At 41.9% G+C, this 72089-nt stretch overlaps 1 pseudogene; it reads left to right on the plus strand.

Annotated features, from left to right (window-relative positions):
• The first annotated feature begins 27780 nt into the window (after positions 1-27780).
• On the plus strand, positions 27781-28275 carry LOC119521794 (annotated as a pseudogene).
• The last annotated feature ends 43814 nt before the right edge of the window (positions 28276-72089 follow it).

Below are 72089 nucleotides of genomic sequence, written 5' to 3' on the forward strand. Positions count from 1 at the left end.
GACAATGTATCTTCTCTCACCACAATGCAATGAAGCTAGAAATCTATATCAGAAGAAGTGAAAAGTAAATAAATATGTGGAGATTAAACACACTCTTAAACAACCAGTGGGTCAAAGAAGAAATCATAAGGGAAATTAGCAAATATCTTAAGGAAAATGAAATTGAAACACAACTTACCAAAACTTATGGGATACATTGAAGGCAGTACTGAGAGGGAAATTTACAGCTCTAAATACTTACACTTAAAAAAGAAGAAAGATCTCAAATCATAGACCTAACCTAAAAATTGGAGGTCTAGGCAAAGAAGCACAAACTAAACTCAAAGTGACAAAAAGGAAGGAAATAACAAAGACTAAAGGGGAGATAAATGAAATAGAGTATAAAAACCAATAGAGAGAATCAACAAAACCAAAGGCTGTTTGTTTGTTTGTTTGTTTTTGTCAATAAAATCAACAAACCTTCAACTAAACTGACAAAAAAAAAAATAGGACACAAATAACTGAAATCAGAAATGAAAAGGGGGGTATTATTACCAAGTCCACAGAAATCCAAAGAATTATAAGGGGATATTACGAACAATTGTATGCTAACAAATTAGATAACCTAGATGAAACTGAAAAGTTGTCAGAAACACACAAACTACATACACTGACTCAAAAAGATAGAAGATCTCAACAAACCAATTCCTAGTAAAGAGATTGAATCAGTCATCAAAAGCCTCCCAACAAAGAAAAGTACAGGACAGATGGCTGCACAAGGGGATTTTACCAAACATTCCAAGAGGAGTTAACATCAACCTTGTTCAAAAACTTCCAAAAAAATTGAAGAAGAGGGAATGAACACTTCCTAATTCATTCTACAAGGTCAACATCACCCTCATACCAAAGCTAGATAAATATACCACAAGAGAAGAAAATTACAGGCCACTATCTCTTATGAATATAGCTGCAAAAGTCCTCAACAAAATACTAGCTAACTGAATCCAACAGTTCATTAAAAGAATTATATACCATAATCAGATGGGATTTATCCCAGGTTACCCATGGGTGGTTCAACATAAAAAAATGAATTAAGTAATGCACCACATTAACAGAATGAAGGAGAAAAAAACCCACATGATTATCTCAATTGAAGCAGGAAAATCATTTGACAAAATCCAGCACCCCTTCTTGATAACACATTTAGAAAACTTGGAATAGAAGGAAACTTCCTCCATATGATAAAGGGCTTATATGAAAAGGCCACAGCTAACATCCTACTTAATGGGTGAAAGATTAAAAGCTTTCCCTCTAAAATCTGGAACAAGACAAGGATGCCCACTGTCACCACTATTATTCAACATTGTACAGGAAGTTCTAGCCAGAGCAATTAGGCAAGAAAAAGAAATAAAAGTCATCCAAATTGGAAAGGAAGAAGTAAAACTTTCCTTATTTGCAGATAACATGATCCTATATACAGAAAATCCTGAAAATCCACAACAAAGCCCCTCGAGCTGATAAATGATTCAGCAAAGAGGAGGGGTATAAGATCAACACCCCAAAATCAGTAGTGCTTTTATACACCAGCCATGAGCAATCAGAAGAAGAAATCAAGAAAAAAATTCCATTTAAAATAGCAACAAAAGTAATCAAATATCTAGGAATAAATCTAACTAAGGATGTAAAGGACTTGTACACATAAAACTATGTTGCCATCAGAAAACATGGTCCTAAGTAGTCAGGCCTGCTTGATCCTGCATCAAACAGAGAAACAGTTCTCTTTGTTTTGGTGAGACGGTGAGTTTATTGGAGATGCATCATCAAGGAACTGGAGGAAAAAAAAAACACTTCCCAAGACCAGTTCAGAGTGAGAAGAGTGCTTTGGGCTTTTATAATCCCAAAGAGACAAAGAAATATCCAGGATTCAGAAGAAAGCAGAAGAGAAAAAAAATAGAAGAGAAAAAGCTGTTTGGTCAGTGTCTCTTGTCATCTTGAAGTCCTCACCTCATTCAGGCTTGTTTTTCAAGGAAAAGATGAAGCATATCAGACCATATGGTAATATCCCTTGCATCCTCCTGCAGGCAATGCCTGAGAGAGTTCCTGGGAACACAAAGTATGTTTTTTGTTGCTGTTGAGATTAATCAACAGCAAGTTATTTCAACAAGGGCTTCTTATGCTTAGAATAACTCAAGGCTGCTTGAGTGAAGTGATCATAATAAATGGTTTTCTTGCCACTGAAGACTCTACTAAGCATTTCCCAGCTAGAGAATTATATTGAATATTTTTTTTTCTATCTGTCCAGCTATCAACTATAAAACATTGCTGAAAGAAATCAAAGAAAACTTAAATAAATGGAAGGACATTCCATGTTCATGGATTGGAAGCTAAATATTGTTAAGTTGTCGATTTTACCCAAAATGATTTGCAGATTCAACACAATCCCAATCAAAATTCCAATAGTCTGCTTTGCAGAAATGGAAAAGCTAATCATCAAATTTATACAGAAGGGAAAGTGGCCCCAAATAGTCAAAGCCTTCTTGAAAAAGAAGAACAAAGTTGGAGACTCACACTTCCCTTTCTTAAAATTTATTACAAAGAGACAGTAATCAAAACTGTGCATGGTATTGGTATGAGGGCAAGCATACAGACCAATGGAATCAAATTGAAAGCTCAGAAATCAATCCTCACATTTATGACAAATTGATATTTGACAAGGCTGCCAAATCCACTCAATTGGGAAAGAATAGTCTCTTCAACAAATACGCTTGGAGAATTGGACAATCTACACAATGGAAGAAAATATTTGGAAACTACATATCCAATAAGAGTTCAGTAACCAGAATATATAAAGAAATCCTTCAACTCAACAACAAAAAGGCTAACAACCCAATTAAAAAATGGGCATAGACTTGATTAGACGTTTCTCCAAAGAAGGTGTACAATGGCCAAAAAGCACATGAAAAGATGCTTAACATCATTAGCCAATAGAGAATGCAAATCAAAACCAGAATGAGATACACTTTACACCCACTGGAAAGGCTGCTATTTAAAAAAAAAACAGAAAATTACAAGTGTTGGAGAAGATGTAGAAGAATAGAAACACTCATTCATTGCTGGTGGGAATGTAAAATGGTGCAACCATTGTGGAAGAGAGTTTGGCAGTTTCTCAAAAACATATTACCTGGTTTTCCCACTTCTAGGTATATGCCTAAAAGAATTGAAAGCAGGGACTCAAACAGATATTTGTACATCGATGTTCATGGCAGTGTTATTCACAATTGCCAAAAGATGGAAGCAACCCAAGTGCCCATCAACAGATGAATGGGTTTTTAAAATGTGGTATATACACAAAATGGAATATTATTCAGCATTAGAAAGGAATGAAGTTTTGATACATGCAACAACATGGATGAACATTGACATCATGTTGAATGAAGTAAGCAGACACAAAAGTGCAAATGCTGTATAATATCATTGATGTGAAATAATTAGAATAAGTGAACTCATGGAGTTATAATCTAGAATATAGGTTACCAGGAGACAGGGTGGGGCTAGGGAATAGAGAGTTAAGGCTTAAAATGTACAGAATTTCTGTTTGGTATGTAGTTAGGAAGACTAGTTTTGCTTTCCAATTTTTGTGGTACAGTGTGCCTTTTTTGGGGATCTGGCTGTTCATATTGCTGTGGGCAGCTCTGACTTGACATGACTCTGCAGCTGAATGTGACAGTCCCAGCTTGGGCTGGTCTGGGGAGGGACAGGGATGGCTGATGCTCTAGACCCACTACACAGCAAACAGTCAAGCATAATCCTTTAGATACACCCGTGACATGGAGCACTGTCCTGCAAACACACATGTAATTCAAGCAGACACCCAGGACCACGGAAGGGATAGACACAGCATCATAACAGCTAAGGTTAAGGTTAACAATGAGCTAGGTCCTTTCTTCTTTCCTTCACTTGTATTTCCTATAAACCTCTTAAGAAATAGGTCTCTCAAATTACTCTGGGCATCACTTGCCCAGTAAGGGTAGGAAGAATATGGAGGTGTGTCTGTGTGAGGTGTTTAAGGTCCAGGCCTGTTTGTGACACACATCACTTTTGCTCACATTCCATAGAGCCATAAGTGTCCCATGGCCACACAGGAGAACCTGAGAAATGTGGCTGAGCAGTGTTCCTAGGAAGGAAAGGAGATGCGATTTGGGAGAAGAGTTGGCAGTCTCTTCCTTCTACAACTGACCTTAATTTGTACTGATAACTCCTATTTTTCTTGGTGGCAGAAGCTTAATTCTGCTAAATTTAGAATTTCTGAATCTAAATTTGGGGTCATTCATGAAGCTAGGATAGCAGAAACAGCCCCTGGGTGTCTGTAGTCCATGGCGTCAGCCTACATCCCTTCTTTCATTCTTCCTGGATGGTCCTGTGTGACATCTGGTTCCTGTCATAGAGTCCCTCTGGGCTTGGCACTTGGAGTTCCTCACTGTCACCAAGGTGGGATGTGGAATTCCTCATTTGGCTGTCTGAGGCCGTTTTTTCTAGACCTCCAAATCATGCAGCTGATCTTTGAGATCTTGGGAGCATCCCTAGTCCTTATCTGTGAAGAGGGAATACAAGTAATATCTGGGATCTCTGGCAGCTCTCTCCCCTCCCAGAGAGGCAGGCTTCAGGATCCTTCTTATGGATATAATGGCATCTAATCTCTCTCCATGTTCCCTCTTCCAGGAATAGGGGAACATTTACCCTTTGAGATAGGGGGGAGAGGTGGTCTTCTTCAGCTATTCTGCCCAATCTTTTGTTCATTTTTGGCGGTCTTTCCATTCTTCCCCTGAGAGTACGACTTTCGAATCTTAAAAGGTGTTTTTCCATTCCCTGCTCTGAGACTAGAAGCCTAGCATCCCAGCTTGGAGGAAGCAGAATAAACATTGATTCAAACTTCAAATATCACCTCACCTTGGCAATTATGCCTGTTTTACAGACAAAGGAACTAAGGTCAAGGAAAGGACTTTGTTTAAAGGATCTAAAGTTTTTTAAGTGATGGAGGTGGGATGTAAACCCATGTTTGCCTGATTTCCATGTTCCTAGGCCTCACCATCAGGACATTCTGATTTTCACATGATCTGTAAAACACATAGACTTAGGAAAACCCAGAACACAAACACAGCCCCCGGAGAAGCCAGAATATTCCCTTCAGCTTTATTGGTTTAAATAGCTATTCCTCTGAAAGAGAAGCCCAGTGTCAAGGGGCTAAAGGAATCTATGGCAGGAAAGTGAGGACCCCAAGGTGGATGAAGACAACTCTGGAGTCCATGTGGGCAGAAATAGTGCAGGCAGATGGCATGGGTGTCCCTGGGCTTGTGAGTTCCTTGACTTGTGGGTTTCCTGGCTGGGGGATGTCTCAGCAGTTGGGTTTCTTGCATGGTGGCTGACTTGGCTGGTCAGTGTCTTGGTGGAGGGTCCTGGGCACGTGGATTCTTGGGCTGCTGGGCTCGACCTTCATTGATAAAGGGCATAGCCATAAATGAGGCCTAACCCAATAAGTACACTAAAGACACTCAGCCATCCAGTTCGGCCTGAATTGATGTAAGCTGCTTCCCATTCGCTTTTCTTGTTGGCCTGCATGGTCTGTAGGGAGGGAAGAGTAGATATGAGTTTCTGAGTCCAGCCCCAAGACACCCTTGGGGAAGGGCTGGAGACTTGCACTTACTGAGGGAAAACCCCTACCCGGGTCCCAGGATAGGAGCAGATGCAGGAGACAGGAAGAAGACAGGATGCCCATGGATTGGGCATTGGTTTACCTTATTACAGAAGTAGGCAGCTAGAAGTCCCAGAGGAAAGAATACAATTATGGCAAGAATGGTCAAAAACAAGTGATTTGGAGCATAAAACGCCAGTTCTTCAGGCGTCTGAGTAGACTCAGGCTGTGGAGTCTGCCCAGGTGGGGCATCTGCGGCGGGGGGTGGCGCAGCGGGAGGGGCGGCTGGGGCAGCCGCGGTATCTGCTTTCTTTGGCGCCATGACCTTTCCAGCAAGACAAAGACAGACCCAGAGTGTCCTGTAAACTGAGACCCAGACCCACTGCGCTTCCCCTTGTTCTAATCAGAACCCCAAGACCTGGACTTTCAAAGGCCTTTTCTTCACAATGGAGGAATCAGCACTTCAAGCCCTGATTGGCTGTCCTCCCGAGGGGGCGTGGTCCCGCCGGTCCAGGACTCAGAGCGTGGATCCAGGCCCCACCCACTATCGGGACATTGGCCCCACCCACCCTAATAGGGATTGGTTGAAAGTCTGAAGTGTTGGATCTTGTCTCTTCCTCCTTTCTGTGGATCCCCATCCACAGACAAGGCAGGCGAGAAGTGGGAGAACCACTTCCTTAGAGCTTCAAAAGAGAGAAGATGGGCAAGCCCAGGAGGAAAAGTGAGAGATTTACAAACAGAAGTAATGGATTATAAGATATTGATTTTAGAAAGAATTCTTCAGTACATACTGAATGAAAGAAAGAAAAAAGGGGGGGGGAGGGGAATCTTTCTTAAAGTAGAACACCACCTGATAAAATGTAGATGACATGCAAAAAATCAGTTGTGTTTCTATACACTAGTAATGAGCAATCTGATGAGGAACCCAATAAAAAGAAACTCCATTTACAATAGCAACTAAAAGAATCAAATATCTAGAACCAAATTTAACCAAGGATGTAAAGGATTTACACATAGAAAACCACAAAATTTTGTTAAAAGAAATCAAAGAAGACTAAATAAATGGAAGGACATTCCCTGCTCATGGATTGGAAGACTAAATATCATTAAGATGTCAATTCTACCCAAAATGATTTACAGATTTGATGCAATTCCAATCAAAATTCCAACAGCCCTCTTTGCAAAAATGGAAAAGCCAATCATCAAATTTATTTGGAAGGATAATGGGCCCTAAATAGCCAAAACCATCTTGAAAAAGAATGAAGTCACAAAACTTGTTACAAAGCTATAGTGTTCAAATAGCATGGTACTGGCACTAGGATAGCTACATAGACCAAGGGAATCAAATTGAAAGTTCAGAAAAACACCCTTACATGTTTGACCACTTGATTTTTGGCAAGGCTGCCAAGTCCACTCAACTGGAAAAGAATAGTCTTTTCAACAAATGGTGCTGGGAGAACTTGATACTGATTTGCAAAAGAATGAAAGAGGACCCCTATCTCACACCATATACAAAAATTAACTCAAAATGGATCAGAGACCTAAATATGAGAACGAGGACTGTAAAACTCCTAGAAGAAAATGTAGGGAAGCATCTTTAGGACCTCGTGTTAGTCAATGGTTTCTTAGACTTTACACCCAAATCACAAACAATGAAAGAAAAAAATAGATAAATGGAACCTCATCAAAATTAAAAACTTTTGTTCATCAAAGGATTTATCATAAAAGTGAAAAGACAACCTACTGAATGGGAGAAAATATTTGGGAACCACGTATCTGATAGAAGTTTAATATCCAGAATATAAAGAAATCCTACAACTCAACAATAAAAAGATAAACAATCCAATTAAAAATTGGGAAAAGGACTTGAATAGACATTTTTCCAAAAAGGATATACAAATGGCTAAAAAGCACATGAAAAGATGCTTAACATCATTAGCTATTAGGAAAATGCAAATCAAAACCACAATGAGATATTATTTCATACCCACTACAATTCTATTAAAACAAAACAAAACAAAAATAACCCAGGAAATTACAAGTGTTGGAGAGGATGTGAAGAAATAGGAACACTTCTTTATTGCTTGTGGGGGCGTAAAATAGTGCCAAAAGACAGTTTGGCAGTTCCTCGGAAAGTATAGAATTACCATATAATATGTGGCTGCTGCACAAGGAGCCTTTGATAAAGGGATTTTCCCTCTACTAGATATATACACAAAAGAATTGAAAGCACGGACTTGAAGAGATATTTGCACACTGATGTTCATAGCAGCATTAGTCACAATTGCCAAAAGATGGAAGTGATCTAAGTGTCCATCAACCAATGAATGGATAAACCACTGCTTAAGTCCAGTCCCCAGCCTTCTTTTCCTGCTTTGTGGTCCAGAAACATTTCTTTAAAAGCCAGAAAGTCTGTAAAGGTAAGCAGCATGTCAAATATATCACCAGCCACTTCATCTTTATGGTACTATGACGTTGTTGTGAAAGCCACCATGTTAAGTCCAGTAATCCTCCCCAGCAGCTGTTCCTCAATGTATTTTTTTCTCCAAGAAAATATATTCACTAAAATTGGTTATGTACCCTCCCTTCTATGTGGGATCTGACTCCCAGAGGTGTAACTCTCCCTGACAACATGGGATATGACTCCCAGGGATGAATCTGGACCTGACATGCAAAATGCAACGAAATAAAGTTTCAGTGGCTGAGAGGTTCCAAATGGAGTCGAGAGGTCACTCTGGTGGGCATTCTTATGCACTATATAGATAACCCTTTTTAGGTTTTAATGCACTGGAATAGCTAGAAGTAAATACCTGAAACTAGCAAATTCCAACCCAGTAACCTTGACTCTTGAAGATGATTGTACAGCAATGTAGCTTACAAGGGGTGACAGTGTGATAGTGAAAGCCTTGTGGCTCACACTCCCTTTATCCAATGTATGGATGGATGAGTAGAAAAATGGGGACAAAAAACTAAATGAAAAATAGGGTGGGAAGGGGGGGATGATTTGGGTGTTCTTTTTTACTTTTATTTTTTATTCTTATTTTCACTTTTCTGGTACAAGGAAAATGTTCAAAAATAGATTAGGGTGATGAATGCACAACTATATGATGGTGCTGTGAACAACTGATTGTACACTTTGGATGATTGTATGGTATGTGACTATATCTCATTAAAATTGAATTTAAAAAATTGGGCATGTAGGTGAGTTTATTCTCTTCTGTACCTTCAAACTCCCAGTAGTACTTGTTCATGAAATTTCCCTACAATAACTGGAACTCGTCATCCATGATAATGTCCTCTAAACATCCAACCGTAACATCAAATTCTGCATTGGGTGGAAGAGGTGGACAGTGTGAAGCTCTGTTCCTCTAAGGTGTCTGTCACCACCACGGAGAACAGGGCATGGGGTCTCCTACCCAGACTTGACTCTGCTCCATTGAGCCCCAAACAGCACTGAGGGCACCTCACCAGGCAGGGAGGAGGCCTCACGGCTGGAGCCATGGCTTTCCCCCCACTCAGCCAAGTTTGTGCCTGCGTGCAAACCACAGGCCACAAGCTCTTGGTGCAGCAGCCAGGTGCTGGTCCAGCCTCTGTGCCAGCCTGCTTCTGTATTTTATATATTTTATGCATGACATCTCTGTAAACCTACAACTTCTTTAACAAAAATAATTATTTAAAAATCTATAAGGAAATGCAAAATAAAACCACAATGAGCTATCATCGCAGACCTACTAGAATGGCTGCTATTAAACAAAGAGGAGGCTCCAGATGTTGGAGAGAATGTGGAGAAATAGGAACACTTATTCACTGCTGGTGGAAATGTAAAATGGTGCAGCCACTGTGGAGGATGGTTTGGCAGCTCCTCAGGAAGCTAAATATAGAGTAGCCTTACTAATCCGACTACTCGGTACATATCTAGAAGATCTGAAAGCAGGGACGTGAAAAAACACTTGCGCTCTGATGTTCATAGTGGCATTACTCACAATTGCCAAAAGATAGAAACAATCCAAGTGTCCATCAACAGATGAAAGGATAAACAAAATATGTCATATATATATATATATATATACACACACACACATATATATATGATAGAATATTATTTAGCAGTAAGAAGGAATAAGTCCTGAAGCACATGACAACATGCGTGAACCTTGAGGACATTATGTTGAATGAAATAAGTCAGACAAAAAAGGACAAATATTGTATGATCTCACTAATATGAACTAATTATAATACGTAAACTCATAGACATACAATCCAGAATATAGGATACCAGGAGATAGAATGAGGCTAGAGAATGGGGAGTGGTTGCTTAATATGTGCAGAATTTTTAACTAGATAGAACTTAAAACATTTTGAAATGGATAGAGATGACGATAGTACATTATTGTGAGTATAATTAACACTGTTGAATTGAGGGTGAATGTGGTAGAAAGGGGAAGTTTAGAGTCATGTGTTTCACCAGAAGGAAAACTGGAGGTTAAACAGGAGTGTATAACTCAGTGAATCTTGTGGTGGACAATGACTGTGATTAACTGTACAAATATTATACAGTTCTTTCATGAACTAGAACAAATGTATGACACCATTATAAGGTGTTAATAGTAATAATAGGGGGGTCTATGGGGAGAATGTACTGTCAAGGCTCAAGAAGGCTTTAGCAGCTGAAGGATTAAAGAAAGCACTGGATGTGTTCTGAGACATGAGATTTTATTTTTTGGGGGGCTTACCTACAGGGTGGGAAGTTGGTCACGATGCCCTGAATTCAGGAGCTGGTCCGAATGGTGGTGGGTTCAGAGCTCAATGTGAAGATACTCTGCCCTTTTGAGGGGGGCTGAACAAGCTGGTTATAAGGGGTCAATGCTCCAGTGGGTATGAGAGCATAGGCGGGAGTGGGGGTCTTGTGATGTAGGGAGGGATCAATTGTAACAGTATCTCAGGGAGTCTCAGGGAGGAGGTAGTTTCAGAGGAGATAAGTTATAGATGACATTCAGTGCCAGAGGCCTGATTTTACAGGGAGAATAGGTCAAACCTTAACTGTCCTAGGTCAATCAAGCTGCTGTGTGCAATCTTTAAGGCACTTGGGGAAGGCCCTGGACCTGGGGCTCCCGCATGTACCTGTTGCAAATTATGGACCATAGTTCACAGCAATATCTTAATATTCTTTCATCAGCACTAACAAATGTACCAAACCAATACTAGTGGTCAAAAATTGTGGTGTGTATGTAAGAAGTATGGGATGTTTTGGGTTTTTTAAATTTCTCTTTTTGGAGTAATGAAAATATTCTAGAATTGATAGTGGTTATGAATGCACAACTATGTGACAATACTGTGAACCATTGATTGTATACTTTGGTTGGGTTATAAGATGTGTGACTATATCTCAGTAAAATTTCATTTAAAAAATCCCTATAAAGAAATGTAATGTGGAGGGGGAGGAAAAAAGCCCTTCCAAAAACTATAACATACAATAAAGTGTCAAAATTAAAACAGCCTGGTACAGATGTGGAATAAATGGCTTCATCGAGTCACAGAATAGATAGTAATTAGAATTAAATCTGAGATTATAAATCAATAAAGAAAGAATGATTTTTCAACAAACATGTTCGGTTCCACTTCTGGTTGGAGTTACGACCAGAGAAGCAGGACATTTGTGATACATATGATGGGGAAGCTTCCTTAATTTGATTTAACTAAGTGGGAACCTCCACACCTTTGGCCCACGTGCTTTTTCACTTATTTCCTTAATACAGTCATTTAGTTTCATTTCCACCATGAAACTGAAAACCCAACTGAATGTAACACCACGACCTGGCTTAGTTGACCCACTTCTTTCAACTTTGCTCCTTCCAAACACTGGGCTTTGTCTTTCAAATTCCTTTTATTTTGTTGATCCCAAGCCCTCCCCAACCCCTTTCAATACCATACCAATAAAACAATGTTGTGATAAAAAAACAGTGTAGGTGAATATTGGGCAGAATTCTAATGGTTCCAAGATTCCCACTCCCCAGTGTTTACACATCTCACAGTTATTCAATCAAACACTAATTTAGATGCTGCTGTGAAGGGATTTTTAAGATGTAGGTCCCAAATCAGTTTACCTTCAGATAGAAGGATTGGAGGTGAGGGAGATTCTCCACTGCAGACTTGAAGATGGAGGAGGCCATATGGAGGAGCTGAAAGCAGCCACCCCCTCCCCTTGCTGACAGCCAGCAAGGAAGTTCTTCATGGAATGAATGGAATGAATTGTCTCTGAGCATTACAAAGGGTGGGGTGTGTGTGTGTCTTTTGACTAGTGGGTTGTTTGTCTGAGGTGGCCTTGGGAGGGCAACTGGTCTGGGATCTTTCTTCCTGAGCTCATGTATCTCCTCTGACGGTGAATCCTTTGACTGGAATGACCCTTACCTGGTGTGTTCCTTGTCTGGAGGGCTGCCTGATCATCGAGAAACTGAATATAGAAGACGACATTTATGAGCAATATTGTGGTAGGCAAACTCAGGAAAAGCAATCAACATGAATATTCCTTTCTGTGTGAGTTAGCCTCCCAGTTGGCTCTTTTTGATCTATGGGGAGAGGCAGGGGAAGGAATATATGGCTTCGTAGAGGTAATTGTGAGGACTAGCCAGGATGTCCTATGAAAGTGACGAAGCCGGGGCATCTCTTACCTCTAGTGTTTGGGCCTGGGAAGAAGCAGAAGTAGATGCAGGAGTGGGAGATAGCCCAATCTTCATAGTGTGGACGATGGCTGGGATTGCCAAGGGGAAGGTTATGACAGCTAAAGACAGATGGATGAGTACTACTTCTCTACTATGTATCTCTTGCTTCTTGTTATTTTTCTTCTTCCACTGTCATTTATTTTTTTCTCCCTTTGTTTTGCTGCAGAGTAGCTTTTTTGGTTTGGGCGGTTGGGCTTCAGTGTCCAGAAAGTAAAGGATTTGACTACTGTCCTTAGGTAGGAAGGAACAAAGCTATATGCCCATGACTCCTAATAGGTTGCAAGTCCAAAGGCATCACCACCTTTTCCAAGAGTGAGATAATCAAGCCTCACCTCTCCCTTTACTTTAAACTCCTGAGTGTTTCATCAGGTAGACACACTGGCCACTCACCTAAGCATGCCGAGAGCATGTGCCTTCTGATTGACTTTGTCTCTAGGGGCACCTCTGGAAAGGCCTTGGTCCCCAGGAAGCTTCCTCCAGATCCTTTGGTGCCAGCGTATAAGAGCCGACCCATGGCTCTGGGGAGTAGGAGAGGAAGGAGGAGGCCTGGACCAGGGCTGGGAAGGACAGCCAGGAAAGGCCTTAGAAAGGAGGGTATGGACAAGAGGGTCAAGACCTGAGAAGTATCCTCTGGATTTAAGGGCAGAGAATGTTAATACCTGTGGAAGCCACTGGCTCCCAGGTATCTTGAAGACTGCACACTGCAGTTTGCTTGACCTAGGACAGTTAAGGTTTGACCTATTTTCCTTGTAATATCAGGTGCTAAATGTAATCTATCCCCAAAACTACCTCCTCCCTGAGACTCCCTGAGATACTGTTATCTCTATAATCCTCCACTCTTCCCTGTTGATTACAATCAACCCCCCCCCTACATTGCACAACTCGCTCCCCACCTTATGCTCTCACACCCATTGGAATGTCGAGCCCTTATAACCAGCTTATTCAGCCCCCCAAAGTGCGGACTATTTCCACATTGTGCTTTGAACTCGCCACCATTCAGAGCAGCTCCTGAATCCACTCAGAGAAGCTCCTGAATTCAGGACAATGTGACTTGACTTCCCCACCCTGTAGGTAAGCCCTATAATAATAGCTCATGTCTCAGAATGTGTCCGGTGCTTTCTTTAGTCCTGCTACAAAAGCCCTCTTGGGCCATGACAATACCTTTGGTGAGAGCAAATTTCAGGGAATCAGTGGGTGCATGTGCCAGTCTGCAGGGAACCAAGAGGTAAGTGTAGATGGAGTGTAACTACCACTTTCCAAGACTTTGACAGCCAAGGAGAAAGGAGAGGCTGAGCAACAGCTGAGGAGAATGTGGATTCCAGTTTCTCAAGCCTAATGCCTGATTTCAGAGAGCCATGATTTGAGTGTGAGGTGTGGAAGAAGAGACAGTGTAGACACTTTCTTCAAGGAGCTTGCCTATGAAGATGTGAAGAAAGGCACTACTGGGACAGGAGCAAGGGGTTGAGAGTGAATATTATTTTTTAAGATGGGAGAGACTTGAGCATAGTCAACCAGGGATGGAGATTCTGGGAAGATGGTAGCATAATCCCATGTTCCAGGCCCACCTTTGTCTCTGGAATAAAAAAATAAAACAGATTCATAGTTGGAGGGGACTGAGAAGTCAAAGGGAGTGGGTTTTTTGTCTTGTTTTGGGGGAAAGATATAAGATGGTCAATGTATCAATGGAAAGAGAGGATAGAGATATGGGAGAGATGACTTCATGGGGGTGGGGACATTCATTTGTACTATCTGTAACACTCACATCTACAACAGAGGCTGACGAATAGTAGGTGCTCAATAAATGTGGGCTGAATCAACAAACTTGGAACTTGGAACAAGACTACTTACATTGGAATCCCTGCCATGTCACTAACTAGCGGTATCACCTTGTGCAAGTCACTTAACCTCTCTGTTCTCCCATCTTTAAAATGGGGATAATAATAGTTCTTCCCTCATTTTGCTGTTGGGAGGTTTCAATAACTTAATGTATGTAAATTGCTTAGAACAGAGCCAGGCAACATAGTGAGCACGACATAAGGGTACATTGTCTTTGTCATTGTTACTATTACTATTGTTATTGGTGAGATCCAGAGAATGAGGGACCACCCCTCACCTTTATGCCAAGAGGGAGGGATAGAATATGTGTGGATGTAGCTAAGATTTTTAAAAGCCTAAAACAAGGTTAACAGCTGTCTTAGTCACAGGTGGTTTCACTGCAAGGAAAAGACACCCCCAAAGCCAGCTTAAGAAAGGGAGACTTCTTATAAGGTAACAGGTGCCTCTCAGTAGTATCTAGCAAGAAGGTATTCAATATAGCAGGTGTATCAGTTGGGATATGGTAAGGAAAACATGTAACCAAGAAGTTAGGATTTAAGGGAAGATTATGATTACTGAATCATTATATAGAAATTCCTTTTTACTTCCTGGTATATTAGAGTAGACAGAGGGAAATGTCTAAAATCTCTGAACTATAATTCAGCTGTCTTGATCTCTGATAATGATTGTATAGCCTTTATCTTGTGCCCTTGTGATTGTAAAACCCTGTGACTAAACCCATTTTATCTGGCTTTTCAACTTTCGAGTCTTATAATCACTAAAGAGAGCCCCTAATGTTTATTAATGAAGGGTGTTGGGTCAGTCCAGAACTAACCCACCCCAAGTCCAAAGTTATCTTTTTTTTGTTGTGTTTTGTTTTCTTTCCTTATAGTTTTTTTTTTTTTTAATTTTTATTGAGATTGTTCACATACCATACAATTATCCAAAGATCCAAAGTGTATAGTCAGTTGTCCCTGGTACCATCATACAGCTGTGCATCCATCACCACACTTAATTTTTGTTCAATTTTTAGAAGCTTTTCATTTCTCCAGACAAGAAATAAAGCCAAAGATGAAAATAGAAAAAAAAAGAAAAAAAAGAAAAGGAAACTCGAATCCTCCCATATCCCTAACCAACCCCCTCAATTGTTGACTCATAGTGTTGGTAAAGTACATTTGTTTCTGTTTATGAAAGAACATTGAAATACTACTAACTGTAGTATATAGTTTGCAATAGTTATATATTTTTTCCCTATATGCCCCTCTATTGTTAACTTCTAATTGTATTGTCATACATTTGTTCTGGTTCATAGAAGAGATTTCTAATATTTGTACAGTTAATCATGGACATTGCCCACCATCGTATTCAGTTTTATACATTTCCATCTTTTGATCTCCAACTTTCCTTCTGGTGACATATATGACTCTGAGCTTCCCCTTTCCACCTCATGCATGCACCATTCAGCACTGTTAGTTATTCTCACATCTTGCTACCAACACCTCTGTTCATTTCCAAACATTTAAGTTCATCCTAGTTGAACATTCTGCTCATACTAAGCAACCACTCCCCATTCTTTAGCCTCGTCCCATATCTTGGTACCTTATATTTCATGTCTGTGAGTTTACATATTATAATTAGTTCCTATCAGCGAGACCTTGCAATATTTGTCCTTAGGTGTGTGGCTTATTTCACTCAGTATATTTCCCTCGAGGTTTTGTCATCAACCTTTTTTTTTTTTTTAAATGGTTTTGTTCACAAGTCATACATTCCATCCTAAGTAAACAATCGATGGTTCTCTGTATGGTCACATATTTATGTGTTCACCACCTTCACCACTATCTATATAAGGGCATCTACATTTCTTCCACAAGGCAGGAGGGAGAGCCAAAGAAGGTAGAGAGGCAAAAGAAAAAGAAAAAAGAAAGAGGAAAAAAAAATGACAGCTAGAAAGCAGCAAAAAGAAAAATAACCTTAAATCAAAGTAGAGTAAAGTGTCAGACAACACCACCAATGTCAAGTATCTAACACGCCTCCCCTATCCCCCCTCTTATCTGCATTTATCTTGGTATATTGCCTTTGTTACATTAAAGGAAGCATAATACAATGATTCTGTTAGTTACAGTCTCTAGTTTACATTGATTGCATCCCTCCCCCAATGCCTCTCCATTTTTAACAACTTTCAAGGTTGACATAAAAGAACCTCATAAAAGAACATATTTGTACATTTTATCACAATTGTTGAACACTCTAGATTTCACTGAGTTACACAGTCCCAGTCTTTATCTTTCCTCCTTTCTTCTGGTGTCTCACATGGTTCCAACCTTCTTCTCTCAACTGTATTCATAGTTATCTTTGTTCAGTGTACTTACATTGCTGTGCTACCATCTCCCAAAATTGTGTTCCAAACCACGTACTCCTGTCTTCTCCTATCACTCTGTAGTGCTCCCTTTAGTATTTCCTGTAGGGCAAGTGTCTTGTTCACAAAGTCTCTCATTGTCTGTTTGTCAGAAAATATTTTGAGCTCTCCCTCATACTTGAAGGACAGCTTTGCTGGATACAGGATTCTTGGTTGGTGGTTTTTCTCTTTCAGTATCTTAAATATATCACACCACTTCCTTCTTGTCTCCATGGTTTCTGCTGAGAGATCCACACATAGTCTTATTAAACTTCCTTTGTATGTGATGGATTGGTTTTCTCTTGCTACTTTCAGGATTCTCTCTTTGTCTTTGACATTTGATAATCTGATTATTAAGTGTCTTGGTGTAGGCCTATTCAGATCTATTCTGTTTGGAGTACGCTGTGCTTCTTGGATCTGTAATTTTATGCCTTCCATAAGAGATGGGAAATTTTCATTGATTGTTTCCTCTGTTATTGCTTCTGCCCCTTTTCCCTTCTCCTCTCCTTCTGGGACACCAATGATATGTACATTCTTGTGCTTTGTTTCGTCCTTAAGTTCCCAGAGACGTTGCTCATATTTTTTCATTCTTTTCTCCATCTGCTCCTTTGTGTGTAGGCTTTCAGGTGTTTTGTTCTCCAGTTCCTGAGTGTTTTCTTCTACCTCTTGAGATCTGCTGTTGTATGTTTCCATTGTGTCTTTCATCTCTTGTGTTGTGCCTTTCATTTCCATAGATTCTGCTAGTTGTTTTTTTGAACTTTCGATTTCTGCCTTATGTGTGCCCAGTGTTTTCTTTATAGCCTTTATCTCTTTTGCCAAATCTTCTCTAAACTTTTTGAATTGATTTAGCATTAGTTGTTTAAATTCCTGTATCTCAGTTGAAGTGTACATTTGTTCCTTTGACTGGGCCATAACTTCGTTTTTCTTAGTGTAGATTGTAGTTTTCTGTTGTCTAGGCATCTGACCTCCTAGGCCACCCCAATCAGGTTTTCCCAGATGAGAACAGGCTCAGCTCACAGAAGGAGGAAATATATTTCCCTGATGGTTTTTCTTAGAGGATTGACACACCCTATGTTTTTCTGCCTGGCAGGTGCACCTGTCAGCCTGTCACCAGCTGGTGTAAGAGGGTGTGGCCTGTGGGTCTCCTCCCCCAGGCTTTGGGGTCTGGTTCCAGTAAGGCGGGCAGTAGAGCTGGGCCCCTCCCTTTCCCCTTGGGAAGCTGTGACCCCTCCAGAGAGGTTGTCTGCATATCAATAAGTTCTTTGTTTCTCTGACTCTGCAGGTCAAAGTGCTGCGATTTTAAAATGGCTGAGACTTTCTCTACTGCAAAGTGTTGTGGGCTGAAAATGGCTGAGGCTTTCTCCACAGAGAGAGAAAGGGACAGAAAGCTCCCAGATTCACCTGTCAGCCAGAGATAGCACCCGATCCTCTGGGCTCCCTGTCCTGAGACAGATATGACCCCTGCCTCTCCCAAGGTCAGTTGTCACCAAAAGCGTCTGTCTGCTTGTTGAGGATTCGCTGTCTGTATTGAGCAGTTAACATTAAAACTCCAGTTGGAGCTGGGCTGAGGTACACTAGCTTGTTTGGAGAGTGCTGCTCTCTAGCTCTGTGAGGCTTCCACGAGGGAGGGGCTCTCGGCTCTCGGCTCTCAGCATGGGTCCACAGTTTTTACTTACAGATTTTGTGCTGCGATCTTGGGCATTCCTCCCAATTCAGGTTGGTGGATTATGTGCGACAGTCACATTTGTCTCCCTGCAGTTATTCCAGGTTATTTACTAGTGTTTTGGTCATTTATGATTTGTTCCGGGGGGGCTAACAGTCTTCCACTCCTCTCTATGCCACCATCTTAGCTCCTCCCTCCAAAGTCATGTTGCTAACCAAAGCTGTATTTAAGCAAAATGGGCCCTCCTGACATGCACAGTAGCTTAGACTTTAATCCACAAGTCACCTATACCTCATTATAATACTAAAAATCATGCCCATGACCATATTAAGGCCGCCATATTCTTACATACATTCTGTGACTGAGCATGTAATCAATCTGTGCATGCTCAATAATTAGATCCCCTCTAATTATATAATCTGGGGCCATTGTGCCCACTTCCCTAAAACCTACCCATGTTTCATACTATAAAGTTATCAGAATTACTGCAGTTGGGGAGACAGATTTTGGGCCTACAGGGCATCTGCACTCCTGCTTTGTGCCTCACAATAAAACTCTTTCTCTCTTTGAAACTCTGGTGTCTCAGGAATTGGTCATTTGAGCATGTCGGGCAAAGAATCCACTGCCTTGATCTGGTAACAAACAGATACTACAGGTATTTCCAATGGAGGGGATTTAAAACAGAGGCTACTGTGTAGATTGAATTATGTACCCCAAGAAAATACAAGCTCTTAATCTTAGCCTACATCCCTATGGGTATGAATCCATTGTAAATAGTATCTTTGAATATGTTAAAGTGAGTCAGGGTATGGACTCATTTGTGAATAGAATCTTTAAAGGGCCTATTTAGGTGTGGCCAACTGAATTAGAGTGAGTCTTAATCTGCATTACTGAAGCCCTTATTAAAAGCCAGAAGTCAGAGAAAGACATAAGAAAAGATCAAGGACATTGCCATGTAAGAGGAGATAACGATGCAAGCCAAAGAAACCTAAGGATTGCAACAAGCCAGCACCAGAAGGCCACAGACATTGGGGAGAAAGCATGGATTTGCTGATGCCTTGATTTTGAATGTCTAGCCTCTGAAGCCATTAACTAATATATTTCTGTTTTTAAGCTAACCTACTGTTTGACATTTGTCACAGCATCCTGGCACACTAAGACAACTACACAGGTGATGGAAGCCTGGAAGAACAAAAAGTGGATGCTGAGTAACTGAGCTATTAACACATGCAGGAAGCAACTGCCACTCCTAGAGCTGAGAGGACAAATGGGAAGAGTGGTATTACTAGGAACTAGAGAAGAGGGAGGTGCATGGCTGGTGCTGAGACTTCTGAAGATCAAGTGCATCCTAGTGAGGGACCACAAGGAGGTGGTGCCCTGTGGTTGCTCAGATCTCCAGTTGGGGCACAGCTGTCAGGAGAGGGTGCATGGATGGCCAGTCCAATTGGCAGGAGTGTAGGACCCAACTTCTGATGAAAACTTGAAATGGCATCTCTGCAGACACAGACCCACATGAAGTGGGATGTAGGATGAGGGTTTGGGAGAACATCAGGAAAGTGCTTTCTTAACTTGGGGACCCATCCAATCCTGGGGACAGCTTCTTAAATTAGCCTTCTGAAGGATAAAGGGACTAAAGCATCGGTCCTCAAACTTTATGGTCTCAGGACCTCTTTATGCTCTTAAAAAATTATTGAGGACTCCCAAAGAGCTTTTGCTCATGTGGTTGATGTCTACCAAATATGATATTTACCATATTGGAATTAAAAATAAGCAATAAATATTTAGTTAGTTAAAAAATAGCAATAAATAACCATTACTTGCTAATATAAATAGCTTATTGTTTTCGTGAAAAATAGCTATATGTTCCAAAACATTTGTGAGCAGAGAGGCATTGTTTTACGTTTTGGCAAATCTCTTTAATGTCTGGCTGAATAGTAGCTGCATTTTCATATCTGCTTCTTTATTCAATCTATTGCTATATATCACTAATTATGTAGTCTTTGCAAAACCCACTGCGTGCTCATGAAAAAACGAGTGAGAAAACAATTAATATCTTAGTATGATTATGGAAATAACTGACTTTGTAGACCCTCATGAAAGGGTGTTGGGGATACCAGGGGTCCTCCAGACCACACTTTGAGAACCACTACTCTAAAAAAGATTACAGTGAGGCTGTTGCTGAGTGCTGAAGGAAGCTGGAGGCTGGAACAACAGCTGCTGGAGGCACGCAAACCTGAGCTGGCAGCTACAATACAGTCTCTTCCACCCACCTTCCGGTTTTCCCTTGGTGCCCTCATTAAAAGAATTAACTGGAAGCCAGATAGCAAGGGCAACAGGGTAACATAGTTTGCAGTTCAGCACCAGCATCACTGAATAGTATAAAGGTGAGTGGGTGGGTGTGTCAGTTGGTGTATATTATGTCCTCCAGAAAAATCCATATTCTCTGATGCAATCTTGTGTGGGCAGACATATTAGTGTTGATTAGATTGTAATTCTTTGATTGAGTATTTCCATGGAGATGAGACCCACCCAACTGTAGGTTATAACTCTGGTTAGATAATTTCCATGCAGGTGTGGCCCTGCCCATTATCTTGGGCCTTGATTAGTTTACTAGAGCCCTATAAAAGCTCAGACAGAAGGGGTGAGTTTGCTACAACCAAGAGGGACACTTTGAAGAACCCACAGGAGCTGAGAGAGGAGCTGCAGCTTACAGAGACATTTTGTAGATGGCCTTTGAAAGCAGTCTTTTGCTCCTAAGAAGCTAAGAGAGGACAAATGCTCCAAGAGCAATTAAGAGTGACATTTTTTGAGGAGCTGCAGCCTAGAGAGGAAAGTTCTGGAGAGAAAGTCATTTTGAAACCAGAACTCTGGAGCAGACACTAGGTTTTCCGGACACCATGGGCCATCCTCCAGTGAAGGTACCTGATTGCTGGTGCATTACCTTGGATACTTTATGGCCTTAAGACTGTGACTTTGTAACCAAATAAATCCCCTTTATAAAAGCTGATCCATTTCTGGTGTTTTGCGAAAAGGCAGCATTAGCATACTGGAACAGTGGGTATCTAAAAGACAATATGTAAATAATCAGCCCATCAGGTAGCCCTGGATTGACTAGGGAAAACTCTGGCTCTCCCAGAACCCTGTGCTTCCTTATCTCTGCCTCCCTAAACTCAGCTGCTTTCCCACAAATTCTTGGCTTCTTTTCCTGACCTTGGCTCAACCTGCCATTGCCTAGTGAGCCACAGCCCAGCTTGGTCCAAGTATCAACACCAGCGCTAACATCAGTGGCCTGGGCAGGAGTGGCTCATCTGGTATCACCCTAGGCCCGCCCTCCATCCAGTGGGCGGGCACGGTGCATGCTCAGGCAACCATTGCATTTCAAATGTGCAAGTGAGATGGGCCATGGAGGGCTACAAATTTATTGGCATTGTCTCAAGAATGAGGGTGAGAGGAGAGAAGAAGGGGGTATGGACCGGGCCCTTCGGCGTGTGGAGCTGTAGCTCAGGAAGGCTTGTGCTGGAGATTGAATCATGACCTGTATAAAAGGCATGTTCAGGTCACGACCCCTGGTCCTGTGGGTGTGAACTCATTTGCAAATAGGACCTTTGAAGATGTTATTAAAGTATGTCCAAGCTGAAAGAGGGTGGGCCTTAATCTAATATGGCTGAAGTCCTTATAAACAGAGGGAATTAGACATGGAAAAAGAAGCCACGGGGAAGAGCCAGAAGGTGGATGCCAGGGAATCCAGAAGAGAAAGGAAAAGATGCTGTTGTGTGCATAGCCATGTGACAGAAAGGCCAAGGAGCAAGGATTGCTGGCCAGACAGAAGATACTGATCCCAGGAGGAAGCAAGCCCTCTACTCTCTGAAACCATGAGCCAATAAATTCTTGTTGTTAATACAACCCATTGTATGGTATTTATTTTAGCAACCAGGAAACTATATATCCTTGAGTGGGCAGGACTCGTCAACACATGATAAATTCACAAAATATGGCAGGATGGTGATGATGCTACTAACAAAGAGAAATGACCAGACCGAAGGTGATTTCAGGAAATACTTTAACTTCCCCTACCCCTATCCCTTTTTATTAGCATTTCTTGTCCAACTTTGTGCTAGGGATTCTTACAGATCCTATCTGATAGATGGAATAATGGAAGCCCATAATCATAAAGTCACTTGTGTCAGTCAAGGGGAGAGACCTAAAGAGATGTCAGCCCACTCCAATACAGGTGTCAGGGTTGCCAGTAAAAGCAGGACTCACACAGGCTCTGATGGAAAGATGTTTTATTCACATAGGAAAGAGGCAGAGTAAGGTCAGCTTCCCTAGAGGGTGTTGGTTCCCCACAGCCAATGTGTCTTGATCGGTGATCAATGCAGGGAGATGTTTTATGCAGAGCACTGCTCTCCTGTGTTTGTGTGCTATAGTGGAAGAATTTGGTTCCTTCCCCAGCAGGGGCAGATACACTACCAGAGTGTGAGCTGGATGTCATCAAACCTGCCTGTCAGAGTCAGCCTGTCCCCAGTGAATGTTTCCATATGCTTGGGACTATAGGAGAAGGAAGGTAATGGCAGTCCCCTTATCTGTTAGGGGATTGTGTTCTATCCCGCTAGGCTGTCACACCTGGTCTTGAGCACAGGATGTATTTGCAGGTTCCAGGGAACGGTAGCAGGCTGTGCTGGGCTGCCCCCCACCGCAACTCGCCCGGTCTCACAGAGAAACTACGATAGAATCAAGATGTGAATCCAGGTCTGGATGGCTCCAGACTCAGGGATGGTTTGTCACTTCTTTCTCCCTGTTTCTCCTTGTTCCAGGCTGCTTTGGCGAAGCTAAGACTGGACAAACATCCCAAGAGCAACTGAGAGTGACTTTTTTGAGGAACTGCAGCCTAGAAAGGAATGTACTGGGAGAAAGCCATTTTGAAACCAGAATTTCAGAGCAGATGCCAGCCACGTGCCTTCCCAGCTAACAGAGGTTTTCCGGACATCCTGCAGTGAAGGTACCTGATTGTTGATGATTTACCTTGGACACTTCACGGCCTTAAGACTGTAACTGTGTAACCATATAAACCCCTTTTATAAAAGCCGATCCATTTCTGGTGTTTTGCATCCTGGCAGCATTAGCAAGCCGGAACACAGGCCAAAACTGGAGAGGTGATAATATGTCTGATTCGAGGATCCCGCAGCAGGTAAGGGTGACATGAAGGACTCAAACTGTCAGGTCCCTGAACTCTGGGCTATAACCGCAAAAGGGATCAGACTGGAACTGGAACAGGTAATATCTGGGAAGGGAAAGATGTCGAGACTTAGTGAAATGCCTTCTCCATGCTCTCCTTCTGAGGTCTGACCAGGCAAGAGAAGGGCTCCCAGTTGAGAAGAGGTGCCATCAAGGGCATCCTTTCAGCAGCATGTGGAAACAGCTCTAAGATGAAGAGCATCCTGGGGGAGGAGAGCCATTATGAGTTTACGCTAGGGAGACGAGGGCAAGAATCACTCATGTAATTCTCTTAGCAGTTAGCCAAGGCTTAGCTTCTCCTCAAACACCTGCCAGGCATTTTCACCACCTAAAGGGTGGTTGTGAGCACTAAGGTAAGTAGAACGTGCTCTGAATGTGTCTGGCACCGATGTTTGCTGTCATTATATGAATCATCAATTTGTGTCCTCACCCTACCTGCTTAACAGAGGAGGAGATGCTCAGCAGCAATACTAATAGTGGGCTGAACCATATGAAATTGTACATATTCTAGAAGATAACATAGGGCCAAATCTTCATGACCTGGGATTTGGTAATGAATTCTTAGATACGACTCTGTTCTAGTTTCCTAATGCTGCTGGAATGCAAAACACCAGAGATGGACTGGCTTTTATAAAGGGGGTTTATTTGGTTACAAAGTTACAGTCTGAAGGCCATAAAGTGTCCAGGGTAACACACTCTCAGCTTCTCCGGAGCAAGAGACTGCTTTCAACGGCTGTTTTCAAACTGTCTCTCATCTGCAGCTCCTGTGCTTTCTTCAAAGTGTCCCTCTTGGCTGTAGCTCCTCTTCAAAGCGTCACTCACATTTGCACTGAGTTCTCCCTGTCCGACAGCTCATTTATATGGCTCCACTGATCAAGGCCCACCCTGAATGGGTGGGGCCATGCCTCCATGGAAATAAGCCAATCCATCCCTGGTGTTTTGCATTCTGGCAGTATTAGCAAACTAGAACAGACTCCAAAAGCACAAGCAGCAAACAAAACAAAACAAAACAGAACAAAACAAAAAAACAAAACAAAACAAAACAAAACAAAAAAACAACCATAGCTATATTTAATTTTAACTTCATCAAAAAACTTTTTTGCATCAAAGGACATTATCAAGAAAGTGAAAAAAGAACTTACAGAGTGGGAGAAAATAGTTGCAAACCATATATCTGACAAGGGCTTAACATTTAGAATATATAAAGCTATTTTACAATGCAACAACAAAAACTCAAACAACCCAATTAAAAATTGGGCGAAGGACTTGAATAGACATTTTTCCAAAGAACAGATACACATAGCCAATAGGCATATGAAAAGATGCTCAACATCATCAGCCATTAGGAAATGCAAATTAAAAAAAACAGTGAGATACCACTTCATACCCACAAGATTGGCTAGTATTTAATAAATGGAAAATAACAAGTGTTGACAAGGATATGGAGAAATTGGAACCCTAGTGCACTGTTGGTGGGAATGCAAAATGGTGCAGTCACTGTGGAAGCAATATGGAATTTCCTCACAATGTTAAATATGGAATTATCATATGACCTGACAATTCTTGGTATATACTCAACGGAAGTGAAAACAGGGTCTCAAACAGACACTTGTATACCAACGTTCATAGCAGCATTATTCATACTAGCCAAAGATGGAAACAATCCAAGTGACCATCAACAAATAAATGGATAAGGAAAATATGGTACATAAACATAATGGAATATTATTTAGCCAAAGAATGAAGTTATGAGACATGCTGCAATATGGAAGAAACTTGAAAACATTTTGCTCAGTGAAGTAAGCAAGACACATAAGGACAAATATTGTATGATATCACTTATAAGAGCTGTCTAGGATTAGAAAATTTGCAGAGACAGAAAGTAGATTAGCGATTACCAGGGAATGGGGGGAGGGAAGAAAGAGGGGGTATGTTTGGTGGATATGGAGTCTATGTAAATAAAATTAATTAACAGAATGCACACATACGTACAATTTCCTCATGCCTCTTTGTAATCCTTTCCTTCTGCTCCTCCCTGCCTGCCCTCCCACCCCCACCATCCTCAGGTAATCACTGATTTGCTTTCTGTAATCATAGATTAGTTTGCACTTTCTAGAATTTTATGTAAATGAAATCATGTAGTATGTACTTTTTTGTCTGGTTCCTTTCTCTCGGCATAATTATTTTGAAATTCACCTATGTCATTCTGTATATCAATAGTTCATTCACTTTTTTTTCTTTATTAGATAGGTTGTGAGTTTACAGAAAAATCACGTATAAAATTCAGGATTCTCATACACCACCCCACCACCATTGGTGTGGAACATCTGTTATGACTGATGATAGTCATTCACTTTTATTGTTTATATATATATATATATATATATATATATATATATATATACATATATCACAATTTGTTTACCATTCACCAATTGGTGGACATTTGGGCTGTTTGCAGCTTTTGCTGATTACAGATAAACCTGCTATGAACATTTGTATACAAGTTTCTGTATGGACATATGCTTTCATTTCTCTTGGGTGAATATCTAGGAGTAGAAAGCCTGGGTCATCAAATGGCAAAACACATTATGCTGAAATTGAAAGCATCTTGGTGCAAACAGATTATGTATTTTTATTAAACTGTGTGGGATAATATTTTGCACCAGTGGAAAGTGTTAATGAAGCTCTATAATTTAAATAATATGCTCTCCATAGAAAGTTGTATGCTTGCTAGAAGGTCTATTCCTTTACTTACAACAAATGAGAGAAAATTACTTTGAAAGTATGTTGGTTGAATATAAAACTTTAACAAGAGATGTGATCATACTTTCTGATTTTGAAAATAAATGAAAAGCAAAATTAAAGAAGTTGGATATGTACTAATCAGCAGATAAGAGTATCAATTATTATAGGAAAAATGTATATCAAATATAAGTAAGGAGTTTATAGATGGCCTAATTCACGTTCAAATGGAGATATGAAAAATTGAACAGTGTCTCAAGATTTTTGAGTTTTAACTAAAGAAAAGCTATTTTCCATGAATACATCTGATTTACAAAATGCATCCACTGAGTTTTTGTCTCTTAAATATTCTGATACTTTAAAGCCTTGGAAATTTAATCTGAAATAGTTTTAAGCAGAATGCAATATCAATAATTAAAAAGTCTGCATCATGTTTGGATCTTCTGAATCCGACTCACAAATATTACTTTGTGCAGTCTTGCCCAAATTTGGAAGTGGTCTTGAGAATTTTTTTTTAACGATATCAGCCACAGTGATGTCCTTCAAAAGAAGTTCATCAAAAATTAAAGGTCTGGCCTGAGCCAATCATCCTGCACTGAGATGCTTCAAAGCATTGTTTAAAATGTTTGGCTCCTTGTGGAGAATGCAGGGGTATTGGCCTACCCCACCTCGATGGTTGCTAACATGACCACAGACATAGGGGACTGGTGGTTTGATGGGCTGAGCCCTCTACCGTAGGTTTTACCCTTGGGAAGATGGTTGCTGCAAAGGAGAGGCTAGGCCTCCCTATAATTGTGCCAAGAGCCTCCTCCCGAATGCCTCTTTGTTGCTCAGATGTCGCCCTCTCTCTCTGGCTAAGCCAACTTGAAAGGTGAAATCACTGCCCTCCCCCCTACGTGGGATCAGACACCCAGGGGAGTGAATCTCCCTGGCAACGTGGAATATGACTCCCGGGGAGGAATATAGACCTGGCATCGTGGGACGGAGAACATCTTCTTGACCAAAAGGGGGATGTGAAAGGAAATGAAATAAGCTTCAGTGGCAGAGAGATTCCAAAAGGAGCCGAGAGGTCACTCTGGTGGGCACTCTTACGCACACTTTAGACAACCCTTTTTAGGTTCTAAAGAATTGGGGTAGCTGGTGGTGGATGCCTGAAACTATCAAACTACAACCCAGAACCCATGAATCTCGAAGACAATTGTATAAAAATGCAGCTTATGAGGGGTGACAATGGGATTGGGAAAGCCATAAGGACCACACTCCACTTTGTCTAGTTTATGGATGGATGAGTAGAAAAATAGGGGAAGGAAACAAACAAACAAACAGACAAAGGTACCCAGTGTTCTTTTTTACTTCAATTGCTCTTTTTCACTTTAATTATTATTCTTGTTATTTTTGTGTGTGTGCTAATGAAGGTGTCAGGGATTGATTTAGGTGGTGAAGGTACAACTATGTAATGGTGCTGTGAACAATGGAATGTATGATTTGTTTTGTATGACTGCGTGGTATGTGAATATATCTCAATAAAATGAAGATTAAAAAATTAAAAAAAAATGTTTGGCTCCCCATGGCGCCCTATTAGACACAAGTTTACCAGGGGATTTGGGCAGGAGTGTGTTTGATGGGCTTCACTGTTGACAAAATCGGAAGTGCTGATAAAAGAAGTGAAGCTTGGAAAGCTTGCAGTCCTGCAGCCTCCTGCGGTCACCATTAACTGGCCTCAACTGGAGTGCGCATCGGATGAAATGTCGCTCTGGCTGTAGATCGCCGCCAGCCAGCTTAGATGGGAACATGGAACATCGCTCTACCCTTGTATAAGAACTCTGACTTCATGGCATGCATAAACGTGTCTGTAAGATGAAAGAAAAATTAGTTAAGATCCTCATTATCAAGAGAAACTGTCAAAAGTGGCAACTCTCATCACTGAAAATGAGATAAGCAAAGAAAGGGATTTGGAAGATATCATTTTTGATTTTGTTTTCATTAAAGCCAGGAAAGTAAAATTATAATAAATTCTGTTTTGAGTATAAATTAAACATTTAAACTTAAAATTATGTGATGTGCTTTAATATACCCACATTTCATTGCTTTCTGTATGTCTCAACTACAGCAATAATCTGGGTAAAATTAACCATTAAAAGACATGTAAAAGCATGTATAAATGGGTGCACATTTTTCCTTTGGCTTCCAGCTCTTTTGGAGGGCTGGAATCTGGGGTAAAGTGAGGCAAGGGAGAGAAGGTGAGGCTGAAGTTTGTGAGGTCTGCAGGATCTGGTGATGCTCCAGAACAAGGATCGAGAGGACCTTCCCTTTCCTGTCAGGGCCTTAGACCCAGGTCCAGGTTGGCTGGGCAGGGGCAGGAGGGGACCTCAGCTTAGCCCTGACACAGCCAGAAAGTGGACAGACCTTTACAGAATGCTCCTGTAAAGGCTGGAAGTGAGGGTCTCTCCTTCACCCCTGCTCCTGCTCAGCCCCAGGCCCAGCTTCTGCCTTATGGGGTTTTGAGGAGGGGGGTGGTGAGTGTCATCATTGTAGCACAGAGATGTGCAAACACACCTACAGTTCCCTGTCCCACCCAGCTCGCTCCTAGTCGATCAATCTGGCACCTGCTGTCTTCCACTTCCCATCCTGCTCAGGGTAGCCAGAGCTTCTCCACAAGTTAAATCAGATCACACCCCTCCCTGGCTTACACCCTCTGTTTTAGTTTCCTGGGCTGCTTAAACAAATACCATGAAATAGGCTGACTTAAACAATGGGAATTGAATGACTCATGGTTTTGAGGTTACGCGAAAGTCCAAATCAAGGCATCATCCAGGTGATGCTTTCTTCCCGAAGACTGTGGTGTTCTGGGGCTGGCTGCTGGTGATCCTCGGTCCTGGGCTTCTCACCACGTGGCAATGCACACGGCGGCCTCTCGTGGCCTCTTCCTTCTCTTCCAGATTCCATTGCTATTCAGCTTCTGGTTGCTTCCTCTGTAACTTTTTCTCTTTCTATCTGAGTTTCATTCTGCTTATAGAGGACTCCAGTAACAGTATTAAGAACCATCCTGATTGAGGTGGCCACACCCTAATAAAGTCACCTCATCAAAAGGTCCTACTTACAATGGGTTCACAGCTACGGGAATGGATTAAATTTAAGAACATGTTTTTCTGGAGTACATAGAGCTCCAAACCACCACACTCTCCAGCAGGTCCCCATGGCTCTTGGGATCAAACCCAAATCCCTCACCTAGGTGTCCCCCTGCCCGGAACACTCTCCTTTTTCCCTAGGACTTCTCATCGTGGGCGTGTCCCTTAAATCAGCTCAGATGTTTCCTTCTCAGAGAGGCTTTCTCTGAGCCCCTCTCTTGGGTCCTTCTCCCTCCTCAAGTTACTCCCTTCACAGCCCCTCGGTCACTCTGAAGGCATCTCGTTTATTTGACTGTTTATCCTCCATCCCCCCACCCCCTCCATGAAATGTGAACCCCAGGAGAGCCCTGTCTTTGTCTCCTTTGGTCACCACTTGGACCCTGAGCTTGGAAGCTCAGTGGGCTCCTAATTCAAATACGTTGAATGAATTAGCAAATCCTGCCTTCTGCCTTCATGGAATCAATCAGAGGCTCAGCCAGGAAAATGCATAAATGCATTTATCCAATATCTTCCAGGAAGCTGGGGGACAAAGGCACTAACTGAAACCCTGCCCTCTTCATTCAGAAAAAGAAGTTTTTCAAGGCAAGGAGGCCTGTATTGCTTGAAGAAAGCAGAGCTCCAAACTGAACATGTGAGACTCTGCCCTTCACTTTCAAGCAGCTAATGGCATTGAGGAAATAGAGGACGAAGGCAGCATTGGTGGACAGAGAGGCCACGCCCTGATGCTGCTGCTCCCATGGCAACCACGGAGCCTGAGGAATCAGTGGGATGGCCCTGGCTCCTTGAGGAGGTAAGAGGAGTACTGTCGAGAAAGAGTGGGGAAATTAAGGGATCACGGAGCAAGTACAGCCGGAGAGGGGGTGATGGGTGGAAGAGGGTTATAGAGGACCGGGAGAGTTTATAAGGGAACACATTGCAGTTCATATGGGGAGGTAATATAGGGGGGCAAAGAGTGGTGAGGAATGGGATTTTATTCAGTAACAAGACGAGGTTATAGTGGGAAAAAGAGCAGTTATAAGGGAACAAGAAAAAGCTATGGAAGGACAGGGAAGGTTTAGAGGGGTACAGAATTCATAGGGGGCCAGAAGAGTGTTCTGGAGGACAGGGAGTGGGTCACTGGGGGTCCAGGAGGGCTGTAGGAGACAGAAAGGATAAATCAGGTGGGAGGGAAATCAGGCCACACTAATTGCATTATAGGGACGGTGAGGGTGTTAAATTGGGACAGTGGGGTAATGTCACTTTTCAGAGCTCCTTTGTCCAGTGGAGTTGTTTTAGCCTGGTCCCCATTTGTTGAGGTCTCTGCTTTCCATTCTGGCCACTGTGCTTAGACCCTCTCCCTGTCCGTCTTCTCCCTCACCAGACGCCCTCAGGGTCCTGTAGGACATGCCGGCCAACCGCCGTGATGAGACGCCCCTGGACCATCCCCGTGATGACTACATGGCTTTGTCCATCGTGTCTCTCTTCTGCTGCTTCCCCTTTGGGATTCCAGCCATCATTTTCTCCTGCAAAGTGGGCATTGTCCCAATATCCCTCTCTCGGATTTTGCCTCCCTGCCCTTCTTCCTTGCACATTAGCACACCTGCTTACTTCCCTGCTCTCCTACAGGTGGCCTGAAACCATCTTTTCTCTCCTCCCATGGGACTTTACTCCATCCAACGCCTCTCCTCTTTCTGCCTTTCACATGGGAACCACTTCCCTGCCCCTTCCCTGTGATCTCCTCGGGGAGAACCACCTCCAGATATCTCCACCTTTCCTTCTGGGTCAGTCCCTCTTCCTTCATCCCAGGAGCCCTGCCCTACACTTGTTTCCCCTTCTCCCCACCTTCACACTGATTCCTGAGGGCACCCCCACCAACCTGCCTTCACTTCCCCAGACCAGGATGGCCAACAGACGCGGAGAGGAGCAAAAGGCGAAGAAATATTCCAGCACGGCTTTGACCTTGGGCCTCCTAGGAACCATCTTTGGCATCTGGTTATACTTGGCAAACATTTCAGCCCACTTAAGTCGATGACAGAGATACACACAAAGCAGAAAACTTCCCTCAGATCTCCAGTACTGGAGGCCTCTCGTTATCCTCAAGATCCAGTTAGACTTTAGATCCCTAATCCTGTTGCCTTCACCAGAACTTTGGAAAGGAATAAATCTTCTGGGGAGTTCAGCCTCTGGAAGATGTCTGTGGAAGAGCTCCCAGCTCTCAGTTCATTAATCCAATCAGCAAACACTTGAGTGCTGGCTTTGGGCCTGGCCTAATAAAAACCTGGAGCTCCTTGGGTGAGAAAGACTATCGTAGAAGCAGAAGGATCCCCAATCAGGAAGTATTTCATGCAATTTGAATCTCAAGCAGTGCTGTTTTCTGGAACAGATGATTTAGGAGAAAATACAGTTGATGACAGAGGCTATATCACTTAGTGTAGGCTAAGTAAAAAATGACCCCCTACCTCAGTGGCTCAAACACAGCAAACATTAGTTTCTTGCTGAATTATTTAGTTTTCACTTCTTTTCCATGTCATCTTCATTACAGGATCCAGGCTACCATTTTGGATCCGGCAGATCTTAACGATAGATAAAAAAGAATGGCTGATTCACACAATAGCTCTTAAAGCTTCTGCTCAAAAATGGCCCTCATCCCTTCTCACATTCCCTGGCCAAAGCAAATCACACAGCTGAGTCTAACATCACCAGACAGAGAAGATTAATTCTCTTATAGAGAGGGGCAGGAAATATTTGAAATGACCGTAGAACCTACAACAAGGGCAAGCTCCTCCCTTCCATCTCAGAACACCTATGTATATTTGACAGTCTCTGAGTCTGAGGGTAAACACCCACCATCAGAGGGTGCTCAGAGGAAAACAGGGAGAACCAGTGGTGCCTTCCAGAATAGCATTCTCTCCAAGGTCACTAGGAACAGTCCCAAGTGTCAAGATAACTCAAGTGTCTCAAAAACAGGGATCATCCCTAAGGCACAAGGGACAGTTCCCCTGAGGACCTTTGGAAATCACTTAAGAATATTTGGTATGGTGTCTTAAGTCAGTGTCCCATGGGAAGATTTTTAGATGGAGATTTGTGTGTAGGAGTTACATTGGGGAATTCCCTTGGGAAAGACTTTGAGAAGAAGGATTGAGAAAAAGGAAAACTTGAACTGCAATGCAGCTGTGACAGAGGCATCAGCAGGTCCTGTGTGGTGCTCTTCACTGGGCTATATCTTCTGAGATATCCTGAATTGAGGCCAGGGAACTGATCAGATGTGGGCCATTTCTTGATGAGGACTGTAAGGCATCTGTCCCTTAAGCTTGTATCCAGTTAGTGTTATGACAGATCTTTCCTTGAATGCCAGGAGCTAACAAAACAATTTTTTAAAAAAAAGAAGGAAAAAAAGAAAACGTCTTTCCCAGTCGTTGCAGATTGACCTGTGCAAGTGCTTTCCTTCATGGTTTATCCATACAATGAGTTTGTAGAATAGCACCCAGCCGAAGCATAGGGGTCTCCCTGATCCTTTCTGTGCATATACCTCTTATCTTGGGCAGTGTGTGTGGCCCTAAGAATTCCCTGTTTACATGATTCCAAATGTCCTTTCTCCCCTAGGGAAAAGTTTCCTCACACTGGACTGTATGTTCTACAGCAATCCATTGTCCCAGACAGCATGACTTGACTGCTCTCCCGTAGAGTTCTGTAGGAGAGCTCTGTGAGCTGCCTTCTACACACATACCACCACCAGAGAGACTGGGTCAGTCACACATGCTCCCAATATGTGAGGGATGGTTACTCTGCTCCCTCTGGACCAGCACCAGGGATCTGCATTGGGAGCAAGAGCCTTCTCTGTGCCAAGCCAGTAAGGGGATAAAGGAGGGACCAGCCAGGGCACCATGAGATCCTATTGCTTTTAAGTAGCCTTTTTTCTTGATTCAGTGCTCACCCTAATACTGCAGCCCTTTAACTATTTTCTGGAGCTTTGAGTGAGATGTTTCTGCCAGTTCTTGCTGGTTGTTCAAAGCTTTTGTGGGGGAATGGAGCCCTGAAAAGTCTCACTCTGCCATTGTGATTGGGATAGGGGCCTGGATTCCCCTTACTCTTGATCAGCATGTCTGCTGGCCTAGCAGATGGTTTGCCTGCTGGGTTGACCCAGATCCTCATACCTGGGAGGTCTAAGCCTCTGATCACCATGCCCCTCTCAGGCTGTGGCTGCTTTGTTTGTCAATTTACCTTCAAAATGGGGAAGGGAGTTCCAAGAGATGTCCCAGTGGATCACCTGGGTTTCAAACATATTCCCCCACTGTGTAATAGCAGCCTCACCTCTCCAGATGATTAGGGACAACTACCCCTGCCAGTGTTTGACTCCTTTCCTTGTCTGCTTTTCCCTTGACACAAGAAATCTGAAATGACTGGGTACTCTTATTGTGACCCCTGTCGGAAATGTTTCTCCTCTGGAAACAGGGCCTCTAGATTAATAGAGCCTAAATAACAAGGAGTGGGTGCACAGATTCCCCAAGGGAATCACTTGGAATGATGATAATTGGGGCTGCTCCTGTTTCCACTCCTTCATCACCACACCCATGTATTCTACTATTGGGGATACTGTGCAATGTCATAGTCATTGATTCAGGGTATACTGCATCCCTGCCCTATTCTAGCAGAGTATCATCTCTGAACTGGCACCTCAACTGTGTCTTCAAAAGCCTGTTCCATCATTATATGAGGGCATTAAGCTTCTGGGTGATGTGGTATGTGAAAAGAGCAATGGATCCCATGGTCATGTACTCATTGCCACATCTCCCAGAAAAAGCCATTTCTCTGATGCAATCTTGTGGGGGCAGACGTATTAGTATTGATTAGATTGTAATCCTTTAATTGAGTGTTTCCATGGAGATGTGACTCAATCAACTGTGAGTGAAACCTTTGATTGGAGGTGTTACCCCACCCATTCAGGGTGGGTGTTAATTGGATCACTGGAATCGTATAAAGGAGTTCACAGAAAAAAGGACCTCAGAGTAACTAAGAGTGACATTTTGGAGAGAGCTGCAGCTTAGAGAGGACAAAATGCCCCAAGAGCAACGTTTTGGAGAACGCCACTGTGAAACGCAACCTGGGAGCAAGTGGATGCCAGCCACGTGTCTTCCCAGCTAACAGAGGTTTTCCGGATGCCAATCGCCATCCTCCAGTGAAGGTACCCTGTTGTTGATGCATTACCTTGGACACTTTAGGGACTTAAGACTGTAACTTTGCAACCAAATAAACCCCCTTTATAAAAGCCAGTCCAGTTCTGGTGTTTTGCAAAATGGCAGCATTAACAAACCAGAACAGGGTCCAATTTGGTATAATCATCTTGTCATCAAATGATTGGTTGATATCCTCAAGGAATGGTACTAAATCGGGGTCTCAGCCATGGTCTCTGTTGCTGGCAAGTTGGATATTTGACAGCAGAAGCCTGAGCAGCCTTGGTGAGTGGGAGCTCTCTCTGTTGGGCCCATGTCTAGTCTCCATTTGTGCTACTGCATTTACTCCATTCATGTGTTCATCTGCCAGTACTGGGGTAGCCAAACAATGAGACTGCATGACACCAACTTGTTGAGTCATTCGGTTTAATTGTTGTTTGGCATCTCTTCCATGGCAGGTACTCTCTAGTGGGCATTAACATGTAATGTAAAGATCTTCATACTTCATACCTTCCCCCAACAAACTTCTTCCCCAGATCTCCCTGTCCCTAGTCTTCCAAGCTTTCATCTTCCAGGCCCCTGACCAACAAGCCAAGCCATTCTCCATAATGCATATTATTATCTGGGGACACTTTTTGCTTCATAAACATAAATTACCAAGTATACTGCTCAAACTCTGTGGATGCCAGCCACATGTCTTTCCGGGCCACCCCTGAGTGGGACTATACAGCAGCAGCAAGCTGTTTTTGTTTTACACCCTCATGTAGAGCTTGCCATGAACTAAGACAATCCTTTCTGTCAGCTGGTCATCAGGGAGATCTTTTGCAGCCCTAAGTGTGCATTGAGAGAGGGATTTGTGGTAGGCACAACAGTGGTGGATGCAGAGGGTCTCTTTTACCTCCTTGTGCAACTTTCTTTTTCCCTCTGGTCCTGGGTATGCCGAATCCTGGATAGGCTACTTCCATCTTATGATGGCCTGCTGCTATGCCTGCCCAACTTTATGATCTAATGAATGTGAAAGAACCCAGCTTATGATAGGCAGCTCAAGCCCCACAGTCACTTGAGAGCCCATAGTCAGGTGGTCCATTTCTACCAGGGTCCAGTGTCATGCCAAGTGTCATTTTTTCCGAATGGCATATAATTCTCTGCTGAAGATGGTATGGCCTTGCTCCCAAACCCTGAGAGTATAAAATGTGATTCTGTCAATAGGGCTTGTCATGTACTTCTCATGGCATTCCCTGCCCCCCCCCACCTATTCTTTTAATACCATAGGGACATTCAGATAGAATAGCCAAGTACCAAGGCTTCTTGTCTATCCCTGATGCAAAAACTTTTTTCTGCTCTGAGTCCCACTCCAAGATGGCATCTGTGCCAGTTTGGATGTATTATGTCCCCCAAAATGACATGTTCTTTAATGCAATTTGTGGGGACAGACATATTAGCGTTGATTATGTTGGAATCCTTTGATTGAATGTTTCCATGGAGATGTGAATCAATCAACTGTGGGTGAAACATTTGATTAAATTATTTCCATGGAGATATGGAATCTCCCACTCCGGGCAGGTCTTGTTTTAATCACTGGAGTCCTATAAAAGAGCTCACAAACAAAGGATCTCAGAGCAGCTGAGAGTGACATCTTGGAGATGGCTGCTGAAAGTAGACTTCTGCTGACACTTTGGAGATGCTAGCCCAGAGTTTGCTCCAGAGAAGCTAAGAGAGGACAAAACGCCCCAAGAACAACATTTTGAAGAAAGCACAGGAGCTGAGAGAGGAGCTGGAACACAACCCAGGATCAGCAGATGCCGGCTACATGCCTTCCCAGCTAACAGAGGTTTTCTGGATGCCATTGGCCTTTCTTCACTGAAGGTATACTTGTGTTGATGCATTTTCATGGCCTTCAGACTGTAAAGTTGTAACCAAATAAACCCCCTTTGTATAAGCCAATCCATTTCTGGTATTTTGCATAATGTTAGCATCAGCAAACTGGAACAGCATCCTCCGGTGTCAGTGGAAAATGGGTTGGACAGTATTCCCAGGTATGGAATATGGTATCTCTAGAACCCAAGGAGGCCCTCCAAAGGTTATGCTTCCTCCTTAGCAGTGGGATGTGCAAGATGGAATAATTTCCTCTCTACGTTGGAGGGGATAGCCCATATGTCTCAGACTACTGGGCCCCTAAAATTCTCACTGATGTGGGGGACTCTGATGTGGTGGAGTTTATCTCCCATTTCTAGAGTACATGTGTATTACTAAGATCTCCAATGTACTTGACATTTTTTGTTCGCGTTTTGATTAGGATTGCATTAAACTTTTTTAACAAAAATTTTTATTGTATTAACATATATATAACATAAAATTTGCCATTTTAACCATTTTATTTTATTTTATTTTTATTTTTTTCCAAATCCTAAGGGCCTTAGTCACTTTATTGTCATATATTTATATATTTATTTATTTTTATTTATTTTTCATTTTTATTGAGATTGTTCAGATACCATACAGTTATCCAAAGATCCAAAGTGTACAATCACTTGCCCCGGGTACCCTCATACAGCTGTGCATCCATCACACTTAATTTTTGTTCAATTTTTAGAAACTTTTTATTACTCCAGACAAGAAATAAAGTGAAAGATGAATAAAGAAAAAAAAGGAAAGGAAACTCTAATCCTCCCCTATCCCTAACCAACCCCCCTCAAGTGTTGACTCATAGTATTGATATAGTACGTTTGTTACTGTTTATGAAAAAATGTTGAAATACTACTAACTGTAGTATATAGTTTGTAATAGGTATATATTTCTTCCCTATATGCCCCTCTATTATTAACTTCTAATTGTATTGTCATACATTTGTTCTGGTTCATGGAAGCGATTTCTAGTATTTGTACAGTTGATCATGGACATTGCCCACCATAGGATCCAGTTTTATACATTTCCATCTTTTGACCTCCAACTTTCCTTCTGGTGACATATATGACTCTGAGCTTCCCCTTTCCACCTCATTCACACACCATTCAGCGCTGTTAGTTATTCTCACATCATGCTACCAACACCCCTGTTCATTTCCAAACATTTAAGTTCATCCTATTTGAACATTCTGCACTCCCCATTCTTAAGCCTCGTCCTATATCTTGGTACCTTATATTTCATGTCTATGAGTTTACATATTATAATTAATTCCTATCAGTGAGACCCTGCAATAATTGTCCATATGTGTCTGGCTTATTTCACTCAGTATATTGCCCTCGAGGTTTTGTCATCAACCCATTTTTTTTTTTTTAATATGGTTTTGTTCATTCACCATACATTCCATCCCAAGTAAATAATTGATGGTTTTCTGCATGGTCATACATTTATGTGTTCACCATCTTCACCACTATCTATGTAAGGGCATCTACATTTCTTCCCCAAGGCAGGAGGGAGAGTCAAAGAAGGTAGAGAGGCAAAAGAAAGAGGAAAAAAAAATGACAGCTAGGAAGCAGCAAAAGGAAAAATAACCTTAAATCAGAGTAGAATAAAGAATCAGACAATACCACCAATGTCAAGTGTCTAACATGCCTCCCCTATCCCCCCCTCTTATCTGCATTCACCTTGGTATATCACCTTTGTTACATTAAAGGAAGCATAATACAATGATTCTATTAGTTACAGTCTCTAGTTTATGCTGATTGCATCCCTCCCCCAATGCCTCCCCATTTTTAACACCTTGCAAGGTTGACAATTGCTTGTTCTCCCTTGTAAAAGAACATATTTGTACATTTTATCACAATTGTTGAATACTCTAGATTTCACCAAGTTACACAGTCCCAGTCTTTATCTTTCCTCCTTTCTTGTGGTGTCCCACATGCTCCCCACCTTCCTCTCTCAACCATATTCATAGTTACCTTTGTTCAGTGTACTTACATTGTTGTGCTACCTTCTCCCAAAATTGTGTTCCAAACCACGCACTCCTGTCTTCTATCACCCTATAGTGCTCCCTTTAGTATTTCCTGTAGGGCAGGTGTCTTGTTCACAAAGTCTCTCATTGTCTGTTTGTCAGAAAACATTTTGAGCTCTCCCTCATATTTGAAGGACAGCTTTGCTGGATACAGGATTCTTGGTTGGTGGTTTTTCTCTTTCAGTATCTTAAATATATCACACCACTTCCTTCTTGCCTCCATGGTTTCTGCTGAGAGATCCGCACATAGTGTTATTAAGCTTCCTTTGTATGTAATGGATCGCTTTTCTCTTGCTGCTTTCAGGATTCTCTCTTTGTCTTTGACATTTGATAATCTGATTATTAAATGTCTTGGCATAGGCCTATTCATAAGTCTTCTGTTTGGAGTACGCTGCGCTTCTTGGAAGTGTAATTTTATGTCTTTCATAAGAGATGGGAAATTTTCATTAATTATTTCCTCTATTATTGCTTCTGCCCCTTTTCCCTTCTCTTCTCCTTCTGGGACACCAATGATACGTACATTATTGTACTTTGTTTCATCCTTGAGTTCCCGGAGACGTTGCTCATATTTTTTTCATTCTTTTCTCCATCTGCTCCTTTGCGTGTAGGCTTTCAGGTGTTTTGTTCTCCAGTTCCTGAGTGTTTGCTTTTGCCTCTTGAGATCTGCTGTTGTATGTTTCCATTGTGTCTTTCATCTCTTGTGTTGTGCCTTTCATTTCCATAGATTCTACTAGTTGTTTTTTTGAACTTTTGATTTCTGCCGTATACATGCCCAGTGCTTCCTTTACAGCCTCTATCTCTTTTGCAATATCTTCTCTAAACTTTTTGATTTGATTTAGCATTAGTTGTTTAAATTCCTGTATCTCAGTTGAAGTGTACGTTTGTTCCTTTGACTGGGCCATAACTTTGTTTTTCTTAGTGTAGGTTGTAATTTTCTGTTGTCTAGGCATGGTTTCCTTGGTTATCCAAATCAGGTTTTCCCAGACCAGAACAGGCTCAGGTCAGATTTTATGCTGTGTTCTCGGGCATTCCTCCCAATTCAGGTTGGTGTATGATGAGTGGATGGTCTCGTTTGTCCCCCCACAGTTATTCTGGATTATTTACTAGTTGTTTCTGGTTTTTTGTAGTTGTTCCAGGCGGACTACTTAGCTTCCACTCCTCTCTATGCTGCCATCTTGCCCCTTAACCATTTTAAAATATACAGTTCAATGACATTATATGCTTCTTTTAAACATTTTTTATTGTAATTAATTTCTTTTACTATGTTGTGCTACCATCACCACCCTCCTTTACCTGATCTTATCCATAACCCCAAATAGAAATTCTGTACCATTACGAGTTTCTTTTAATTTAAGTAATAACTCCCCATTTCCTCTCCTTGCAAAACCAACTCCCAACTTTCCTAGTGTTGGTATCTACAGATATATGATGATCTTTACAAATAATATAATTATGTGAGAAAACTGCCATTTTTCTACATGGATAGACTAATTCCAAACTTGATAATCTTGTGGGTGTTTTTATCTTAAATATCTATTTATTTTTTATTTGGCAAGCTAGTTCTTCTAAAGCCTGTACTCCCTTGCAAACTTTTTTTTTGCAAATAAACTTTTGTTTTCTAAATATATTGGTCTCTGACACTCCTCACATTACCTAATATTCCTAGAAGTGTAATTCTGGGCAAAGTACCTGAACAATTTTTAGGATCCTGATATTATTGTGTAATGGCTTTTTAGAAAGATTGTGCCAAATTGCATGACCAACAGCAGGTGTGAGACAGAGTAAGTTTTGTTAGTTCTACATAACAGATGGAAAACAAATTGGAAAGAGCAAGTAGATTCACTCACCATTTATTGATTACTCTCCCTGCCACAGAAACTGTAATACAGTTGATTAGATTTTTCTACAGGATGACTCTCCTCTTGAGAGCAAGAATTTTGTCCTTCAAGTGGAATAATTTTCTTATATTAGGTTTTTGATAGTTTCTTTCTGAGTCATTTCTCTAATCTCTCAAGAATTCCTAATATTCAGATTTTTACTTCCTAGTTGTGATTCCTAATTTTCTTTTCTTTTTTCTACCATTTCCAGTTGTTTGTCCTTTTGTGTTTATCTTCAGTTTTACCTTATACCCCTTCCATTGCATTTTCAAAATTCTGCTGTTATATTTTTAATTCCCAAGAGCTCTTTATTGTTTTCAGAAGGTTCCTTTTTTTTGCAATCTTCTATTTTATTTGCCATCTTCTATGGTCTCTTGCCTTTGATTCTTTTTTCCTTAAAAAAAAAAAAGTCTTTATGGTCACCGATTGCCTCTCTTCCCTAAAAGTTATATTTATTTTCTGATTATCTTCCTATTTTTTTCCCTCTGTCCTTCACCTCCCTGGATTTCCTCCAATATTTAGGGATCCTTGCTTGCTGTTTCATACTCAAGGGTAGTACACTACAATGTTGACCAGAGCTCTGTGTGCATGCTGGGAATTTACTGACAAAGGGACTCTATAGGAGTATAATCGAGGGAATCTATTCTGTGGACCCCTAAATGTCAGGACCTGTGGGTGTTCAATCTGCCTCCCAGGGGATATGACTGGTCTCATCACCCTCAGAGGGATGGGGGAAGTAGCTTCAGAGCTCAACCGTGGTATGCCAACATTCATTTAACGCCCTTCATTTCAGTTTATCACCTTTGCCTTCTACAGCTGAGGCTGCTGTCCCTAAGTCCAGAGCCAGTGTGTTTCCTTCCCCAAAGAGGATAAACCTTTGTTTTTTTCCTGGGCAGGGGGTGGAGTGGGGGGAGAAGGGGAAGGTCTAGTTGCTCACTCTCTAGACTTTCCCTCAATCCTTTCTTTTTGACCTCATCCAGTCTTCCTTCCCCACATCCAGGCTTCAGAACAGTTTTTGATTGCTACGGTATCGGAACCTTTCTGGGATTTTGAAGTAACTCTTTGTCTTGTTGATTAACCCTCTGTGGTGGGTCAGAATAATGGCCCCCAAAGATACCCATGCCCTAGTCTATGAATATATTATGAGCCTAAAGGAACTCTGCAGATGGAATTAAGGTTATAGACTTTAAAATAGGAAGATTATCCTGGGTTAGCTGGGTGAGTCCAATCTAATCACTTAAATCGTTAAAAGTGGAAGAAGAAGGCAGAAGAGCAGGTCAGAAAGATGTGATGACTGGTGGAAGAGGCAGGAGAGATTCCAAGCACGAGAGGGACTCGACTTGCACTTGCTGACATAACGATGGAGGAAGGGAACCGTGATCCAAGGCCTTTAGAAGTTGAAAATAGCCCTCCGCTGACAGCCAGCAAGGAAACGGGGACTTCAATCACACAATCGCAAGGAACTCAATTCCACCAAAGACCTGAATGAGCAAGGAAACAGATTTTTTCCCCAGAGCCTGCAGAGAGGAATGCAATTTTGTCACCATCTAATTTTGAACCCAGTGAGACTTGTGTTGGACTTCTGATATACAAAAGTATCAAATAATAAAGTTGGGTTGTTCTAAGCTGCTAAATGTGTGGTCATTTGTTACAGCAGCAAAAGAAAATGAATATACTCTCTGTGATGTTTAGGTTCATATGTCAACTTGGCCAGGTGATGTTGTCCAGGTGTCTGGTGAAGCAAGCACTAGCCTAACCATTACTGCAAGGACGTTTGTGGCTGGTTAATAAACCAGAAGGCTGGTTTATTAAATCACTGGTCAATTGGCTGCAGCCGTGACTGATTACATCAACAAAAGGCGTGTCTTCCACAATGAGAGAATGCAATCAGCTGGATTTAATCCAGTCAGTTGAAGACTTTTAAGGGAGAAGAGAAAACCTTCATTTCTTCTTCAGTCAGCCAGCCTCTTTTGGGGAGTTCATCGAAGACCTTTATTGGCATTGCTGGCTTGCTGCAGGTCCTATGGAATTTGGACTTGTGTATCCCCACAGTTGCAGGAGACACTATTATAAAATCTTATATTTACAGATGTCTCCTGTTGTTTCTGTTTCCCTAGGCAACCCTAACTAATATACCCTCCTATCAGGAAAGTCTTCCCCTTGGATTTGCTAAGTCTTTTACCACTCATATGTCAGATTTCCAGCTTCCAAAATTTTACTGCCATCTCATTTACTCTTATCCCCACCCTTGTTCTCTTGGTGAGTGGGGGGAGGGGATAGGGAGCAAGCCTTGGAGGGGAGAGAAGGGATAAATTTGGGCTCAATGTACCATATTTAACTGGGAACTACTCTGATGATTTTTTTTAAGTTTAGTAGGTTTTATTTAAGTAATACAATTCAACTTTATTAATTTGAACTTTTCTAATTTGAACTCTAAAGACATGTAGCTCTAGAAAGGAAAGTTTAGGTAATCCATGCAAGAATACTTGGAGAATATTGAAGTTACTCAAGAGAACACATTAGTTTGAAGCTTTCCACACATAGAAGGCACACAATAGTTACTAAACACCTAATGAATATTAGAAACCTCAAGTTCTTCCTAATCATGGATTTACATATTAATGACTTTAAAAGAATCCTTATATGGCAAATTGCTCATTTTAGTTCAAGCAAATTATTTGTGCATATGATCTATCTTTTGCTGATAAAAGGGGAGCTGCCTGCCTGAGGGTACTCCCCAATGGACCTAATGCAGTATCTTGTGTCAAATATAGTACTCGACAAACATTTGTACAAATGACCACACTGCATGATGTACTTGAAGCTAATTCAGCTGTCTTATAGTTCACATTTTTTTCACCAATCTGTTCTGATCTTTCTTACAATTAGTCCTAGTTTTACTGTACTTCCAAAGAGTAAACTGTCTACCCTTTTACTAACTCATACAAATTTGTTTTTAGTAAAATAAGGATACAAATATTTTCCATCGGTAGTTGGTAACCTGTGGTACTCCTGGGACTGATGAAAGGCTGTGCAATTTTAGCCTTGTTTAAGAGAGTGGCACCCCCTAGAGCTGTGCAATGTGGCAGCCTGTTCATTTCCTTTTCTGGCTCAGGACAGAGAAAGCCTAATTCATAAGATTCCCATTCTGCTGCAGACAGAGATTTACAATTCAGAATAATTATTAAAAGGATTACACAGACCATTCTGCTTAGAACAGGAAATAATAAAGATATCTAATATTTAGTTTATTCCTCCAGTACTGTCAGAAAAGAGGTCAAACTTCTTTCATAGTGTTATAATGCCTATGCTCAGACTTTTCTTCTCAATGAGTCAAATTTTGAAACATTTCTTTATAATAATTGTCTTTGAAAATAGGTTAAATAACTGTCTTTGAAATTGTTCACTGAGCAATTAAATATTTTTGTCTATACACATTCTTATATAATCACTGCTTTAAGATATATATAAATTTTTCCAGTTTCATTCTGAACATTTAACTTGTAGTGACTTGTTGTATGGCCCTAGGCAAGCCATTTTAGATCCTCACCTTCATCCAGATCAAACAGAGATAATAACAGCTTTTTAATCTACCTTACAGGTAAGCAGATAAAAGATTAACTAAACAAATGTAAGGTAAAATGATGGGTTTTATCATATTAACTATTTTCTAATATTTGCTTGACATTTTTATAATTTAACCAAAATAAGGATTGTATACTTTCAGAACTACAAAATTCAACAGTTATGCAAGGTGAATTAAAATAGTAAAGCTAGTTATAATAATAAATCCATGTCTCCTTTAATTACATTAAAAAATAATAATTATAAAAATAGGTAAAATTTCATGAAAATATTCATATTTATTACAGCTATCAGTGGATTGTCTGACATCAGCCACTGTCTCAGGTACTTGAAAAGTCACATATTGTCCACAGACTTTGTCAAACAGATTTGGCAGCCCAACTGCCATGTGTCTGCTCCTCCACAGGCCAGATCAAGCACGTCATTCTCTTCATCAGCGATTGCTTGTAAATTCTCAAATACCTGCTCTTCAAAGATGAGGTGACAGGTAGAGCAGGCTAAAGTTCCCTCACATGCACCAAAACCATCAATATCTAGATTATTTTCAACCACAACATTTAGGAGAGAGTCAACAATTTTTTCCTTTGGTTGCTAAATGTCTCACCGACACGGTTTATACAGTGAATTGTTATTTTATCTTCTGAGCTGCTCCGCGCTGGCACCGACACGCTGAGGGGCCCGCTCACCCCCGCGCCCCGCCGGGCCTCTGGGTCCCCAGGAGCCCGCAGGCTCCCACGCGAGGTCCGGTGAGGAGCAGCCCCCGGCGGGAGGCGCCGCCGAGAGCAGGGGTGGCGACGCGCTTCTGATCGTTTCTATCTCCGTAATGTCTTCAAATCTGACCACTTGTCTCATCTTCACTGGGGCAGTGCAAGTTGCAGCCACTGCTCTGGTTGAGTCCCTTCACTACTCTACCTACGTCTACTCTTGCCCCGCTGCAATCCACTCTCCAAACAGCAGCCACAGGAGTATAAAAATATATGTAAGTCAAATCCTATCCCTTTCCTGCTAAAACCTTCCAGAGCTTCCGCCGCAGGCCCAGCATGACCTGGCCCCACCCCACCAGCCCACCTCCCAGCCCTCTCCAGCCGCTCTGCCCTTGGGGTCCTTGAACACATCAGGAGCATTCCTGCCTTAGGGCCTTTGCACAGGCTGAGCCTCTGCCTCACCACTTTCCCAAGCTCTTTCTCTGGCTACTCCTCTCAACCTTCAGGCCCCGGGTCACATCACCTCCCAGAGAGGCCTCCCCGACCACCGTTTCTGAAGTTGCTCCCATTCCCGGTCAGTCTCTTTTTTACAGTACCTATCACTATCAGAAAGTGTGTTCCTTTAACTTTATTATCTGTCTCCTCCCACAATAAGTTGAGTTCTACGAGGACAAGAACTGTCCTGTCTGGTTCACCAGATCCTATATGGTAGGTCCTTGATGGAGACTATTGAATGAATGAATGATCCACCATGACAGCAGGTGCCATGTGAAGGGGTAAACCCTCCTCCCAGCCCCTACAATAATTATTGTTCTAAGAAGGGCGGAAGGCGGTAGACTTCCTCCAGGAGGGAGTCAGAGCACTGAGGCCTCAGTCCAGAGGGACCCTGAGGAGAAAGGAGGGCCCAGCAGGGGTGGGGATCCTGGTTTGAGTTTTCTGTGGCTGGTTTCCATAGAAAGTGGTCGGCAAGCAAGGAGGCACCGGGCAGGGCATCCGGCCGAAGCCTCGGGTGCCTTTAGAGTAGTGCACACCTCTGCCCATGTCTCCCAAACGGCTGGGTGGATAAATCCGGGTGGGGGTGGGGGTCGGTAGAAGGCAGCTGGAGGGGTCCTGTGAAAGGGGACTGCCCTGGGTGGCTGGAGGGAGAGAGGCGGGCAGGGGAATGTCGCAGGGAGAAGAGTCGGGAGGAGAGGGGACCCCGGGAGGCAGATCCCAGGGGAGAGGCGGAGACCTGGAAAGAGGTGAGGGATGGAGGAGGCGATTGGGGAGCAGGAGGGAGGACCCGGACGGACGGAGCATCAAAGGGACGACCTTGGAGAAGAGCTGGGGCTGAGCCGAGCGGGGAGGGGCGGGGTCCCCGGGGAAGAGCTCCGGAGCGGAATGGGGGGTAGGGGGAGGAGCGTGTACTCGGGCAAACGGGGTGGGTGGCCGAGGAAGTGGAGGCCGTGACAGGAGGGTCTGGGCGCCTCTGAGGGGAGGGTGGTAGGGGAAGACTGGGGGGTTCCTGGGGAGGAGCTGGGTCGCCAGTGGGGAGAGGGCGGGATTCCGATGGGAAGGGAGAGGGGGCGGGAGAGGCTTTCTGGGGAGGAAGGGGCGGACACTGAAGGTGAGGGGTCGAATCCCCGTGAGAAAAGAGCAGAAGAGGGTCGCGGTGATCAAAAGCAGGTGGTTCTTTTCCGGAGGGCGTCACTGGCAGCAACTATCCAGGATCCACGGCAGTGACTTCTGCCCCCCACCCCCGCCCCCTGGTTGCCGCTTTGAAACCTTGGCCTGGGGAGGAGGACGCGCAGATATGTGGACAGTCGTCGGAAGAGGGTCCCCAACCAAGGAACCCGGCTGGAGCGGCCCTACCGACCCGAAGGGCTCGGAAAAATGACCGCACCCCGGAGCCAGGGAACCCGGCCCCCAAGGAGGGGACGAGCTCTGACCCTCCCTGACACCCCGCTGCCTCTCTCCAACACCCTTGCTGAGCCACACGCGTGGATCTCTGCAGCTTACCCCTGACCCATATATCCTCTCCCCCTCAGGACACCCTCCTCACTCACTCCAAACCTCCCTGTCCCTGCTCCTACAAAACCCTCTGGGTCCGTTTCATAACCCCCTCCCTGCCTCTGTTTTTTTTTAATTCAATTTTATTGAGATACATTCACACACCATGCAGTCATACAAAGCGAACATTCAATTGTTCACAGGACCATTATATAGTTGTGTGTTCATCACCAAAATTAATTTTTGAGCATTTTCATTACCACACACACAAAAATAATAAAATAATAAGAATAGAAGTTAATGTGAAAAAGAACAATTAAAGTAAAAAAGATCACTGGGTGCTTTCCCACCCACCCCCATCCCCCCATTTTTCTACTCATTCATCCATACACTGGACAAAGGGGAGTGTGGTCCATGTGGCTTTCCCAATCCCATTGTCACCCCTCGTAAGCTACATTTTTATACAATCGTCTTCAAGATTCATGGGTTCTGGGTTGTAGTTTGATAGTTTCAGGTATTTACTGCTAGCTATTCCAATTCATTAGAACCTAAAAAGGGTTGTTTATATTGTGTGTAAGAGTGCCCACCAGAGTGACCTCTCGCTCCTTTTGGAATCTCTCTGCCACTGAAGCTTATTTCATTTCCTTTCACACCCCCCTTTTGGTCAAGAAGATGTTCTCCGTCCCACGATGCCAGGTCTACATTCCTCCCCGGGAGTCATATTCCACGTTGCCAGGGAGATTCACTCCCCTGGGTGTCTGATCCCATGTAGGGCGGAGGGCAGTGATTTCACCTGCCAAGTTGGCTTAGATAGAGAGAGAGCCTTCCTCTTTTTAACTCCCTCACTGTCTTCAATCCATTTAAAGTGCCCCCCAACCCTCTCCCCTCTGATGCCTCAGACCCTGAGGTTGCTCTGAGTTTAGACACCCCCTTTGACTCTGCAGGGGTGGCTGGTCGCTCAGATTCGATTGGCAGAGGCTCAGGATCCAGACCCTGCTACAAAGGGTGTTACCCAGACACCCCCTTCCGGCCCACCTTCCTGAAAGATAAATGAAGGTCTGGGGGTTCAGTTGTGTGTCCATGCTCTCTCAACTTCAACTCCTGAAGGAACTCGTATATAACACATGGTGAAAGAACACGAGAGGTCCGACCATTACAAATTCTGGCAAATCACAAGCCCACTCCTCAAGATAACAGAACCCATCGGCCAACGATAGTAACCAATTTACAATCCCTTATTTAAATGTAGACACAGCCAATGATAATAGCTAACTTGCAATCCTAAATTTGAATGTTTACTAAGACAATCCCAATGCGCCAATAGTCCTGCTATCCCTAGTCCCACCTCCCTTTGTTTAATCCAGTAAATATCCCTCACCTTACCAGCTTCTGGAGATGGATCTGAGGAACTATTTATCGTCCGGTCTCTGCAAGGCTAGCCATTGCTAAATAAACTTTTTCTCTTCTCCAAATCTGGATGTCTACTGATTGATTTTGTGTGTCTTGGGCAAGGACTCACTTTTGAGCCATAACACTCCCTTACAATAAGGCAGGGCCATGTGACCAGTTCTAGCCATAAAGGTGAGCAGAAGTGCAGAATGCCATTTTTGGGTTCAGGCAATGAAAAACTCCAGCTCAGTTTTCCACCTGTATCTTTCATCCACAAGCAAATTTCACGTCTTAAGATGACAAAGGTGTAAAATCAGAGCAGCCTTGATCACTGCATGAAGGCAAGCTGCCTTGAAGCATCTGTTAATTCTTCTAATCAACCATAGCATAAGCCTTCTCTACCCTGACCCAAACTAAATTTGGTACTGGTAGTGCGGTGCTACAACAAACCTAAAATAGGTGTCACTGACCTAATGGTCAGGAGGCAGGTGATGCTATAATTGGTATCAGATGTCAACAAGGGAACAATAGTGCTCTATTTTGTGCACTGGCAAATGGTTAATAAGTCTGTCTCCTGTGGACCTGGGAGGCAAATCACAGAAAAGAGGTGGGAAATCATTATGTGAGTATTCTTTCTTGATCATTGTGCCAGTTTGGATGCATTACGCCCCCCAAAACGCCATGTTCTTTGATGCACTCTTGTGGTGGCAGATGTATGAGTGTTGATTAGGTTGGAATACTTTGATTGAGTGTTTCCGTGAAGATGTAACTCAATCAACTGTGGGCGAGACCTTTGTTTGGATAATTTCCATGGAGATGTTACCCCACCCACTCAGGGTGGGTCTTAATTGAATCACTGGCTTCCTACAAAAGAGTTCACATACAGAAGGAGGTGCTGCAGCCAAGAGAGACACTGTGTTGAATGCACAGGAGCTGAGAGTGGAACACAACCTGGGATCAGCAGATGCCAGCCACGTGCCTTCCCAGTGAGCAGAGGTTTTCCGGATGCCATCGGCCTTCCTTCAGTGAAGGTATACTTGTGTTGATGCCTTCATTTAGACATTTTCATGGTCATCAGACTATAACTTTGTAACCAAATAAACCCCCTTTATCAAAGCCAATCCATTTCTGGTATTTTGCATAATGGCGGCATTAGCAAACTGGAGCAATCATTATCTGCAGAGTGACTCACCTGCCAAACAGATGGAAAAGAAAGAGTCCAGAAATTCATGGCTTTGCAATGCTGGAAAATCCAAATACTTTGACATCCTAAACAGTAAGAAATAAAATTGACTGTCTTTGAGTGACTCCAAAACTAATAATAGTTCCTTAAAAATAGCTAATACCCAGTCCATGTTTGATCTTGATTATCTCAAAAACGTCTTTTTTTTTTAAACCATTTATTTATTTTAATCAGAATCCAAACAAAGTCCATACATCACATCATTTCAGTCCTGAATTCTGGAAAATCTTTGATATTATTTCTTTAAGTACTTCCTTTGCTCCATTCTATTTTCTTTTTTTGTGATTCCAATAAAATATATGATAGACTTTCTTTTATATTCCTTTTTTTCCTGTTTCAGTCTGTTTAGTTTTTCTGAACTATCTTCCATTTACTATTTCCCTCTTTAGCTGTGCCTAATTTGTTGTTAATCCCATCCATTGTATTCTTAATATCAATTACTGATTTTTCTTAATTTTAGAATTTCAGGTTGGATTTTTCAAATCTACTCTTAAATAGTTTCCAATTTCTCTACCAAAAATTTCATTTTAATTTTTTGAACACGGTTAGCAAACATATCTAATAATGCCAACATTTGAAAGCTTTATGATTCTATTTCTATTATCTGTTTTGCTTATATTCTGCTGGTTCTCCCTCATGGTGTCTTGTTTCTGAATGGGCTGGTTATCTTCTTGAATTTGGCACTGTGTTTGAAGAATATTGTAAGGATAATTTGGGCCCAAAATGATGCTATCTTCCTCCAGAGTGGCTTTATATTTGTTTCTGCCAGGCACACAAAACTTTATCAGTCTGGAATCAATATCAATCAATATTCAGCACTTGAGGTTGATGGTGACTTGCATCCCATCCGATGGGTAAAGTCAGGTTGCAAGTTGACGTTTGAGCGGGTTTCCTTATGTTTGATCTTTATGCTGTGGTTGTAGCTCTTTGAAGTCCCAGCAAAAAGTGGGGGATGGTTTGTCAGAGACCCCATCTTTGGTAGTTCCTGGAGTTTGTGTTTTTTCCCTTGCATATGAGACTGCCAAAATCAGTCTGAGAACTAGAGTTGGTCATTGTTTCTAAGTCTTTTCAGTGGTCAGAGCTAGAAAATATATTTTTTTAAGATAAGATGCAACAGGAGCCCATATCAGTATTTCCAACTGTAAATCAAAAGATAATGTTTCTCCTAAGCTTTTTCATCTTATATGTATCTCTTTTCTCATGCTAAAAATCCAAGTTCTCAATGACATCAAGAATGATAGAATTAGAATATCATCTAATTTTATCCCACACTACACTCCCAGCAATCTGAGAACAATACCAACACTACCACTAAAATTATGATCACTAAAACAGTTAAAGATTCTTTTATAGTTCTTTTTGTCTTTAGAGCATATCCATGAGGAACATAAAGACAAATCACTGTTTTTAAAATAATCTGGAATCATTCCTTTCTGTCTGGTTATGCCATCAACCCCTTTTAGGATCATTTGTTTCATTTTACTTTCATTTTTAGAGATTGCTTTGTCATTTTATTTAAAAATTTTGTGGTTCTACAGTCAAATCAACAAAACTTGACAATATATCTTAGTTCCAGAATTTTAATTTTTCTACTTTATTGGCATATTTGGGGGGGCTTTCTCTGTTTTGGTTAAAGGTTTCATCTTTCCCATTCGTTCTTCCACAATAGAAGCCATCTACTCTAAGACTGTGGCACACTGTCAAACATCAGGCATCAGAAAGCACAGCAATTTCTGATTCTCCGGGTTTGTGCTGAACACATTGGTTCGAACCTTTCCTCTTCTTTTGGATGCAGTGCTCAGTCTGGGAACTTTCTAAAGCCTATGCAAATCTTTTAGCTCTGCAAATAATTTATTATTTTAAGGCACTATAAAGTCATAATCAATCAAATTTTAACTGAATTTACAAAAAAATTACAGTGTGTCAACCTTTTTAACCATTAAATTTGGTCTTTGTAAACATTTAAAAACCTTGAAAATACCTTGTAAGTCAGATTTTTTCAGGTTGCAAGAATTCCTTCAGAAATACCTGAAACTGTTGAACTGCAACCCAGTAGCCGTGGTTCTTGAAGACAATAGTATAACTATGTAGCTCACACTGTGTGACCGTGTGATTGTGAAAACCTTGTGACTCACACTCACTTTATCCAGTGAATGGACAGATGAGTAGAAAAACAGGGACAAAAAGTAAATGAATAATAGGGAGGGATGGGGGGGAAATGGGATGTTTTGGGTGCTCTATTTTACTTTAATTTTTAGTTTTATACTTTTTTTTTGCAGTAATGAAAATATTCAAAAATTAATTGCAATAAATGCACAACTGTATAATTGTACTGTGAACAACTGAATTACACTTTGGATGATTGTATCGTATGCGAACATATCTCAATAAAATTGAATCAAAAATAAAATAAAATAAAAAAATAATTCCTTCATGTGCCACTTAAGAAAGTCAATGTTAACCCTAGAAAAAAATTCACATGCAAAGTTATAAAAAGATTATCTCAAATTCTTGGCACCAAACCCCAAACCAGCTAACCAATCAAACAAATTTGAGTATAAGATGGGATGCGGGTACATTTTATACATTTGCTATGCTGGTGGGGGTATAGAGACACCCCCGACCCCACCCCCAGTTCTCAGTGCTCCCTGAATCCACAGTCTGTCTGCTCCAGGGGTGGGCTGAAGCCATGCTTCTTTAGTCCCTTTCTTAGCTAACCTATTGAAAGAAGGATCTATACTCTCTCTTCCCTCCATCATCTTCACTGCGCGTTAAGCCCCTGGAGTCCGGCATTGTCACATTACTCTCCTATGTTTGTTCAGACAGAGCCACAATGGGCCCCCTGATGGTTCCATGCAAGGGGCACTTTCCAGTTCAACCGTACTGTTGATCAGTCCCTTTTTCTTAGAAATGTCCTCCTTTGACTATCCTGGGTTCTGGGTCCCAAGGCTGGCTACTCACTTTTTCACTGCTCTTTATCTTACCCTGAACTGCCCGCTTTTCCCCCCTGTGGCTTCACTTGACCTTGAGTCCATCCTGCAAGTATCAGCTGGGGAGCCCCAGGAGGGGACACTGAAAGGCCCGTCCCCTAGGAACACACCGCCAATCACTTGTGAGTAATGTGGAGAGACAACCCAAGGAGAATATAATGTGACAACTAGGGGGTAAAATTCAAGGGAAGGGGCAAAAGCTGGCCAGAATAATCAAATTGGAGGGCCCTTGACACTGGGGCCAACCAGAAATCCATGAGGGAGGGGCTTTGATATTCCAAGGCCATGCTGCGGCTTTCCTCTCTGGGTTGACTTTCCTAGCCACCTTCTCTATGCCAGACACTGCCACCCCCATGCCCCCCATGCCTGGACCCTGCCTCTTTCCATGACCTCTACAGGAAAACTGGGAGCCTACTTTCCCACTCTCCATTCCCCATGCCTCAGTTCAGAGCATCTCTAAAGCTTAAATCATGTTTCATGCCTCCAGGCTTAGACCCTTCAACATCTTCCCCCAGCTCTTAGAATCAGAACTAAATCCTCACCCAGGTGTGCAGGCCCCCATCTTCCTCTTCTTCCTCACCTCCTTTCTCACCTCTCCCTCACCACACTCCAGACACACTGCCCTTGTTCTGTCTCCTTCTCACCTAAGGATCTCTGCCTTGCTGTTCCTCCTGCCTGGAACCCTTTTCCTTGGAACTCTTTACATGACTGGCCCCTCAGCCTTCAGCTCAGATGTCCTTTCCTCATACAAGTCTTTCCTAACCTCTGTCTTCTCTCCCCAGATCTCACGGTGCCTTCCAGATCCCTCTCTACCACACCTTTTTAATTCTTTCCTTAAAGAGCCCTTGGTACCACCTGAAAAATGTCTCCTCTATTTATGTACCTGTATGTTTATCTTCTGTTCTCTCCATGGACTGAGAACTCCATGAGAACCTGGCTTTGTCTGTCTTGGTCACCTCTTGGTTCCCATAGCCCAGTAGATGGTCAGGCACACAGAAGGCAGCAAACACATCCATGCAGAATGGATTAGTGCATCACACCCTTAGCACTCATGGAACCCCTCATTGTGGTAAAAAGCAGCCAGTTACAGGAACCCACCCATTTAATATTTATAGGAACAACCTGGAGTTCAATTTGAGAAATGAAAAGCAAGTATTTGAATTCCTACCTCCTTTATTCATAAACCAATCAGGAGGTGAGGGAGTGCTTAGGAAACACCCTCTATATTCTTTGAACCAATCAGAAGCTCGGACTAAAAGGAAACTATTGGAACTCCTCCCCCTAAATAAGAGTAGCCAATCACAATGACGAGAAGGAGGTGTCAAAGCAGAGTAGGTTTTTCGAGAGGCGGCGCCTTGGTGATGCCACACCCCTGGCAACCCAGAGAGATGATCTGGAACTTTAGACAAGTTGGTGGATGGCTAACCTGAGATCAAGAGGTGTTAAAGGTGGATAGCAGATTCCAGCAGGATAGGATTCAAGATGGGGTTCATAGGGGACAGGGAGAGTTGTGGAGTACATGGACGGGAGTATGGGGCGACTGGGAAGGGGATACCAGGGGTGGGGTGGGGAGGGGACTATGGAGGACGGGAAGGAGGTTACCTGGGCAGGGAGGGGGTTATGGTGATGGGGACAGAGTGAAAGGAAATAAAGGAGACCGTTATGGGGGTGGGGTGGGGAGGGGTTTTGGGGAACTGGGAGGGATCAGCGAGTAACCTGGATAAGGAAGGGGTTATGAGGATGGGGAGGAGGTTACCAGGAAAAGAAGTGGGTTATGGGGACAAGGAGAGAGTTAAGAGGCAAGAGGAGAATATTATGAGGAGAATGGGAGGTGATGGCGGATGCAGAAGGATTTGAGGGGACAGGGAGGGGACGATGTGCCAGCGGGGAGAGGGTTATGGAGTGAGAATTATAAAGACACTGGAGGGGATTGTTGGGAATGATGGAAAGGGTAAGAAGTAGAGATTATTGGGAGTGGTGAGGAGTCTATAAGGGAGGCAGCAGGACATTGTGGGCGACTAGGGAGAGAGTTACATGGTACCAGAAGGATGTAATGGGCCAGCCGGAATTATGTGTTTACTGTGGAGTGTTGTCATGAGGTCACTGTACCCTTAGCGGACTGGCCAGGGTCAGTTTCTGGAGCTTTTCCAACTGGTGGATCAGTTTGGCCCATGCTCATTCCTGAGGATCTCAGCTATCCCCTCTCCCCACCTGCTGACTGCAGACCCCGTCCCTGCTGGTCTCTTTGCTGCCTGCTTGCAGTGTACAGCTGCAGCTCCCTAGGCTCTGTAGTCTTCATCGGGCTGCTCAGTGATGTCTGTGGAGCTCCCCGTCGAGGTCCCTGTGAAGGATTTCCTGCCTCTCTCCATCGTGTCCCTCTTCTGCTGCTTCCCCTTGGGGATCCCGGCTCTCATTTTCTCTGTCAGGGTGAGGCTAACCCCATGTCCCTGTCTCCCCAGGGCTCGATCCTCTCCTCTATCCCCCATCCCATGGACATCCCTCTGTCCCCAAAGCTTCTTGCCTCTTTTCTCCCCAGAGTCCCAGTCTTGTCCCCAGGGGGCACCTTGCCCCTTACCCCCATACCCTCACCCAACGTTTCCAACTTCCATTTGTTTCCCCTCTCTCCAGGAACCTACCCTTTCCTTCCACATTCCACCACTCTCTTCTCCTGGAACCTTATTTTCATCTCACTGTGCCCTTTGTCTCCTTCTCCCCAAGGGACTCCCCATCACTGCTTTTGTTTAGCCTTGGGTGTTGCCCCCACAGCTACACTGGTCCTAGGCTTCTCCTTAAGGAAACTCCATCTTGCTCCCCTTCATCCCTACTCCAATCAGGAACCCCTTTCCTCCCGGGCTCAACTCTTCCATCTACACACCCCCCCTGAGGACACTCCTACCAACCTGTCTCCCTGCCCTCACAGACCCGCGATGCCAACAGCTGTGGAGACAGAGGCAGGGCAGAGAGGAATTCCAACATGGCCTTGGTCACGGGCATCGCAAGTGTCATCCTGGGTCTGCTGTTCATGTTCTTCACCTCCTCGATCCGCTTTGCCTGATGACACGTGCCCCACCATCCAGGAGACCCTGAGGTCCACCTGGTCTCCTCGCCCTCAGAGTGCCGGGGACGGTGGGCCCTGCTTGCTCCCTGCAGACCGCATGCACTGGTATGTCTGTGCCCTGACTCTGCCCCCTGGACAAAGTCTCCCTCCTGCTGGCCCTGGTGAGAACAATAAATCATATGAGGAGATTTCTGCCTTCTGGGTGATCCTTCTTTTTCTGTGTGTGTGAGTTCCATCAAGGTTCATTCATTCATTCAACAAACATCTATTGAGCATCTACTGCATACCAGGTAGTATTCTAGGACCAGGGATACCACATGAACAAGACCAAACAGACCTCACAGAACTTACCTTATCCCACAAAAGAAAAGAATAAGACCTAAGTAAAACAAGATAATTTCAGGTAATGGTAAGCCCTTCAAAGGAAATAAAACAGAGTGATGTGCCTGTAATTGGTGGGTGCTACTCAAGATGGGAATAAGCTGAGATGTGTAGGATAGAAAGAAGCCTCCGCACTGAAGATCTGGAGAAGGAGCAGCAAGTGCAAAGGTTCTGAGTTGTTTAGTAAGGAAAGAGTGTTAGGAGATGAGTTTGGAGAGAGGGCAATGGCCAGATTTTGCAACCTCTTGTAGGCTACAGGAAGAAATTTGCATTTTAAGTGTGAAGGAAAGGCACTGGCAGATTTAAGCAAGAGGAGTGACATCTGAGATTTCCTTTTCAAAAGCCCCCTGTGGCTACTGAGTGGAGAATGGATGGAGAGGGTCAGAGAGCAGAGTAGATTTGGGTTTGGAATAGGTATTGAAGTTAGAAGTTCAGTAACGACATCTAGTTCAACATTGTGGATTAAAAACTTGCAATCTTTTCCCTCCCTCACCAAATCCCTCCTGAGATGGAGGCAGTTTTGTGTTGACTCTTCTATGTCCGTTCTCCATATCGCTTGTTAATTGTTTTTTTCTCCCCCGGCCTTTTAAATCTTCCCTACTATCTTCTGGGTGAGTTCCTCAGTCTGAGCTTCCAAATCAGCTGTGTGCATCCTGCTCTTTATCCCATCTATTTTGTTCTTTATTTCAATTCTACTTTTCACAGATAACATCAGCACTTGGTTTTCTTAGGTTTCTTATTCTTGATTCATGTTGTTAAGATATTCTTTTATACTCTAAAGCAACCATGATTATTTTGAATTCCTAGTCTACCCTGTTCTGATAATTTGTCTTCAGAGGCCATGTGTATTAAGCTCAACCTGCTGTGTGCATTAGCTGGTTTGACTGGTTATTTATGGGGGAAGGATCAAGGACAGTACAAGTCCAAATGAATTTTAGGATCTGGAGGGTGGGTGAGCCCCAGGTTGGAGCACTGGGTAACACAGAGCCATAGCTGTCAACCCCTATTTGCTCTCCCTCCACTTAGCAGGAGAAGCAGCATCTAAAGGAGGCAGTATCCTTAAATTGTGATTTCTTAGTTCTGAATGCTTGAAGGCAGAAGACTGGTGGAGTAAGGGAATGCTTGAGGGTCGCTGTTCATTCCCCAACTCTTTCTTGGATACCAGTGGCCTGGACTGTTGCTGTTGATTTCTGTGAAGGGACAGGCAAGAATTTTCTCAAGGCAACTATGGGGAAAGGAAAGCAAGAGAAGAATATGAGAAACTTTCTTCCAATAACCCCACAATTCTGCCTCACGTACAGGCTTATACCCATAGAAACGCATTCCAAAAGATGTGCTAGAATGTTCATAGCAGCTTTATTATTAATCCCAATCTGGAAACTACCCACAAATGTCCAACAGTGGAATGAATGAATAAATTTGGGTATTCCTACACAATGGAATAACATAAAGCAATGAGAACGAATGATCTACAAATACACATAACAAGCATGAATTCCACAGACAAAACTGAGCAAAAGGAGCCAGACACCAAAGACCCTGTATTGTATAAAGCACAAAAATGTGCTAAATTAATCTCTAATGGTTACTCTTGTAGGGAGTAGTAAATGGAAGGAGCCACAAAGGGGACATGGGGAGTTGGCTGAGTACTGATTAAACACGTACGTTCAGTTTGAGAAGATTTGAGCTGTATGTTTATGATATGTGTACTTTTCTGTATGTGTATTATTCTTCAATAAATTGTTTTTAAAATCAAAGTCTACTTATAATGAACAAATAGGTTGTCTATTTTAATTACTCTGTATTAGTTAGGGTTCTCTAGGGAAACAGAATCAATGAGAGATATCTATAAATATAAGATTTATAAAAGTGTCTCACGCAACTGGGTATGCCCGAGTCCAAATTCCGTAGGGCAGGTAGCAAACTGGCAACTCCAATGAAGATGTTCGATCAATTCCTCAGGAAACGAACTGGCAACTTTGATGAACTCCTCAGGAAATGCTTTGCTGGTCAGCCAAAGAAGTGAAGGTCCTCTATCTATCTCACTTAAAAGTCTTCAACTGGAGAGGCGGGGCAAGATGGCAGACTGGTGAGCTGTAAGTTTTAGTTACTCCTCCAGGAAAGTAGGTAAAAAGCCAGGAACTGCGTGGACTGGACACCACAGAGCAATCTGTCTTTGGGCATACTTCATACAACACTCATGAAAACGTGGAACTGCTGAGATCAGCGAAATCTGTAAGTTTTTGCGGCCAGGGGACCCGCGCTCCTCCCTGCCAGGCTCAGTCCCGGGGGAGGAGGGGCTGTCAGCTCCGGGAAGGAGAAGGGAGAACTGCAGTGGCTGCTCTTATCGGAAACTCATTCTACTGATTCAAACTCCAACCATAGATAGATTGAGACCAGACACCAGAGACTCTGAGAGCAGCCAGCCCAGCAGAGAGGAGACAGGCATAGAAAAAAAACAACACGAAAAACTCCAAAATAAAAGCAGAGGATTTTTGGAGTTCTGGTGAACACAGAAAGGGAAAAGGCGGAGCTCAGGCCTTGAGGCGCATATGCAAATCCCAAAGAAAAGCTGATCTCTCTGCCCTGTGGACCTTTCCTTAATGGCCCTGGTTGCTTTGTCTATTAGCATTTCAATAACCCATTAGATCTCTGAGGAGGGCCGTTTTTTTTTTGTTTTTTTGTTTTTTTTAAATCCTTTTTTCTTTTTCTAAAACAATTACTCTAAGAAGCCCAATACAGAAAGCTTCAAAGAATTGCAATTTGGGCACGTCAAGTCAAGAGCAGAACTAAGAGAGCTCTGAGACAAAAGGCAATAATCCAGTGGCTGAGAAAATTCACTAAACAACACAACTTCCCAAGAAAAGGGGGGTGTCCGCTCACAGCCACCATCCTGGTGGACAGGAAACACTCTTGCCCATCGCCAGCCCCATAGCCCAGAGCTGCCCCAGACAACCCAGTGTGACGGAAGTGCTTCAAATAACAGGCACACACCACAAAACTGGGCGTGGACATTAGCCTTCCCTGCAACCTCAGCTGAATGTCCCAGAGCTGGGAAGGTGGAGCAGTGTGAATTAACAAAGCCCCATTCAGCCATCATTTGAGCAGACTGGGAGCCTCCCTACACAGCCCAGCAGCCCAGAACTGCCCTGGGGGGACGGCACTCACCTGTGACATAGCACAGTCATCCCTCAACAGAGGACCCGGGGTGCACAGCCTGGAAGAGGGGCCCACTTGCAAGTCTCAGGAGCCATACACCAATACCAAAGACTTGTGGGTCAGTGGCAGAGACAAACTGTGGCAGGACTGAACTGAAGGATTAGACTATTGCAGCAGCTTTAAAACTCTAGGATCATCAGGGAGATTTGATTGTTAGGGCCACCTCCCCTCCCCGACTGCCCAGAAACACGCCCCACATACAGGGCAGGCAACACCAACTACACACGCAAGCTTGGTACACCAATTGAGCCCCACAAGACTCACTCCCCCACTCACCAAAAAGGCTAAGCAGGGGAGAACTGGCTTGTGGAGAACAGGTGGCTCGTGGACGCCACCTGCTGGTTAGTTAGAGAAAGTGTACTCCACGAAGCTGTAGATCTGATAAATTAGAGATAAGGACTTCAATAGGTCTACAAACCCTAAAAGAACCCTATCAAGTTCAGCAAATGCCACGAGGCCAAAAACAACAGAAAATTATAAAGCATATGAAAAAACCAGACGATATGGATAACCCAAGCCCAAGCACCCAAATCAAAATACCAGAAGAGACACAGCACCTAGAGCAGCTACTCAAAGAACTAAAGATGAACAATGAGACCATAGTACGGGATATGAAGGAAATCAAGAAGACCCTAGAAGAGCATAAAGAAGACATTGCAAGGCTAAATAAAAAAATGGATGATCTTATGGAAATTAAAGAAACTGTTGACCAAATTAAAAAGATTCTGGACACTCATAGTACAAGACTAGAGGAAGTTGAACAACGAATCAGTGACCTGGAAGATGACAGAATGGAAAATGAAAGCATAAAAGAAAGAATGGGGAAAAAAATTGAAAAAATCGAAATGGACCTCAGGGATATGATAGATAATATGAAACGTCCGAATATAAGACTCATTGGTGTCCCAGAAGGGGAAGAAAAGGGTAAAGGTCTAGGAAGAGTATTCAAAGAAATTGTTGGGGAAAACTTCCCAAATCTTCTAAACAACATAAATACACAAATCATAAATGCTCAGCGAACTCCAAATAGAATAAATCCAAATAAACCCACTCCGAGAGGCTAGGCCTCCCTGTATTTGTGCCTAAGAGTCTCCTCCTGAATGCCTCTTTGTTGCTCAGATGTGGCCCTCTCTCTCTGGCTAAGCCAACTTGAAAGGTGAAATCACAGCCCTCCCCCCTACGTGGGATCAGACACCCAGGGAAGTGAATCTCCCTGGCAACGTGGAATATGACTCCCAGGGAGGAATGTAGACCTGGCACCGTGGGACGGAGAACATCTTCTTGACCAAAAGGGGGATGTGAAAGGAAATGAAATAAGCTTCAGTGGCAGAGAGATTCCAAAAGGAGCCGAGAGGTCACTCTGGTGGGCACTCTTATGCACACTTTAGACAACCCTTTTTAGGTTCTAAAGAATTGGGGTAGCTGGTGGTGGATACCTGAAACTATCAAACTACAACCCAGAACCCATGAATCTCGAAGACAGTTGTATAAAAATGTAGCTTATGAGGGGTGACAATGGGATTGGGAAAGCCATAAGGACCAAACACCACTTTGTCTAGTTTATGGATGGATGTGTAGAAAAGTAGGGGAAGGAAACAAACAGACAAAGGTACCCAGTGTTCTTTTTTACTTCAATTGCTCTTTTTCACTCTAATTATTATTCTTGTTATTTTTGTGTGTGTGCTAATGAAGGTGTCAGGGATTGATTTAGGTGATGAATGTACAACTATGTAATGGTACTGTAAACAATCGAAAGTACAATTTGTTTTGTATGACTGCGTGGTATGTGAATATATCTCAATAAAATGATGATTTTAAAAAAAAAAATATATAATGGCAGATACCAGACAGACTAGAGTAAAAAAAAAAAAAAAAAAAAAAAAAAAAAAAAAAACCCACTCCGAGACATATACTGATCACACTGTCAAACACAGAAGAGAAGGAGCAAGTTCTGAAAGCAGCAAGAGAAAAGCAATTCACCACATACAAAGGAAACAGCATAAGACTAAGTAGTGACTACTCAGCAGCCACCATGGAGGCGAGAAGGCAGTGGCACGATATATTTAAAATTCTGAGTGAGAAAAATTTCCAGCCAAGAATACTTTATCCAGCAAAGCTCTCCTTCAAATTTGAGGGAGAGCTTAAATTTTTCACAGACAAACAAATGCTGAGAGAATTTGCTAACAAGAGACCTGCCCTACTGGAGATACTCAAGGGAGCCCTACAGACAGAGAAACAAAGAAAGGACAGAGAGACTTGGACAAAGGTTCAGTACTAAAGAGATTCGGTATGGGTACAATAAAGGATATTAATAGAGAGAGGGAAAAATATGGCAAACATAAACCAAAGGATAAGATGGCCGATTCAAGAAATGCCTTCACGGTTATAACGTTGAATGTAAATGGATTAAACTCCCCAATTAAAAGATATAGATTCGCAGAATGGATCAAAAAAAATGAACCATCAATATGTTGCATACAAGAGACTCATCTTAGACACAGGGACACAAAGAAATTGAAAGTGAAAGGATGGAAAAAAATATTTCATGCAAGCTACAGCCAAAAGAAAGCAGGTGTAGCAATATTAATCTCAGATAAAATAGACTTCAAATGCAGGGATGTTTTGAGAGACAAAGAAGGCCACTACATACTAATAAAAGGGGCAATTCAGCAAGAAGAAATAACAATCGTAAATGTCTATGCACCCAATCAAGGTGCCACAAAATACATGAGAGAAACACTGGCAAAACTAAAGGAAGCAATTGAGGTTTCCACAATAATTGTGGGAGACTTCAACACATCACTCTCTCCTATAGATAGATCAACCAGACAGAAGACCAATAAGGAAATTGAAAACCTAAACAATCTGATAAATGAATTAGATTTAACAGACATCTACAGGACATTACATCCCAAATCACCAGGATACACATACTTTTCTAGTGCTCATGGAACTTTCTCCAGAATAGATCATATGCTGGGACATAAAACAAGCCTCAATAAATTTAAAAAGATTGAAATTATTCAAAGCACTTTCTCTGACCACAATGGAATACAATTAGAAGTCAATAACCATCAGAGACTTAGAAAATTCACAAATACCTGGAGGTTAAACAACACACTCCTAAACAATCAGTGGGTTAAAGAAGAAATAGCAAGAGAAATTGCTAAATATATAGAGACGAATGAAAATGAGAACACAACATACCAAAACCTATGGGATCCAGCAAAAGCAGTGCTAAGGGGGAAATTTATAGCACTAAACGCATATATTAAAAAGGAAGAAAGAGCCAAAATCAAGGAACTAATGGATCAACTGAAGAAGCTAGAAAATGAACAGCAAACCAATCCTAAACCAAGTACAAGAAAAGAAATAACAAGGATTAAAGCAGAAATAAATGACATAGAGAACAAAAAAACAATAGAGAGGATAAATATCACCAAAAGTTGGTTCTTTGAGAAGATCAACAAGATTGACAAGCCCCTAGCTAGACTGACAAAATCAAAAAGAGAGAAGACCCATATAAACAAAATAATGAATGAAAAAGGTGACATAACTGCAGATCCTGAAGAAATTAAAAAAATTATAAGAGGATATTATGAACAACTGTATGGCAACAAACTGGATAATGTAGAAGAAATGGACAATTTCCTGGAAACATATGAACAACCTAGACTGACCAGAGAAGAAATAGAAGACCTCAACCAACCCATCACAAGCAAAGAGATCCAATCAGTCATCAAAAATCTTCCCACAAATAAATGCCCAGGGCCAGATGGCTTCACAGGGGAATTCTACCAAACTTTCCAGAAAGAACTGACACCAATCTTACTCAAACTCTTTCAAAACATTGAAGAAAATGGAACACTACCTAACTCATTTTATGAAGCTAACATCAATCTAATACCAAAACCAGGCAAAGATGCTACAAAAAAGGAAAACTACCGGCCAATCTCCCTAATGAATATAGATGCAAAAATCCTCAACAAAATACTTGCAAATCGAATCCAAAGACACATTAAAAAAATAATACACCATGACCAAGTGGGGTTCATTCCAGGCATGCAAGGATGGTTCAACATAAGAAAAACAATCAATGTATTACAACACATTAAAAACTCGAAAGGGAAAAATCAATTGATCATCTCAATAGATGCTGAAAAAGCATTTGACAAAATCCAACATCCCTTTTTGATAAAACACTTCAAAAGGTAGGAATTGAAGGAAACTTCCTCAACATGATAAAGAGCATATATGAAAAACCCACAGCCAGCATAGTACTCAATGGTGAGAGACTGAAAGCCTTCCCTCTAAGATCAGGAACAAGACAAGGATGCCCGCTGTCACCACTGTTATTCAACATTGTGCTGGAAGTGCTAGCCAGGGCAATCCGGCAAGACAAAGAAATAAAAGGCATCCAAATTGGAAAAGAAGAAGTAAAACTGTCATTGTTTGCAGATGATATGATCTTATATCTAGAAAACCCTGAGAAATCGACGATACAGCTACTAGAGCTAATAAACAAATTTAGCAAAGTAGCAGGATACAAGATTAATGCACATAAGTCAGTAGTGTTTCTATATGCTAGAAATGAACAAACTGAAGAGACACTCAAGAAAAAGATACCATTTTCAATAGCAACTAAAAAAATCAAGTACCTAGGAATAAACTTAACCAAAGATGTAAAAGACCTATACAAAGAAAACTACATAACTCTACTAAAAGAAATAGAAGGGGACCTTAAAAGATGGAAAAATATTCCACATTCATGGATAGGAAGGCTAAATGTCATTAAGATGTCAATTCTACCCAAACTCATCTACAGATTCAATGCAATCCCAATCAAAATTCCAACAACCTACTTTGCAGACTTGGAAAAGCTAGTTATCAAATTTATTTGGAAAGGGAAGATGCCTCGAATTGCTAAAGACACTCTAAAAAAGAAAAACGAAGTGGGAGGACTTACACTCCCTGACTTTGAAGCTTATTATAAAGCCACAGTTGCCAAAACAGCATGGTACTGGCACAAAGATAGACATATAGATCAATGGAATCGAATTGAGAATTCAGAGATAGACCCTCAGATCTATGGCCGACTGATCTTTGATAAGGCCCCCAAAGTCACTGAACTGAGCCATAATGGTCTTTTCAACAAATGGGGCTGGGAGAGTTGGATATCCATATCCAAAAGAATGAAAGAGGACCACTACCTCACCCCCTACACAAAAATTAACTCAAAATGGACCAAAGATCTCAATATAAAAGAAAGTACCATAAAACTCCTAGAAGATAATGTAGGAAAACATCTTCAAGACCTTGTATTAGGAGGCCACTTCCTAGACTTTACACCCAAAGCACAAGCAACAAAAGAGAAAATAGATAAATGGGAACTCCTCAAGCTTAGAAGTTTCTGCACCTCAAAGGAATTTCTCAAAAAGGTAAAGAGGCAGCCAACTCAATGGGAAAAAATTTTTGGAAACCATGTATCTGACAAAAGACTGATATCTTGCATATACAAAGAAATCCTACAACTCAATGACAATAGTACAGACAGCCCAATTATAAAATGGACAAAAGATATGAAAAGACAGTTCTCTGAAGAGGAAATACAAATGGCCAAGAAACACATGAAAAAATGTTCAGCTTCACTAGCTATTAGAGAGATGCAAATTAAGACCACAATGAGATACCATCTAACACCGGTTAGAATGGCTGCCATTAAACAAACAGGAAACTACAAATGCTGGAGGGGATGTGGAGAAATTGGAACTCTTATTCATTGTTGGTGGGACTGTATAATGGTTCAGCCACTCTGGAAGTCAGTCTGGCAGTTCCTTAGAAAACTAGATATAGAGCTACCATTCGATCCAGTGATCGCACTTCTCGGTATATACCCGGAAGATCGGAAAGCAGTGACACGAACAGGTATCTGCACGCCAATGTTCATAGCAGCATTATTCACAATTGCCAAGAGATGGAAACAACCCAAATGTCCTTCAACAGATGAGTGGATAAATAAAATGTGGTATATACACACGATGGAATACTACGCGGCAGTAAGAAGGAACGATCTCGTGAAACATATGACAACATGGATGAACCTTGAAGACATAATGCTGAGTGAAATAAGCCAGGCACAAAAAGAGAAATATTATATGCTACCACTAATGTGAACTTTGAAAAATGTAAAACAAATGGTTTATAATGTAGAATGTAGGGGAACTAGCAGTAGAGAGCAATTAAGGAAGGGGGAACAATAATCCAAGAAGAACAGATAAGCTATTTAACGTTCTGGGGATGCCCAGAAATAACTATGGTCTGTTAATTTCTGATGGATGTAGTAGGAACAAGTTCACTGAAATGTTGCTATATTATGTAACTTTCTTGGGGTAAAGTAGGAACATGTTGGAAGTTAAGCAGTTATCTTAGGTTAGTTGTCTTTTTCTTACTCCCTTGTTATGGTCTCTTTGAAATGTTCTTTTATTGTATGTTTGTTTTCTTTTTAACTTTTTTTTTCATACAGTTGATTTAAAAAAGAAGGGAAAGTTAAAAAAAAAAAAAAAAAGAAAAAAGACAAACAAGGAAAAAAAAAAAAAAGATGTAGTGCCCCCTTGAGGAGCCTGTGGAGAATGCAGGGGTATTCGCCTACCCCACCTCCATGGTTGCTAACATGACCACAGTCATAGGGGACTGGTGGTTTGATGGGTTGAGCCCTCTACCATAAGTTTTACCCTTGGGAAGACGGTTGCTGCAAAGGAGAGGCTAGGCCTCCCTATATTTGTGCCTAAGAGTCTCCTCCTGAATGCCTCTTTGTTGCTCAGATGTGGCCCTCTCTCTCTGGCTAAGCCAACTTGAAAGGTGAAATCACTGCCCTCCCCACTACGTGGGACCAGACACCCAGGGGAGTGAATCTCCCTGGCAACGTGGAATATGACTCCCGGAGAGGAATGTAGACCCGGCATCGTGGGACGGAGAACATCTTCTTGACCAAAAGGGGGATGTGAAAGGAAATGAAATAAGCTTCAGTGGCAGAGAGATTCCAAAACGAGCCAAGAGATCACTCTGGTGGGCACTCTTACGCACACTTTAGACAACCTTTTTTAGGTTCTAAAGAATTGGGGTAGCTGGTGGTGGATACCTGAAACTATTAAACTACAACCCAGAACCCATGAATCTCGAAGACAGTTGTATAAAAATGTAGCTTATGAGGGGTGACAATGGGATTGGGAAAGCCATAAGGACCAAACTCCACTTTGTCTAGTTTATGGATGGATGTGTAGAAAAGTAGGGGAAGGAAACAAACAGACAAAGGTACCCAGTGTTCTTTTTTACTTCAATTGCTCTTTTTCACTCTAATTATTATTCTTGTTATTTTTGTGTGTGTGCTAATGAAGGTGTCAGGGATTGATTTAGGTGATGAATGTACAACTATGTAATGGTACTGTAAACAATCGAAAGTACAATTTCTTTTGTATGACTGAGTGGTATGTGAATATATCTCAATAAAATGATGATTAAAAAAAAAAAAGTCTTCAACTGATTGGATTAAATCCAGCTGACTGCATTCTCTCATTGTGGAAGACACACCTTTTGTTAACGTCATCAGTCACAGCTGCAGCCAATTGACTGATGATTTAATATGATTTAATAAACCAACCTGTTGGTTTATTAACCAGCCACAAATGTCCTGGCAGCAACAGTTAGGTCAGTGCTTGCTTGACTAGACAGCTGGGTACCATCACCTGGCCAAGTTGACACATGAACCTAAACATCACACTCTCTTTAGAGTTTAGGTTTGTGTACTTTTTTTAAACTTTTTTTAAATTAAGATTGCTCATGTTCCATACAATTATTCCAAAAAAAGTGTACAATCAATTGCCCACAGTACCATCATACAGCTGTGCATCCATCACCACAATTAATTTTTTTGAATTTTTAGAACATTTTCATTACTCCAGAAAAGAAATAAAGACAAAAAAAAAAAAAAAAAAAGAAACTTAAATCCTCTCATACCTCAAACCACCTCCCCTCCATTATTGACTCATACTACTGGTATAGTACATTTGTTACTGTTGATGAAAGAATGTTAAAATACTACTAATTGTAGTATAAAGTTTGTAATAGGTATACTTTTCTCCCTATATGCCCCTCTATTTTTAACTTCTAGTTATAGTGTCATACATTTATTCTAGTTCATGAGAGAGATTTCTAATATTTGTACAGTTAATCATGGACATTGCCCACCACAGGAATCACTGTTTTATACATTTCCATCTTTTAACCTCCAACTTTCCTTCTGGTGACATACGTGACTCTGAGCTTCCCCTTTCCACCACCTTCACACACCATTCAGCACTATTAGTTATTCTCACAAAGTGCTACCATCACCTCTGTCCATTTTCAAACACTGAAGTTCACCCTAGTTGAACATTCTGCTCATAATAAGCAACCGCTCCCCATTCTTTACCCTCGTTCTATATCCTGGTATCTTATATTTCAGGTCTATGAGTTTACATATTATAATTGGTTCATATCAGTAAGACCCTGCCATATTTGTCCTTATGTGTCTGATTTATTTCACTCAATGTAGTGCCCTCAAGTCTTCTTCATCAACCCATCTTTTTTTAAGATGGTTTTGTTCACACCCCACACATTCCATCCTAAGTAAACAATCAATGGTTCCCTGTATAGTCACATATTTATGTATTCACCACCCTCACCATTGTCTATATAAGGACGTCTCTGCTTCTTCCACAAAGGAGGAAGAGTCAAAGAAGGTAGAGAGACAAAAGAAAAAGAAAAAAGAGAAAAACAAAACAAAACAAAACATAACAGCTAGGAAGCAACAAAAGGAAAGATAGCATTAAACTAAATAGAATAAAGAGTTAGACAACATCACCAATGTCAATAGTCCCATACCCCTCCCTTATATCCCCCTCTCGTATGCATTTAGCTTTGGTATATTGCCTTTGTTATGTTAAAGGATGCATAATACAATGTTTCCGTTAATTATAGTCACTAGTTTGCTTTGATTGCATCGTTCCCCCAATACCACCCTATTTTTAACACCTTGCAAGGTTAACATTCATTTCTTCTCTCTCATGTAAAAACATATTTGTACATTTTATCACTATTGTTGAGCACTCTAGGTTTCACTGAGTTATACAGTCCCAGTCTTTATCTTTCCTCTTTCCTTCTGGTGTCCCACATGCTCCTAACCTTCCTCTTTCAACCATACTCACAGTCATCTTTGTTCAGTGTACTTACATTGCTGTGCTACCATCACCCAAAATTGTGTTCCAAATCTCTCACTCCTGTCTTTTCCTATCTGTGTGTAGTGCTCCCTTTAGTATTTCCTGTAGCGCAGGTATCTTGTTCACAAACTCTGTCATTGTCTATTTGTCAGAAAATGTTTTAAACACTCCCTCATATTTGAAGGACAGTTTTGCTGGATATAAGATTCTTGGTTGGCAGTTTTTCTCTTTTAGTATCTTAAATATGTCACCCCACTTCTGTCTTGCCTCCATGGTTTCTACTGAGAAATCACACATAGTCTTATCAAGCTTCCTTTGTATGTGATAGATCACTTTTCTCTTGCTGCTTTCAGAATTTTCTCTTTGTTTTTGACGTTTGATAATCTGATTGTAAATGTCTTGGTGTAAGTCTATCAGATCTATTCTGTTTGGGGTATGCTGCACTTCTTGGATCTGTAATTTTATGTCTTTCATAAGAGATGGGAAATTTTCATTGATTATTTCCTCTATTATTGCTTCTGCCCCTTTTCCCTTCTCTTGTGCTTCTGGGACACCCATGACATGAACATTCATGCATTTCATGTTGTCGTTCAATTCCCTGAGATGGTGCTCATATTTTTCCATTCTTTTCCCTATCTATTCGGTGTGTAGACTTCAGGTGTCTTGTTCTCCAGTTTCTGAGTGGTTTCTTCTGCCTCTCGAGATCTGCTGTTGTATGTCTCCATTGCCTCCATTGTGTCTTTCATCTCTTGTGCTGTGCCTTTCATTTCCAGAGATTCTGCCAGTTGTTTTTTCAAATTTTCAATTTCTACCTTATATTTGCCCAGTGTTTTCATTATACATGTCATCTCTTTTGCCATATATGAAAACTTTTTGAATTGATTTTGCCTCAGTTGTTTCAATTCCTGTATCTCAGTTGAAGTATAAATTTTTTCCTTTGACTGGGGCATAGCTTTGTTTTTCTTAGTGTAGATTGTAGTTTTCTGTTGTCTAGGCACCTGGTTTCCTTGGTTAGCCCTATCAGGTATTCCCAGACCAGAATGGGCTCAGATCTCAGAAGGGGGAAATATTCAGTATCAGGTCTCCCTGAGAGTGTGTCTTAGAAGATTGACACACCCTGTGAGGCCTCAAGCTGCTGTACTTTTCCTAACCTGCCCGGCAGGTGGCACCTGTCAGTTTGTAGCTCCTAACTGGTGTAATGAGCTGTGGCGGACTTAGTCCTTAGTTTCTGTTTTGGCTGTTTTCCCTCAGGCTCTGGGGTCTGTTTCTGAATGGGAGGCCAGTAGTAGGGCTGGGTACCACCTCTTTCTTCCTAGGGAAGATAGACCCCCTAGAGAGTTTTCATTCACATTTAAACAGGCTCTTTGTCTCTTTGACTCTGCTATCCCCACCCTTGTCTGGGTCAGAGAGCTGTGAACTGAAAATGGCTGCAGCTTTCTCCACTGAGCCACCCAGGTTGAGAGAGAAAAAAAGGGACAGAACGCCCCCCTTCAGGGCCAGTCCACTCTCTCCCCAGCTTCACCCACTGGCCAGAGATAGCACCTGGTCATCTGGGCTTCTCCTCCCGGCACAGAGAAGTCCACCAGCTCTTTAAGGTCAGTTGTCACTAAAGACCTCTGTCGGCCTGTTGGGGATTTGTAGCTTGTATTGAGCAGTCCATGTTTGTTAACCAAAAGCCAAGTTGCAGCTGGACTGAGGTATATTTGCTTGTGCAGAGAGTGCTGCTCTTTATCACAGAGAGATTTTGCATTTCAGGCTGCTGTGGGGGAGGGGCTCTTGGCACTGGTCCGCAGTCTTTCCTTACATATTTCTCAGGCATTCCTCCCAATCCAGGTTGGTGTATGATGTGTGGACAGTCACGTTTGTCCCCCAGCAGTTATTCCAGATTATTTACCAGTTGTTCCTGTTTGTTTATTAGTTGTTCCAGGGGGACTAACTAAATTCCACTCCTCTCTATGCCACCATCTTCTTTCTCCCTAGGATTGTGTACTTTTAAATTATGAACATGTATAGTTAAAATAATTCTTTAATAAATTTTGTAGTGTAATGGTATCAGTTTGAGAGTTCGCTCTCTTTTTAATAAAATACTCTTTTTTTTCTTTTCCATGAACTCTCTGTCAATAGGAGCCACTAATAAGAGGCTCAACTCCCAAGTTTCTGAATTCTCTTGAAAGAATTACAATTTTCTTTTTCAGGCTGCTGGCTGCAGATTTCCTGCTCAGGCCAAGTAGGAGGACCTTGGGAGCAGCAGACAATGGAAGGTTCAGCAATTTTTGCTTCTGAGGATATATGGTCTAGAGAATGGCAAATGTTTCTCCTGTTTTTGACACAGACAATGGTCTGTGAGCTTTCTAAGGGTACAGGAAAATGTTTGAGCCATGAAAAATAAAAGTACACATTGGCTGCAAAACACATACACATATACACACCCACACATATCCATAAATTGGCCCACAACTACTGGCTGCAATTTTGGAATTAATAAAATGTTAAATAAATGTCATAGCAACCTATTATTATGTCAATTTCATTATTTTAAAAATTTAGTATTCATAAAAATGCCATCTTCCTCTCTCAGTGTGTTTAATATGTTGCTCTACTGGCAGGAGTGTAGAAAGATTTCCTGTTCTTGGTTCTCTCTGGGCCCATAGTCCATCTTCCCCAATTTCAGGGGTTGGGAGTCTGGCTTCTATTTTCACTTCCCCAGACAATATGTTGAAATAGTTATCTACCCTAGAGGTTCTCAAGATGTACATCAGTATCACCTAGGAGTTTTTTAGGAATGCATATTCACAGCCCCCAGCTAAAAGCTCACACATTGATTTAGACCCACTAAATTAATCTCTGGGGATAAGGCTCAGGAAACTTTGTTAAGGATGTTTGCATCTATATTCATGAATGACATTGATCTGTAGTTTTCTTATGATGTCTTTATGTGGCTTTGATATTAGAGTAATTCAGGCTTCATAGAATGAGTTGGGAAATGTTCCCTCCTTCTTTATATTCTGGAAGAGTTTGTGAAGGACTAATATTCTTAAGCTGGAAGGTTCGGTTATTGACTTTAGACCTTTTCTAATACAAGTATTCACAGTTAAAATAAGCATTTAGCCTAATTCCATAAATTTTGATATGTTGTGTTTTCATTTTCATTTAGCTCCAAAATTTTTATAATTTTCCTTGTGATTTCCTCTTTGATAATTTAGAAGTATGTTGCTTAATTTTCACATATTTGTAGATTTTCCAAATTTTCTTCTGTGGTTGTTTCTAATTAAATTCCATTTTGGTTGGAGGCCATACTATGAATAGTTTAAACCCTTTAAAATTCATTGATACATGTCTTAAGGCCTAGAATATGGTCTATTGAATATTCCATGTGGACTTGAGAAGAATGTGTATTCTGCTACTGTTGGTTGGAGCATTCTATAGATGTCAGTTAGGTCTAGTTGGTTGATAGTGGTTTTCAAGTCTTCCATATCCTTGTGGATTTCCTGTCTGGTTGTTCTATCCATTATTGAATGTGGAGTATTGACATCTCCAAATATTATTGTTGAATTGTCTATTTTTCCCAGTTTTTGACTCATGTATTTTAGGTGCTTTGTTGTCAGGTACATATATGTTAACAATTTTTATATCTTCCCCATGAATCGACTCTTTTATCATTATAAAAAAATTCCTGATTATCTTTAGTAACACTTTTTGTCTTAAAGTCTAATTTGTCCGCTGTTGGTATAGACACCTCAGACTTTACAGTTGCTCTTTGCATGGCATATCTTTACTCTCAACTTATTTTTATCTTGATATAGAGATAAAGTGTGTGTTTTCTAGACAGCAAAGAAAACTTTGATTGTACTAGTTTTATAATGAGTTTTAATTCATGTTGTAAAGCAAAGCATCCCCTCATTATTCTTCATTATTCACAATTTCTTTGCCATTCTTCAATGTTTCTTC

The sequence above is a fragment of the Choloepus didactylus genome, chromosome 27, assembly GCF_015220235.1.
Source record: "Choloepus didactylus isolate mChoDid1 chromosome 27, mChoDid1.pri, whole genome shotgun sequence".
Classification (NCBI taxonomy): domain Eukaryota; kingdom Metazoa; phylum Chordata; class Mammalia; order Pilosa; family Megalonychidae; genus Choloepus; species Choloepus didactylus.